The 52,035-nt window shown below is 30.6% G+C and overlaps 6 protein-coding genes across 12 annotated transcripts; 2 read left to right on the top strand and 4 right to left on the bottom strand.

Annotated features, from left to right (window-relative positions):
• The first annotated feature begins 7,766 nt into the window (after nucleotides 1-7,766).
• LOC106780592 (N-carbamoylputrescine amidase) lies at nucleotides 7,767-11,945 on the top strand. Its single transcript, XM_014668889.2, has 9 exons — nucleotides 7,767-8,010; nucleotides 8,872-8,920; nucleotides 9,843-9,934; nucleotides 10,096-10,247; nucleotides 10,323-10,369; nucleotides 10,483-10,516; nucleotides 10,758-10,924; nucleotides 11,223-11,319; nucleotides 11,571-11,945. The coding sequence occupies exons 1-9, from the start codon at nucleotides 7,925-7,927 to the stop codon at nucleotides 11,744-11,746; spliced, it is 900 nt and encodes a 299-aa protein (XP_014524375.1). The 5' UTR covers nucleotides 7,767-7,924; the 3' UTR covers nucleotides 11,747-11,945.
• Nucleotides 11,946-14,049: 2,104 nt separating this feature from the next.
• On the bottom strand, nucleotides 14,050-15,378 carry LOC106780594 (protein FAF-like, chloroplastic). Its single transcript, XM_014668891.2, has one exon. The coding sequence runs from the start codon at nucleotides 14,942-14,944 to the stop codon at nucleotides 14,249-14,251; it is 696 nt and encodes a 231-aa protein (XP_014524377.1). The 5' UTR covers nucleotides 14,945-15,378; the 3' UTR covers nucleotides 14,050-14,248.
• Nucleotides 15,379-17,322: 1,944 nt separating this feature from the next.
• On the bottom strand, nucleotides 17,323-21,069 carry LOC106780593 (rho GTPase-activating protein 5). Its single transcript, XM_014668890.2, has 5 exons — nucleotides 20,620-21,069; nucleotides 20,048-20,168; nucleotides 19,759-19,878; nucleotides 18,314-18,544; nucleotides 17,323-18,031 (listed from the first exon to the last, which is right to left on the bottom strand). The coding sequence occupies exons 1-5, from the start codon at nucleotides 20,973-20,975 to the stop codon at nucleotides 17,591-17,593; spliced, it is 1,269 nt and encodes a 422-aa protein (XP_014524376.1). The 5' UTR covers nucleotides 20,976-21,069; the 3' UTR covers nucleotides 17,323-17,590.
• Nucleotides 21,070-28,661: 7,592 nt separating this feature from the next.
• Nucleotides 28,662-30,762, top strand: LOC106780590 (probable calcium-binding protein CML48). 2 transcript variants are annotated; one of them, XM_014668887.2, is made up of 5 exons: nucleotides 28,669-29,227; nucleotides 29,325-29,371; nucleotides 29,699-29,874; nucleotides 30,214-30,232; nucleotides 30,386-30,762. In XM_014668887.2, exons 1-5 carry the CDS (start codon nucleotides 28,873-28,875, stop codon nucleotides 30,494-30,496), a joined length of 708 nt encoding a protein of 235 aa, XP_014524373.1. In that variant the 5' UTR covers nucleotides 28,669-28,872; the 3' UTR covers nucleotides 30,497-30,762. The 2 variants fall into 2 exon arrangements, with proteins under 2 accessions (XP_014524372.1, XP_014524373.1); XM_014668886.2 differs by having other exon boundaries at nucleotides 28,662-29,227; nucleotides 30,214-30,762.
• A 3,393-nt stretch (nucleotides 30,763-34,155) lies between these two features.
• On the bottom strand, nucleotides 34,156-37,885 carry LOC106780595 (glucan endo-1,3-beta-glucosidase 14). Of its 6 annotated transcripts, XR_002666603.1 has the most exons (5): nucleotides 37,694-37,885; nucleotides 36,321-37,354; nucleotides 36,065-36,185; nucleotides 34,380-34,393; nucleotides 34,156-34,277 (listed from the first exon to the last, which is right to left on the bottom strand). XR_002666603.1 is itself a non-coding variant. In XM_014668892.2 (3 exons), the coding sequence occupies exons 1-3, from the start codon at nucleotides 37,743-37,745 to the stop codon at nucleotides 36,117-36,119; spliced, it is 1,155 nt and encodes a 384-aa protein (XP_014524378.1). In that variant the 5' UTR covers nucleotides 37,746-37,885; the 3' UTR covers nucleotides 35,230-36,116. The 6 variants fall into 6 exon arrangements, 1 of the variants encoding a protein (XP_014524378.1); XR_001377284.2 differs by having other exon boundaries at nucleotides 34,156-34,393; XR_002666602.1 differs by having other exon boundaries at nucleotides 34,156-34,386.
• Nucleotides 37,886-45,019: 7,134 nt separating this feature from the next.
• Nucleotides 45,020-46,398, bottom strand: LOC106780591 (glucan endo-1,3-beta-glucosidase 14-like). Its single transcript, XM_022777042.1, has 3 exons — nucleotides 46,344-46,398; nucleotides 45,201-46,234; nucleotides 45,020-45,088 (listed from the first exon to the last, which is right to left on the bottom strand). The coding sequence occupies exons 1-3, from the start codon at nucleotides 46,396-46,398 to the stop codon at nucleotides 45,020-45,022; spliced, it is 1,158 nt and encodes a 385-aa protein (XP_022632763.1).
• Between the last annotated feature and the right edge of the window lie 5,637 nt (nucleotides 46,399-52,035).

The following is a 52,035-nucleotide window of genomic DNA, read 5'->3' as shown; positions in this document are numbered from 1 at the left end:
CATCTAATCCCCCAACTCCTAGACCTAGACCCATACACACATCACTAACTTTAAAGGGAACCATTCTTTGCTTCACAGTAAAGCATTCGTTGCGCCCAATCCATCGGCTCACCATTTCATACAACAATGGACTGCATAAGTCTATTGCCTTGTCCATATTAACACACCACTTGAATGGCGTTTGTCCAATTCGAATCCGGTCAACTTCTCTGAGTTTTGAATTAATTTCCACAATGACTTTCGTCTCACACCACGATCGGCATCGAGGCTGCATATTATTTGCAACAAATACAAAAATTAACCTTCACTATTGAAAGGAACAACTACANTTTCAAGACAACCACTTTACTTACATTTCTACCATCTTTGACTTTATTGAATTCCATCACTGCAAAAAATTATGCACAAGTAAGAATAGGGTTTTGCTATACACCATCATATCATTGAATCATGTATACTCATATACAAAACCTTTATCAACTTCATAAACTTCTATAGGATTGTATTTAAAAAAAAGTTTTAACTAATTTACAGTGCAAGAAAACAGATTGGATAAAAGAGAATATTGAACATGAAACGTAGAAAGTGGCCTTATTCAGGAGTTCAAGGAGTATTATGACCATCAAGTGAAAATAAAGTTAACTTCTTTTATGTCTTCCTCTGTTTCATAATCTTCTTCTCCCTTTCCCAAACCTTTTTTATACGTAAAAAAATTGGTACTACTAAGTTTAATTTATCACTCCATATTGGCCTACAACACTGCATCTAAAATAAGACAGTTCTTCTGCCAATTAAAGTTAACCACTCATGAACTAATAGATGCAACCGATACTGTGTAGCAATATTTTACTTTAAAGAAATCTTACAAAAGTCTAGCTCTACCCCATATACGTATTTTCATGATTCATTCATAGAAATATAATCAGATTTCAGGATTTTAAATCAGAAAAGAAAATGGATGCACCATAGCGTTAAAATATTTGAAGAAGGAAGGAGCATGGCCNCACGGTTTACACTCCTTTCATGTATAATAAACATAAGCTAGGCCATCAACCAAACATATCTACACAGAAACTCTAAAGACAGATTTCACAAACCACATTTGAAAGGTCATTCATAGAGATTTTAATTCTATTTCAATTTTCAGAAGTGGANGGCTTTCATACTGTACATTGTCACATGCCTAGACCTTTCTTAATTCATCAAGGAATAACGGAATAAAAATTTAGCACTAAGAGGAGAAGAATTTAAGAGGACAGAGTCAAAGATTGGTAATATCTTCTTGGCTAATAACCATCAATTACGCATCAGATTTGAGTAAAATTCAGTGAACAAAACTATCCCATGGTGACAAATTGTTTTCAGCTTATAATATGACCATAACTTTCAAACCAATAATTAAACCAAAAGAGCTTTTGAATGAAAACATAAACACCGATTCAACTTATACAGGAATAAGTGTTCGGTGGCCCATATATATTAGCCAAACTAATGCCGTGAACTGATGGACAAACATGTACAGTTAGAAAGAAGAGAATTAGTACTGTATCAAGACACCTAAAGTTTTATAACTCACGTGCTCTTATTGTAATTTAAAGGAAGTAACTATGTATAGATATAAAAGAATTTAACCACACCATAGCATGGTAGATCAGCTTTAGTACAACATGGACAAAAAAGGAACGTTTACCAGGTAAACAACTAGTCATCCAAGAAACAAAATGAGTGAATGATCCTTCAACAGAATATCACACGACCTTATGGAACACTTGCAAGGAAATTCAGTCTCATACTANCCTACTAAGAGTAAACAGCTCTACCAATAATCATCAAAGAGTTTTGGAGAAAGCGTGTTTGGTCATAGGTATTCATCCCAAGCTCTTCTTTCTTTCTAAACTCAGATTTANANGACATTTAAGAGTTATACAGTTCAGTTATTCATCATCCTACTTCATTCATTTCAAAATCAAGTTTCAACTAACTTTGATTTATTCTCACGCGTTAGTAATTAATCAACACAATATCACATATCAACCGTTCCAAGCACACAAGTATCATCTCANACAAAGCAGCCAACAATAATAGAAGATATCATCTCAGTATTTTTGCAACCAAGGTTCGAAAGTCTCGTAAGGTTCGAAACCTCTCCCACATACAAAAAAAATAAAAAAAAAACGAAAATACACCTACCTCGCGTAGCGTTCGTCGACACTGGAAACGTGATGTGGTGGCGCTGGAAGACACCCCAAGACTGACCGGCGGCGCCGCCTCCGGGTTGACCTCCGGTGGCCGTTCAACGGCGAACGACGGTGGAGTCGTCAAGGGGGTTCGGGTCGTTTGTCGGTGCCGGAGCTTTGATCGGTGGCAGACCTTTGATCGATGGTCCTCCGGCAACGGTTACAGAGCGCCGATGAGACGGTGGGGCAAGGATGAAATGGGGTTGGAAGAAACACTTTCTCTCTCTAGGGTTTCAATTTTGAAATCGTATTTCAAAATCTGAAAAGCAAAAGTGATTTCAAAAATTTTACAATGCCCTCTCTCTCTGTCAGACCAGTTATCCACGTCATTTTAATTTTTTTTTTATTTCATAAAATGCTAACCAATCAGAGCCTGACACGTGCAAGGAGTCAAAAATTTGTCATGGAGGGGTTGTCAAAGTATCATTTTCCTTTATAGATATAAGAAAGAACAAAATAAATTAAAACAGATAAATTGACTGTTTCAACTCATAAAATTTGACCGTTTCAGCACTTAAAGATTTTATTGTTGTTAATTAATAAAATATTAACGTTGCACAATTTTCAATTGCAATAAAATAATGATATTTTACAACAATAACTACCCAGTTCTCTTCGATTTTCTTCGATTTGGTCTATCAGTTATTTACTGACTTAATTCAAGTTTTTAATTAAAAAAATATTTTTTTTAATTCAAATCTAAATAAGTTTTAGTTCAAAATAATATTAAATTCTAAAAATAATTCAAAATAAAAAAATACAATATAATAAAAAAATCATCATAAACTTTCAATATAGTCTAAAAACAAACATAACGATTTACTACAAATTCAATATAAATGAGTCAAGTTTTTAATAAACTAGATTCAAAATTGATCTCTATCCAAATTTTAATTTTTTTTTATCCAATTTAACTATCGAATCCGTGTTGGTCGAATTAACTAACATATTTCACCACATTTTTATAGAAAACCATGTGCAATATGTAACTTGTGAAAATCGTTTAAATTAGAAGGTTGCATATGTTACATCAGAAGCATTGAGATCTCTACAATTTCTCTCGTCTTTTTCCCACTAGCAGATCACGGATATCTTTTCATAAATATAACTAATTTTTCAATTTGGTTTTCATACATAAAAAAGTTATGAATTTGGCATTTATACAGTAAATGTTATCAATTTAATTCTGTCATACATTCTTAATTTCATTTATATACATATGACGAATTGAATCTATAGTGCAAAAATTTGTTGAGAGTATACTATAATATAATTTAAGAAGATTTTCAAGGTTTGTTTTTAAATATAGTATATTATTAAATTAAGACTTTAAGATGGTGTGAAACACACTAATATTATATATTCAATGGAACATGACAATATGGTATATAGAGCAATATCATAATATTGAAAAACAATGAGATTTGTGTGGAATTTATAGTATTGTAAAACAGAATGAAAATATAGCTAAACAATAATCCTTGCTCACGTGAATGCACAGAATCCACCTGAAGCAATATAGAGGAACGGGATTTGTCAGATAGGTACAGGAATAGCATAAAGAAAAGGCACCGTTGGAAAGAAGATTCACGAAGAAGAATCATACCATGTCATGCCTTTTTCCCCTGATGGTAATCCTTTAAAAGTACATTCGGTTTGCGGTGCCTGCCACTTCTTCTCTTTCCTGGATCAGCCTCCACGTGTCCTTTGTCCAAAACTAACTTTTGCTCACCTACTAGCTTTTTATTTGTTACAATACCCTTCCCCTTCAAATCAACCTTACCCTCAAGGTTGAACTGAGGATATTGTTGCTCAAGGAATAACAGGTCTTCCCATGTAGCTTCATTAGGTTCCGCTAAGTCCCATTGGATCAATAATTGTTGTACTTCTACACCATTTCTGACAACGATTCTTGCATCCAGAACTTGTTGAGGTTGAATAAGTGGCCCAAATTTAGTAGTGGTAAGCAATAATGGTAAATATTATTTTTGTTGACTCCCCTGAAACTTCTTGAGCAAAGAAATGTGAAAGACTGGATGAATACGTGTCGTTTCTAGTAATTCCAATTTGTTTGGCACTTGCCCAATACGCTTCACCACCTTAAAAGGTCCAAAAAAACGCATGCTCAGTTTCTGATTCTTTCTAAGGGTAATTTCACCAAAGCCAAATCATCGACATCCAGTTGAACTTCTCTGTTTTCTTATCAGCTTGTGACTTCATATAATTCTGAGCTTTGAGTAAATTAGTCTTGAGCTGCTATAATAACTTGTCTCTATTAATCAACATTTCTGTAAGGATGCAGGATCCTTATAATGCACCTGATATGGATTGACAAAGGGAGCTTCTCGAGCAAATACAACCTTGAAGGAAGTCATTGCTATACTATGATGAAATGAAGAATTGTACCAATATTGTGCCCAAGCTAACATTGGATACCACCATTTATGATTTTCATAAACAAAGCATCTTAAATGCATCTCAAGAGTTTTGTTAAGGATTTCAGTCTGCTCATCACTTTGAGGGTGATAAGAAGAACTCATAGCTAAGGTGGTTCCATGTGCTTTGAACAATTACTGCCAGAAAGAGCTAATAAAAACCTTGTCCCTGTCAGACATAATAGATTTAGGAAATCCATGTATCTTGGCAACATTGTTGATGAATGCCTCTACTACTATTTTACTATTAAACTCAACTTTCAGTGCAATAAAGTGGCCAAATTTTGAAAGTCTATCCACCACGACCATAATTGTAGCATAGCCATGAGAAGAAGGTAAATTAGTAATGAATTCATGGTAATGTCCTTCCAAATCTGTTGAGGAATGGGTAATTGTTGTATTACACCAACAGGAAAAAATCGTTCAATCTTGTTGGCAAGTGCTATAATTTCTGATGTAGGTTTTAATATCCTATTGCATTTTAGGCAAATAAAATTGAGTGCAAATTCTAGCAATAGTTTTGGTGCCTCCAGCATGACCCCTTGTCTTAGTGTCATGAAACCATTGAATTATTTGTTGATGCAAGGGAAAGTATTATGGAATCATAAGCTTTCTCTTCCTAAATACCAAACCATCTTTAATTTCATACTTATGACTAATTTTAGCTCCTTGAGCATGATGATTAAGTAACTCTTTGAATGTGTTATCTTGCTTCGTTTGTTCTGCTACTTTAATCAACCAATTGCTTGTAGGTTCTGACCAAGCCCATAAGCAAGCTCCTAGACAATGCATCAGCAAGAACATTTTCTCTTCTAGGTTTATATTGAATAATGAATTCATAACCCAAAAATTTAGTCAACCATTGTTGTTGTTTAAAGAGTTTGCAAGGTTTGTTCTAATAATTCTTTTAGGCTCTTCTAGTCAATCCTTATAATGAATTTGTGGCCTAATAAATAATGTCGAAATTTAGCCAATGCTTTCGTAATGGCATAGAATTCCCTTACATAAGTAGATTGCTTTTGCATTGTAGGGGATAATTTCTTTGAGAAATAGGCTACAGGATGTTGTGCTTGACTCAAAACTGCCTCAATACCCAAACCTGACACATCTGTCTCGAGAATAAAAGGTTCTTTGAAATTAGGAAGAGCCAAAACTGGTGTAGAAGTCATGGCTTGTCTCAGTTTCAACTTAATCATCATCGAATATCAACATCAACATTTGTCTGTTAGGACACCTATGGTTAAATGTAAACTTATCATCATAGAAATAGCACAACCCTTTTTCACACCTCAATTGCATTTCTCCAGGAGAAATTTTCTTAATAGGTCCCTTTTTGAGAGGAGGAGTATTAGGAGTGGGTAATAGTGGAGGCAAAGAAGACCGATTGTTACATTTAAGAGGAGTAGCTGATACATAAGTCGAATTGGAGTATACTTATGCACGTAATTGTTAGGACAAGAAGAAACTTTTGGTACATATTTCTCTTCATATAACTTTGCCAACGACATTGCTTTAATCAAGGTTGTAGGACTTCGAGCTACAACATCTCTACGAATATCTGGGTTCAATCCACTCACAAAACAATTTAAAACAACTTCATTAGAAAGGCCTTCAGATCTGTTGGCTAGACTCGTAAATGTCAAGTAATAATCTGAAATCGATCCTGTTTGTTAGAGTTTAAACAATTCTCCCATCGGACAATCAAAAGGAGACTGACCAAACTGAGATTCTAAGACATGAGTAAGATCTGACCAGGAGTTTACTGATTCCATGCGCTGAAGCATTTGAAACCAAGGAATAACGTCCTTCACAAAATGAATAGCCGCAATCTCTACTCTATCAACATCAGGTGTATGATGATAGGTGAATAACTTCTCAACCTTAAAAATTCATTCCAACATCGAAGTATGACCATCAAAATGTGGAAATCCCAATGAAATATCTCGAACAGAAGAATTGGTAGACCTTACAGAAGTAACAGAGGATCTCGGAGTTCCCGAAGTTGAGTTCGTACCACCAACGACGTGACTTTGATTTCTAAGAGCTCCATCGTTTTGTGCATTTTCTCAAAACGCTCTAGATTTTCCTTCTAATACTTGTGTTGTTCTTCCATCCAAGTTGTCAGAGTATTAATTTCATTCTTCATAGTTTGCAGTCTCATACGGTCATTGTTGTAAACCATTGATGACAATGAAAGCACCAATAAAACACATTAATATTATATATCCAATGGAACATGACAATATAGTATATAAAGCAATAATAGAGTATTGGAAAACAATGAGATCTGTGTGGAATTTATATACTATATAACAGAATGGAAATATAGCTAAACAATAATCCTTGCCCATGTGAATGCACAGAATTCACCTGAAGTAATACAGAAGAATGAGATTTGTCAGATAAGTACAACAATATCAAAAAGAAAAGGCATCGTTTGGGAAGAAAACTCAGGAAGAAGAATCATGCCATGACATACCTTTTTTCCCTTATGGTAATTCTTTAAAAATACATTCGGTTTGCGGTACCTGCCACTTCTTCTCTCTCTTGATCAGCCTCCAAGTATCCTTTGTCTAAAACTAACTTCTCCTCAATCATTAACTTTTTATTTGATACATGATGTAAATAGCTATATTATGGTATTTAACTGACATTATCAATTTTTTTAAAGAGGTGATAAAGTCTAATGATATTCTTGTACAATGTTCAAGAATATAGAAATTTCAACATATTATTCTTTTAACATGGACTTCACAATGTTCTTGATCTACCTGTTAGAAAATTTTCTCCCATCACATGTTTTCATTTCTTTCTTATTGGAGGTGGTATTCGCATTCATATATATGATAATGGACTAATATAATATGTTTTATTGTGAGTCTAGTTTTGATGATTTTTAAAACTTTTTTACTCTATGAATAGTTTTTTAAATTTCAATTCAACATATTCTTTTTAATTTTGTCTGTTACATTTATAAAAATCAAACTTTTAGTATCAAACTAACAGCAAAATTAAGAATGTGACATATATAGATATTAAACTAAAATTCCTAAATGGTTTAAGATTAAGGTAAAGTAATCCCTAAGTTTGAGAATCGTACATGGGACTTAGAATCTTATTCCCTTTAGAAAAGTTGGCCGAATATAATTTCGCTGTATCTCACTGTATGCAGTGCACTTCCAGAAGAAAGGGAATAAAGGGACAATAATTTTCTGTCTAGAAAATCTGAGTCTAATTACGTTGTTTCTGCAGATGGAGAAGCATAGAACCGTGGTGGTTTCTGCTCTGCAGTTTGCTTGCACCGATGATGTCTCGACAAATGTCGCCACCGCCGAGAGGTGACTATTTTGCCTCCTTTATTTTCCCACATTCAATTTCAATTTATTTCGGATTCTTTATTATTGCAATCTCAATTCCATGCTCTCTGATTCGTGAATCAGTGACGAGGTTTACAACTTTACAAGCTCCCCAGGTTAAAAGATTTAGTTTTTAGCCCATGCTTCCACTGAACGTCGCTCACGTTCAAAAGGAAACATTACAATATTTTCTTTAGGGTGTCACTCAGAGACAACCCTGACCGTGCTTACTTCAATGCTTGCAGCTTGTGAACTTTTTATTTGTGCAAATTACTCTTAATTAATGTTGGTCTTGATCCCTTGTTTTTTTTTCTTTTATATTTAAAATAGTATGGCTTTGTTTGATTTACATTTTAGAAGAGGAGTGCTGGTGACTAAAATTTATTGAAAATCTTAAATTTTTTTGTGGACTGTTTTTAGTTTTCAAAATGCAACTAAACAAGGTTTCTCAGACAGTTAGTGGAGGGTGGTACAAGGTACAGAGCAAAGTGTGGAATTGTGGGAGATGTTATACAAGATGAAAACATGATATACCATTTATCAGCTGTTTTCTATTGTTTCGTGAAAAATTTTCAGAATTTGATAGATTTTGGATGGGAAATTAATTATAAGTAGTTGAAATTGTTTTAGAGAACAAATTTTAAAACCAAAAATTGAGAAGGGAATCAGGCAGGCCGTTGTTCAGTTGTCCTCTGAATTCTGTTACTGTTTCTAACTGAAACTTTTTGAGCTTCAGTTTTTCTTCCCTAACTGTTGTTTAAGTATACAAGAGTTAATTCGTAGATTGGTCAGAAATGGAATTTCTATCCATGTTATGTGATACCTTTGGCTCTTCTGCTGCAGGCTAGTTAGAGCTGCACATAAACAGGGTGCAAACATCATTCTCATTCAGGTGTGCATATTTAAAACCTGTGATGCCCTTCCCTGATAGTGCTTATTTCTTGTGTTACATGTCAATTATAGAATATTTAATTCCATACAATGGTTTTGTTAACTCCTTTAATTCCTTCATAAGGTTAGGGTCAAGTAGGATATGTGCATAAATAAATTCTAAGTGTATTCTTCATTCACTGGGTTTCAAAACCATGTGATTATTTGTTCACGACATCAATTAACGGTATTCTTTGTTTTAAGGAAAATGAGGATTTAAGAGCAGCAAGCACCAACATAACAAGGCATATATTGAGATTGTGGACTAGAAGCATAGATCTGGTTACATTATCAATTTACATGAAAATAAATTCTCTTGATTTATAAATCATTTAGTAGATTGTATCAAACATTTTATAAGATGGCATTTCCTTCATAAAACTATTTTTTACCATGAATAATACAATACTATATTACAAATCTTGACAGGTATTGGTCCAGAACTTATGGGTCGAACTATGGGACACGATAGATGATAAACCTAGTGAGACTATGAGTGAATCTGTTTGACAGTGAGCCGAGTTGTTTTCTGCCATATATGCCTGTATGAAATGGAATTTGGGTTAGATTTGAATAAATTACAGCTCTACTTCTTCACTATCTATTAATTTAATAAGCATTGTTTTGTTACAACAAATGTTGATTTTATGATTCTTGACTGTAATTGCTGATATCGTCAGAATATTTTTGCTTTAAATTTATTTATCTTTGGAACTACTGAATGGCAGACTAATGGATCATTATGAATTTTGATGTTCATACTGACAAAACAAATTCCTTATCTTATCATGGTAGGAAGAGTAATTTTAATGGACTCATTAATCAGATGGAAAACCCTGGTTGGCTGTGTTTGAATCATGTTAATAATGTATGACTAATTTCAGGAACTCTTTGAAGGTTATTACTTCTGTCAGGCGCAAAGAGAGGATTATATTCAAAGAGCTAAGCCACATAAGGATCATCCCACAATCCTCAGGTAAAATAATATAAATTAGCTTCTGTGATCTTTAGTCACTACTTGAATGCCACTGAACATAGTACTTTTGGGGCAGAGGAACAAAAATCGGCATAGTCTTTCATGCTCATCATCCTATAGTCATAGTGAATCCTTATTCTGTTTCAATGTTCATAACGTAGGATGCAGAAACTTGCAAAAGAGTTAGGCGTAGTTATACCGGTTAGCTTCTTTGAGGAGGCAAATAATGCACACTATAATTCAATAGCCATAATTGATGCTGATGGCACTGATCTTGGGATTTATAGAAAGTCTCATATTCCGGATGGACCAGGTATGCAATATTCTGGCCACTTATGTGTCATTTAGAATGTGTACACCCTAACACATCAAACAATCTCTCCTACAGGTTACGAGGAAAAATTCTACTTTAATCCAGGGGATACTGGATTTAAGGTGGGTACTTAAGATAGCCTTAATTGATATGCACTGCTTTAAACGAATTTGGTTTTATGGTTCTTTTTTATGACTATTGAACACCATGCAACATTGAGGCTTTTGTTTAACAGGTTTTCCAGACCAAATTTGCAAAAATTGGAGTTGGTATGAACTTATAATTACTGAAACTGTGCATTCTATTTTCTTTTCCTATACTCAAACATAAGTGTGGTTGTATAAGATTTTGACTGACAGAAAATGCTTAGTCTTTAAAACACATGTTCCCATTGTTGAGTTCATCTTTGCAAAAGCAACCAAACACATTTTGGAATCTGCATTTTTTGTCTTTCTGTGAGACAGACACTGAAGTTAACATTCTTGTTTTCTATTACTATTTTCATGTCAGCTATATGCTGGGATCAATGGTTTCCTGAGGCAGCCCGTGCAATGGTGCTTCAAGGTGCTGAGATTTTATTTTATCCTACTGCTATTGGGACTGAACCACATGATGCAAACATTGATTCACGTGACCACTGGAAACGAGTGATGCAAGGACATGCTGGGGCTAATTTGGTAGGTTTTGTATGCAAGTTAGTGGTTACTCATCCACACAATTTTTCATTTATGATGTGTTTCTGCTAGGTGCATATCTTGGTACCTCTTATATATAATCTGCTTGCAGCTCTTTCTGTTTCCACGTCCTTCAGCATTAGTTGTTGTTGGATAAAAACAGAAGATACAATGCTAAATTATGCAACAGATTATGTTTGATAATCTTTTTTATGAAAAAGGTCAAGGGTTGAACCGTTTGTGCAAACATGAATACTTGAACTTTCAAACATAATTTAGCAAATAATTTTGGAAAATGCAGGTACCACTTGTGGCTTCAAATAGGATTGGAAAGGAGATAATTGAGACTGAGCATGGAAAAAGTGAGATAAAATTTTACGGAAACTCCTTCATAGCAGGTAATTTGACTGACCGGATTTGGCACAGAAATACACTACTCGTTGACCAGTGCAGTCATAAAAAGCTTTTCATTAAAAATATGATATGATATGATATGCTTTTCATTATCTTGCTGTGTACCATTGCCCCTTTCCTCTTTATACTGTAATAATTTTTTTACTTCATTTCTTCATATACTTGGAAAGATTTAGCTGCAGCCATAAGTTCTCTTTTTCTGTCTGTCTTTTGACTCTGTTGTACCATCATACAGGACCTACTGGAGAAATTGTTTCAATTGCTGACGATAAGGAGGAAACAGTTCTTATTGCACAATTTGATTTGGACAAGATCAAATCCACGAGACATAGTTGGGGGGTATTCCGTGACAGGCGTCCTGATCTATATAAGGTGCTTTTAACATTAGATGGCACCAATCCTGTTCGGTGATAGATAAAACATCTTACCTTGTAACTGTTATAGAATGATACCTGGAATGGTTTAAACCTTTACAAACTTCTAGATCATTTATCACTCACCAAGAAGGTAAGAACAAGGAATAACACAACAGTATCATCTGCTAATTCCATGCAATTTAATAAACATGTGGAATTAATCATCATCTGGTAATTTGATGTTTTGTTGTGCATTTTAGTCAGACATTCATCTAAATCATTTGACTATGTATGAAAATGATGTTTCATTTTATAAATAGATTTGTTGTTTGTGTCGGAAGTGTTTTGTTGTGTCTAGATAGAGCATTCATGCATTAATTTGTATAAAGCATATGTATGTAAACTTATGTTTGGTTCTTTAAAATATTATAGATAAATGAAGATCATAATGTATTCTTTGTGGAGAAACGAAAGACATCCTCTTGAAATCATTAAGGAGACATTTTTTCAACAGGAAAACAAGAAACAAAAACAAGTTTTGAGTATTAAGTTGCTAAGATTCCTGTAAAAACAACTGTCAAAATTCATTAACAGGGTATATTATCAGCATTATGGACAAAAATACCTTCTTTGTTTCTTACATAAAAAAAAAAAAGGCTCTTGTACCCTAGTATCTTTTATATAAAATTCTATAGATGGCTGGATCAAAATTTGCACAAAAAGGGAAGAAAAAAGGGGGTCAAAGAGATATGAGGTGGAACTTTGTACATTCCCCCTGAAATTTCATCCAAAAAGAAAAGGCTGATATTATTTTATTCAGCTGTTTTACTATACTTTTTTTCACAGCTTTTTTTTTTTTCTTTAAACATATCTTCATTTTATAACTTTATACTTTTCTTTTGTCAAGAGAGATATTCGTATATAGATTAAGAAAATATCATAAACCAGATTGTAATTTTGCATGGAAAAGGCACACAAAAAAGTATTAGAGGCTTTAATGGCTTGAAAAAGTTTATAAAATTAGATCAGATTAAAAGAATGATTTTGTATTGAAATAATTATTATTTTTTTTTGCTCGATCCATTTTTCATGCGACTTATGAATTTAGAATAGAACAGACCAATAAATGAATGGATTCATCATTTTTAAAATAATAATTATAATTTTAAAAATTAAATAAACATTATTTTACTAAAACAATTAAATATATTATAATTTATATTTTAAATTCCCTCAACAAATTCCACGTATCCATAAACAGAACTCAGGATATTACTTCAAAATCCTAGCAAGAATTCTTTTATCTGAATCGAAGAACCCTTTTCTTTTCGTTTTCCTTGTGTTGTGTCCCTTTCCCAATCTTATCTCAATTATTGTGATTACTGGCTCTGCTTTATTTCTATACCCTTCTTAATTTGTGTGGGAAATATGAATTTCACAGAGAACTACTCGGTTGAAAAAATGGAAACTGAATATTAAATGTTATAGCTCAATTGATCGGAACTGTCTCAACACATGTAAGGCTCAATTCATACAGTTTTGCCACTTCTAACAATAGTTTGTTAAGAACAAGACTTCTTCACCCACTTGTACATTCTCAAATCAAGCTATGCATATATTGTGATATATTTTCAGGGTAAGAATAAATATTAACGAATGATACTATAGATTCAATAAATAACAAATTTTATTATGATAGATTCGGATTTGTTTTTGATACTACTTCAAAAGGTTTCTTATTAATAAAGGTATCTTATGTGTATATAAATTTATATCTATTTCTTTTAAGTTTTGTTCACTTGAGTGGATTTGGAGAGAGTAATTGAAAGAATTTGATGATAATTGTTTTTTTGTTATTTATTTGAATAGATTTGAAAGTAAAAAATAGTGAATTTGGAAGTAATTTTTTTTAATCTGTCATATAAATTAAATCTTATACTATTTTTTACAAATTTTACTTACAAATAACTTACTTCCAAATGTATTCAAATAAACAAAAAGAAAAATTATCTTCAAATTTTTTTAAATCTTTTTAATTACTCTTTCTCAAATTCACTTTACCAAGACCTTATTTTTTTTTATGTGAAACTTTGTTTGTATCCAACGTAATTCTTGTTTACATCATTATTGTTTTAATCCTTTCATTTGATATATTTTTTTTATTAAAAGTACAAACAATTATTCTATGACCTTTTTATCCTGTAAATAATTGTTACCCTATCATTACCCCCACCTTAAAATCTCCGAATTTCCGCTTCCTAGTACTGAAACGCAACATCTGCAAAAGTCCATCAACCTTACAAAAGATTTATTGTGAAATTTATATATTATTTTCTAATAAAAAAAAGAGTCCGAAAATCAAATCCAAACCCAAGTTAGAACTAGTGCGAACAAAAACTTGACCAAATGCGTCAGCTTGTATCAGAAAAAATATCTGGAGTTAGGAGACAAAAACTAACATATGTATTAAAGAAAAGATACAAAATCACAACAGTGCTTCGATTTCTTTTTCTTCTTTTTTTTTCCTTAGCATTCATCAAGTGAGTGACTAGTCACCTTAAGCATGATCAATCTCTTTTTGTTCATGTTCATGATCTATGACAAAATCATCATTTTCTTCACCCATGTTTTCTTCTTCTTCATCTATACTTTCTACATCAACGTCTTCTTCTTCTTCTTCTTCTGAAAGTTCATCATCAGGGTGAACAAAATTCAGCTTCAACCTTCCATCCTCTCTACAAGCATGGAGGAACTCGTGCGTGGGAATCCTTATCTCTTCGAGAACAAACCTCCCTTCACTCCTGTAGGACTTGAAACAAACCCAAGGCTTCCCACTCCTCCCTATGCTTGAAATGGGAGGAGGGTACTCATTCACCCTTGAACTCACATACCTTTTCACACCCTCTTTCTCCTTAAACCTTTCCCAGCTCTCATTCGTTCCATCCTTTAAGTCTTCAACATCATCTGAACTCTCAAAGCCAAGACCCTCAGTGCAAAGGTGCAAACTCTCAGAACTCAAAGATGAGAAGCTATCACTGCTTTTGTGGCTGTTGCTGTTGTTTGTTTTCTCACTTGATGATGAAGTACAAACGTATGGCTGGATGGAGGGTTCTCCAAATATCTCAGTGAAGGAAAGGGTTTGGTCTGCGGGTTTTACGGGCTTTATTTGGTTCCATGAGAGGGATTCAATCAGTGTTGGGTTTTCTGGCAACAGGGTATCCAAGATGTGATGTAGGCTCCCACATGTTGCCATGCCTTTCTTGCTAACCAGTGTTGTATGAGTTGGTGCTTTGTGTAGAACAAAACACTGAAACACTGAAACAAAGAAAGGAAGAAAGAAAGCAAGAAAGAAAAGGGTGTTTCTAAGTGCTAACTTTTGGTAGTTGAGGGATAGGGGAAAAGAGTAAAGAGGCACGTAAATAGCATGAGTTGAAAAAAAATCAAGGGGAAGATGCTATTATATATGCAGTAGAAAGTTCTGATTTCAGTTGCTGTGGCTTATAAATGGCCAACGGGTGATTATGCTTACGTAGCTTAGCTTTGGATTTTCTGGCCATATAAAAGTCCTAGGTAACAAACTATAGGCTGAGATTTATCTTAATTCTTTTGAAAGACAAAACATCATCCTTTGTAACAGATAATTCTCTTCATGTTGGTTGAAACTTCAACAACAATATTATTTTTTAAGTATTTAATCCAAGTGCTCAAACTATGTCTGGTGCTCAAACTCAAATTTACATACAGTACTCGTTGAGAATTCAAGTATAAATCCAATTTTATAATGGAAAGAAATGAAAAATGTGAACAGTATATAAAAGTGAAAACTCATTAATCTATTATCTTAAGATTTTTTATAAAGAGTAGTGTCAATCTCTTATATAGTTGAACCAAGGTGCAGTATTTTTTTGAGATTTTTTGAGATTCCACCCTTGATTAGTATGTCATATATTACTAAATTTTTCTAGGAACTCTCACACCCTTATTGAAAGGGCTTCCAACATGAAAGTAACCTTTATACACGGTCTTGGAAATGACTTGATGACTTGGTATCTTCCAAAACATAAACCAGTCAATACACGGATTGCATCAGGCAACAAATGTTTTAGCCTTGTAGGCTTCTACCTAACTACATAAAAAAATGTGTAGTCATTAATTTGTCTGTGAAGATGAATGCATAAAAGTGGTATAACCAAGAGCTTGCATGTGCAGATGGCACTTCAATTGGACGTTCCCTTTGTGGAAGGAAACAAGGGACAGGACCACAACTTTCTTGGTTTTGTGAGGGGCAAATTTTGAGCAATGATTCGATCCTTCCATGGTGCTGTCCAGAGTACAATGATGTGAACTTGCAAACACACACTTACAGCCACACCCTTCTCTCCTATCTTTAAAATGTAACATTTCATTGTGTGTACACGTTCAATTAACCGCTTTCACTTGTAAGTTGTAACTGTCCAAGTGGCTCTGAAAGGTTTGAACATTGCAAGCAACGTGGCATGATTACATACAAGTGTCTCTTGACCACACCTGGTAGGCTGTCTGGTACCACACTAGCTACTTTGCACTGGTTAAAGTTATGCGATTTTAGGCCAAGACCACCTAAACATAGGTCACATGGTATTATCCTTCTTGCAAATAATACACAATGTGTCCTTAAGATGAATCTATTCTGGTGTTTGTACTGTCGCATAAATTTGTTTTACAGGGAATTGGTAATGGAATATAATTAATTAATGGGTTGTTCATTAAATTTGGAATACTTCCCTATCATTAAACACTATATATACAATCTCATTCAGCTTTCTGCACTAGCTAGGATAAGGCTAGTAGGGTGCAGAACAGAATTGCCACAAACATAGAACTTATGCATGCATGGCTACTAGTTCCACCATTCCCACTTGTGATTATTGTTTATCATTGGTGGAAAGAGGGAGAGGAATATTCGATTCAGTCCTTTAAACTTGATGGCTCCTTTCTAGGAAAATGGTTGGTTCTTAGTTAGCCCTCCCTTTCACAGCCTTGTCCCATTATGGAAATGTGCATACAATCAACCAGTAGACGCGTTTTGGTGGGAAAGTAGCCTGCAGTTTTTTTCTTTAATGTTTGATAGTTTTGTGGTTTTCATTTCTCTTGATATTTCCCACCTCCATAAAACATCTTACCATTGGTTTACCTTTGTGGACCTGATGCCTTCCAACTCAATCATACGATATTTTTTACATAAAAGTTTGTTGTATGGCCTATATTATGGTCCAAGAATAAAAGGTTCCACTTGTACCTAAAGGCATACCATATCATATGAATTTTGTATCCTCTGCTGGATTTTTTGCGTTGTCTGTGTATTATGCTTTAAAAATATACTGATTGACACTTATTTTGATGTTTTAAATTATATTAAAAAGAATTATAACATACCAGCATTAGTGTATTTTTAACTTTCAGCAGAAGACAGACAACACCAAAAAACTAGTAAAGAATCTGGACTCATCTCATGTTGCCCGTCTTAGTTATGTAAGTTTTATGCCAAACTTATTGTACGAGACATAATTTGTTTAGTAAGGATCCAAAAATATCGTTTCAAAAGTGCAACAGAAGGTGTGTTTATGATTAAGGAATAATTATCAATACAAGTAAACACACAGGGAATGAGATTTCATTACAATGTTAGTGTGTTCATGGTACTATTTTTGAAATGAGATAAGTTAAACAAACAAGGGAAAGAAAAAAAAGAAAAGGAACATACTGAAATCACTTCACAAACTTACAATGCCAAGTTGTCAAATAATCAATTTACATTTCAATGCTTCTTCACAGCCAAGCTTTGATATCAGCTCATATATGAACCATTGCTGCATAAACTCCCAACTCTTGTTTTTCTCAACTGGCAGTGTTTGATGGATTATGGGTTGCTGCCTCTAGTCTTTTTAGACTCTTTTTTACCATTTGATTTACTTGATTGGCCACTTTTACCCTTTCCCATGTTTCCTACGGGTGGAAACTCACAATATAATTCCTCATTGCTAACAAGATTCTCAGAAGAGTTTGCCAGAGTGCCAGGTTCTTCTTCAGTTGAGTTGTTTTGGACTGATCCAGGGGAACATTCTAAGCCAGTTTTCTCTAAAACAGTGCTTCCCTGAGCCACTTCATTTTGTGCAGGAGTATCTTGCTGGAAGGACTCCAAAAGTCTTTGGCTTCCATCACCATCAGAAGGCTCTACATAAAATCTAGGATTAGATTCTACCACAGAATCCTTTCTTTCCCGCAGTGTCCTTAATACGAGTGTCTTCAAGAAGTTCATTACTTGAACTGCATACATCAGTGCAGATATAGGGTCGGCCATCTGCAGTTAGAAAGACCAAACAGTTTCATTGCATTAAACTCTCTATTTACTCTAGGAAAAACTCAGAACAGTAACGGTCAAGTATTGTCAGAATGGCCATGATCAATATCAAAAAAATTCAGCAGAAAAGATTTTCACTGATAAGAAAACTTTAATTGGATTTCAGAAGATATAAACATGCAATTTAGTAATGCAGAAAAAAAAAAAAATCATATAACCCTGATGTAGTTCATCTTGTCTTCCCTGCAATCAGTTGAGAATGAAAGAGATATGCAAACACACCTGAGTCATGTTTGGTGCAAAAACCATGGCAATGTTACGTGCATTCATCTTATTAACATGTTCATGTTGAACAACATCAGTCATCAGATTGATGGCCCAGTCCAAGAGTGAAGCTTCAGTATGAGGTAGATGTCTCACTATTTCAGCACACTCCTCCTCTGTCTGGCATTGCATGACCTGCTCCGGTGATAATGAATCCAGAATCCCCGTAGGAAGTTCCCTAAACCAAGCCTTGAAAAATATGAAGAATATCACAATAAATTATCATGTACACATTAAGCATCTCATTTATGCCAAAACAAAAGCACAAAGAATAGATTGTAAGCATCAGCTGCAAAAGAATGTTTTGTGTCATTTACTTTGTATTCCATCATAAACAAAATAGTTCGTTATGTATGAGAGTTTAATTAAATGGAATCATGGGAAGTGTTCTGGTTTTAATTGCTGGGACAACACTACTCCTACAGGTTACATATTCCAAATAAGTAGTGATATAGTTTCATGAACCAGCCATTGAACAAACATGTTGGGAAACTGTTATATTTGTCCAAAAGTTGGAAGGTTAAGACGTAAGTAAGGGTGGACATGGATATAATTCGTCAGCACAAGATAGAAGAAGAACAGATAGCAGATAAAATAAAAATCAAGGTTCTCACTAAGCTTGGCTAGAAGCAATAGAAAAGAAAAGATCAAATTCTTTTAGGAATTATTTAAAAGATTCACATCCATGATGATATTTAGTTTCTTGACTTGACTAACAAATATTACAACAGGGTCACAAGACTTCTTTTTCCACATTCCAACAGGATCTCAAATCTCAAAGTTCACAACACTAATCCTGCAATTAGGAAATATTCTTTTATATTGAACAAAAGGAAAATTTGGTAACTATTAGAGCTGAAAAAACTTAAATATTACCTAAGATACTGAATTTAACTTTTCTCCCTGCACAAATAAGACTGACAATAGACCCTCCCTTCATGCAGGATATTCCCTATTACTAGCTCACCATCTAATCTGTAAACCAAATATTGCATGGGTAGACAATTCTACTATTCATCTGATATGCAATGTGGTACTGTTCAGTCAAATACACTTTGGACTTTGGAAATGATGCTTATTTCTCATTTATTAGACATAGAAAGATATCTGTTCTGAAATGGAGAAGTTCCTTACTCTTAACTTTACATGTTGAATCAATTCTATTTGCACAAATGATGCCATTACATGCTAGATCTATAATAAAAGAAAAGGAATTGTATATTTTGAGTAGCGATGAATATAATCATTATGTATTCTACAAGCAAAAGTAATCATCATATTACAAATAGAAGAGGCTTTTTTTAGTCAATTTGATGATTCAGTTATATTAATCAGACAAGCATCTATAAACATGTACACCAATAGAGGAGCCAGAAGCAAGCAATCATCTTGCAATGCTATACCTTAATTAACCCTGCCAAACAATGTACATCAATGCCTTCTGGAACCACTCCCATATTCAATTGATCTCTCACATGCTCCGCTTGACCATTGTCCGCGTTGATTCTGAAAATCCCCTCTACCTGCATTTGTGAAAGGAACATTAATGCCTTGTAAAATGAACAAAAATGTCTCCATAGAGAACTGCCATTATAAAGCAAATCATCTTTGTTGGTTTCACACAAATTGCATGCTATAACCATCAACACAGCATGTGAATTTTACAAGTTACAACAAATCTAGAAGATCAACCTGCAACCCTCCTTGAGCATACAGATGCCTTTGCATCAATAGCAGAATAGTTGGCACACTGTTCCCTCTAGAGTCATACGACAACTGCATGGATTCTGTTGAAACTCCAAAAACAGATGCACTACAAGTGAAAAATAAAACCAAAGAAATTAAACAAAACAAAACTAGACACAACCTTGAAATTAGAGACTCTAATTTAAATACATCCAAAAGTATAAAAGGTTCCTACAGTCTCATCTAAGCATAAACTGTAATGTTAATGTTTATAACAGTCACCTATTAAACCTCATATTGAACACGATTTCTGATTGGTTGAAGTTATTTTTTCCAATAGAATTACTTTAGAAGTTATCTCTAGTATGATTGAAAATTGTGAAAACTGATTGTGTAAAGAAATAAAACTGATTATCAAACCATAATTAATGTGCATCAAAAAACACATAATATTCCTCTCACATATCAAAACTGATAAAAAACCAACATGCAGTTAGAAGTGTAACTCTGGCTAATTCAACGATGAAGAAAGAAGTGTCTTGATCTCTTCTTATAATGTACATGCACGACACACACACCTAGCACTAGGAGGCCTTCTGGGGACTTCAGGTTCAAACTCAACAGGCAAACCCAAGAAACCGTTGAACCTATCAAAGGTGACATGAGCAACATGGCGTACGTTAGTTGGTGAGCCAATGTCCATGAGGGAGGAGATGGTTTTGCGGGGAAGGAAGGATTTCCTGAGAAGGGTCAAGAGAAGAGCGAGAAGAGAGAGGTGTGGTCGGAGAAAGGCATTGCGAGAGAATGAAAAGGAAGAAGAAGAAGGAGATGAGTTTGTTGTGGTTGAGGTTGTCTTTGTTGTTGTTGTTGTTGGTTGTGGTGATGAAGAAGATGGAAAAAGGGGTGAGCGTGGGGAGAGGAGGACCTCGGTCATGGCTGGCAATGAAAGAGGCCTTTACTTGGAATATAAAAAACGAAAGCACAAAGATTTTGTGATCTGATCCTTCAGAAAATGCCAAGGTTAACAGTTATGAGTTGGAGTTTGATTGAAGAAAAGTGTAAGTAGTCTTTGTAGGATGTGGGACGTGAGAATCATTAACTTGGTTTTTTTATGTTGCGTGTTCTGGAGCGTTCAACATGTACTCACGCTTCTCAATATGTCATGTCTCTCAGTGGAGAGAGAGAAAGACACCAACAATAGGGACACCAAGAGTAGAACTAAAGACAACAACAATAATAATAAATAATGACACACTTTTACCCTCGTTTTGATAAAGAATATAAGAATAAAATCATAAAAAAGATAATAAAAAATAAATAAAAATAATATCAAATGAATGAAAAAATTGAAATGTATAAAAAAATCATTTTTCCATAAAACGGTAGGATAATAAATATTTACATTCTGTAAAATAATCATAAAGAAAAAGTTAATTTTGTATTTTTAAAAAAATAACAAAAAAAATAAAGAAGGATAATTAATATCTAATGTAAAAAAATTGTAATTTGTGTGTGTTGAAAACTTGTAAAAGAATATCATAATAATGAGCTTTTACAGTAATATAACACTATCTTTCATCACATACTAATTTATATATAACAAATAAGTTTTCATTATTCTAAATTTCATACTATTTATAAATGTAGTGACATGTTACCTACCAATATTTAGTTGACATGAAATTAGACTTTAATTTTTTATTAATAAAAAAGTTATTGAAGAAAATAAGATTGTGATGACCTAGTTCTATCCCTCAATTTCTGGAGATTATTTTATCAGTTTTATTTATAGAATGACAGACAGCACATTTTTTTTATGCTAAGAAGTATTTGTCATTATTGTATTAATTTCGTACCCCAGAGTTAATTATGTTTAGTTTCCATTTGAAGAATTTCTTGAAATCCTTCTTTTAGATTATGAATGATGGAAGAGTATTTATTACCTAAAGTCGTAATTAATACGCATGAGATTGTATCCATAAAATAAATAAATAAAGTTTTCAATCCTTTGCTTTTAAATTATTATATTTTTAGCTAATTGTAGTTCATTTAAGACTAAAAAATACTAATAATATTTAATTAAATAAATGAAATATTTATATGCATTTTAGTTAAATAATATATTTATTATTTAGTATGAATGACGTGTATATATATAATTTTCTTTTTCATCAATAACTTTCTTTTAACATTTTATTTTTATTAAAAAAAACGTAATTATTTTAAAGCTTTTAACTTTTTTATATTAGTATGAATATATTATAATATTACATCGCTATAAAATAATTTTTCTTATCCTAATCATCATAAACCTAAATTTTACTTCTAAGAAAAAAAAATAATAAACGATATTTTACATTTTTAAAACTGATAATTATTGTGAGAACTAAAAATTAGAATATTAGAATTGATAAATATTTTAAAATAATGAGATCGAGTATTTTAATTTTAAAATAATTCAATAATATAAATAAATTTTCTTAAACTTGTCTCATTATCTAAAACACTCATCATCTCTTTAAAACTCTCTCTTCGTTCTTTCTATAAATTCTAACTCCTTGATCATTTGTTTGATGATCAGAAAGTTATTAGGAGATCACAACAATGTAATTACCATTATCTACGGATCAGTTTCTAGACTAAAGAAAACAAGTTTCAACTCATTTTTCCTTTCATTCGAGATCATGCTTGGCAATTTCTTCTTGCATGTGTCTTTTGATCCATTTTTCTAGTTTTTTGTTAATTTGAGGTCCTAAGGACTTACTCTGATAACAATTTGGTGATTTGTAAGCATTTATAGAGTTTATTGTGCTTGAAGCAACGATTGTGCGTGTTTAGAGCTTGATAGTTCTTCTTAAAGTAAGGAAAGCTGATATTTTCTATTAATTTGAGCTATGAAGTATGAAATGATAGTTATTAGTATGTAAGTTGAATGTATGTTGAATTATACACTTGAAATGAGTGTGTTAGTAATAAGTGTGTTTGAATAATTGAATTTGGTTGAGTGATTTTGGTTAAATGTAATTATTGACTTGAATGTTGATGTTGTTGTGAAATTTTGGTGATGAATTGGTTAATGTATTGAAAAGAGATTATATGGACTGAGTTATTAATTATTTTGATCAAAAGGGAAAGTTTTGGTAAATGATTTGTAGAAGTAAGGGTCTAAAGGGATAAACAACAATATGAGACATATTGTATGGTCAATCAAACTTGTTGATAGCTTGAGTTGATAAAAATCTGAGATAGAAGTGAGTATGAGTCAAGATGATGGTTTAGGAAGGTTTTTAGGCTTAATTTAGGGGTTTTGGAGAGTGAGATTTTGATTTGGTAGATTTGAGGCAGGTGTTAGTGTTTGGGATCTCTCTTTGAGTCATTTGTGACTTGTTCAGACCCTAAGTCGTTTAGTTATGAGCTAAAACTTGTGAAATTGAATTATGGTCTCTGAAGTAGGGTTTTGGTTAACTTGAGTTGGAATCCTATTGTATGAGTTTAAAACTAATTTAATTTGGTTCATACACTTTTGGTTAGGTACATTGTAGCTTAGAATTCCACCTAGGAGTGGTAGAAGTTGGTAAAAGTGATTAGGATAGGTCATGAGGGGTTGAGGGGTGCAAATTCTGCAGATTTTGGTGCTACATAATTATGCAGAGTGGCTAGGCGAGCAAAAGGGGCTCGTTGGGAGAGTATATTAGGTTTTCTGACAGTTAGTTTCAGAAGCTAAGCGAACAGCTCCTTGGCTTGTGGAGCTTGTTGTTTTGGCTCTCAATGAGCGAGTAGAGACTGCTTGCTAGAAGAGCCTGTGTTCGTTGGGAACTTTGTTTCTGGTGTTGGGTGAGTGGGTCTAGTCATTTGGGTGTTTTAACTTCCTTTCTCTTATATACATAGTTTTAAATGGCATGATTAGACCTGTCAAATAGGCCCTATAAAAAGCCATTTATTAAAAAAGCCCCCAGGGCTAAAAAGCCCCAAAGCCCTGTGGGTCAGGGCTAGCCGATAGACTTTCCTTTTTACCAAAAAAACTAGATATCCAACAATAAATTCCATTTTTACAAAGAAAAGAAACACTTAAATGTTTCTTGTATTTGCATTACTGACTAAATCCTCACATAAACACTTAAATTATTTACAATAAAATTGTAATATATATATATATATATATATATATATATATACACACTTTTATAATTAAATTAAAATATTTATTAATTTTTATTGAAAAATACACATGCACATCTGGTTTTACGATAACCTACTAATAAAAATAACATACAGAAAATTCGATTCGCCGTAATCAAATAAAACTTAATATAATGAAAAAAAAGTTGATTCATTGATATTATAAACATAATTATTGATATTACTTTGTTTTAGTTTTTCTTTATTTTAATTTAAATTTATTTAAAATAATACAATAAATATCTTATTATCGATAGCCTTACTATGTTAGTTTTAATAATTTTTCTTTTGTATTTTTCTCCTTCAACAAAAATTTCCTAACGTCATTCTTTTTACAGGTGGATATTTATTTCATTAACTGCTTAATTTCAATTTTAACTTTTAATTTCTATTTTCTTATTACCCTTCCATATGCTATTATTTCAGAAAAATTTTATGATTAAAATTAGTATCTCCAATTTATTTTATACTAAAGAAAATAACACTAAACGCGATAGATAACATAACCAAATGTATATACAAATATAGGATAAATATTAAATAAACAAAAACATGATATATATATATATATATATATATATATATATATATATATATAAATATAAATGACATAAATATTAAAAATTGTAGTTTTTTTTTTCGTATTTAGTCTCATAATTTTTAGTTAAATTTTTTAAATTTTAAATTTCAAAAAATATAAGTATCAAAATTAAAATTAAAACAACTCCTATTATTATTTTTTATATATTCCATATATTTTGAAAAATATATATCAGTAATGTATCATAATATTATCTATTCATATATAAGATAATTTATACTTTAACAATATCTCCTTTTTTTTATAAAAAGAAATAATATATTAGTAATGTTTTAATACTCTCTTTTTTTATATTAAGTTTAAAAAAAGAAAATAAAAGAAATATGAAAAGTATGAAAAGATAGAAAATGGAAGTGAAGTTTTATTAATGATTAGAAAAGAGGAGATGAAAAGTTGATGCTATAGAAGGCCATAATTTTAGGTAGAGTTGTCAAAACGGGTAACCCGGCTTGACCCGGCCCGGCCCATCACGGGTTGGTCACTTAGTGAGCCAACCCAACCTGGCTCATTTATTAGCGAGTCAGAAAAACTTGAATCCGGCCCGACCCACCACGGATTGGTGGGTAAACGGGTTGACTCACTAGCTCATTTAATTACATTTTTTTAAAATAATAAAAAATACAAACTTTCTGTAATTTAAATTTAAACAATTTTCACTCCCAAAAAAATATGTCAAAGACAATTCAAAATAATAATAAAAAGTACAATATAATCCAAATGTTATTAAAAAACAAACACAAAAATCATACAAATAATTTTCTTATATTCATCATTTTTTGTTCTTGTTGTAACCCTTGACCCTTGTTCTTGTTGTCTCCAAATTCGCTAATAAAGATTTTCTTAATATCAGAACAATTCCGACAATCAATAAAAAAATATTAGTAAAAAAAAAAAGAATCAGTACTCAACAACATCAACAAAAATTTAATAGTTTAATCTGTAACATAATTTCTCAAATTCAAAGATATCAAAAAGAGCTTGTTCAAATAATGTATACTCAAATTATTTAAATAAAATGAACAAAATCTGATACAAGCATGTCAGAACACGAAAAAATCATTCCATATCTTCAAATCCCCCAGAACAAAAAACAAATTCGCAAACCCCTATTTTTGTCATTATAGGGTTTTTGAAAAAAAAGAAGAGAGAAGTGAGAAAACAAAAATGTGGAGAAAAGAGAAGAAAAAAAGGAAGGGTGTTTTACCTGCTCCTTGAAGAATTTTAGTGAAGTGAGAGCACGGTCAAATGAGAGCAAGTACCATAAGAGTGATTTGTGAGAGCAGAGATTACTTTTTTGGTATACACAGCGAGTGAAGAAAGTAATTTATTTTTTTAGGATTTCATAAATAAAATAATAAATTAAAAAAATAAAATTAGGTAGGTGGGTTGGTGGGCCAACCCGGCTCACCACGGGTTCAACCCGCATGAGCCGGGTCTAAATGAGCTGGGTTGAAATCTGACCCGCATATAAGTGGGTTGTATTTTTCAAACCCAACCCGGCCCAAACCCGTGACGGGCCGGGTTGGCTCGCGGGTTGTGACCCATTTTGACGGCTCTAATTTTAGGGGTCATGGGGGCTTAACCCGGCCTTACTGCAGTGCCAACCCATTTAATGGGGCTAGCGGGGCCAGAGGCTTTGAAAATGCCTCCTATAATGTGGGCCGAAAAAATGGAGGCTAGCTCTATGAAAGGCCAGGGCTGGCTTTGGAGCTCTTGGGAAAATTGACAACTCTAAGTATGATGGCTTATTTTATGATTTGTGGCATGGGTTGGAACATATGATTGAATTGGAGGAGGTGTGTAAGAGTTTTAAGGAGAATACATAATGCTTGTATTAAAGTGTTATTGGTATGAATGCAGGAAGTTCAGTCTTGAGGGTTATCCTAATAGTATAATGATCATTTATTCTCAATTAGAGAGGAGTGATATATACATGTGGGGAGAGTAGTGGGAGTTATTAATTTAGGTGCTTCTTGTATGGCCTAAGATGCGATACAAACTAAACCTTGTGAGTGTAATAGGATGAAACTCATTGGCAATGACTCAGCAGAACAGTAGAGGCCATCACAAGTGCATGACTCACAATAGCTTCGCATTCATACTAATTCCGGATAGTCCAACCTAGGCCTTTGGCATGATTAAGATGTTTGTTATATTTTATTATAATTGACATTTTAATATATTTAGTAGGATAGGTTTTGTATCACTAGTTCACCCTGTTTTTGTGTGTGGGAGATGATTATTTAGTAAGTGTGAGCTGAGAAAACAACGTGACCGTGAAACAAGTATTAGATGGAGATAGCCTAAAGACATAATAGTTTTAATATTTATATATTCATTAGTTATGTTTTAGATGTGGTTTTAGATAATCATCCCCAGTGTATAGTTTTGAGTTTAGTATTTTGTATATAAAGTTTGTTTTTATAATTATGTAGGATGACTAAAACTTTATATTCCTTCTTGTTAACAGGTCTACTTTAATGATGTAATTATTCCTTTATAATATTAATACTATTTAAAAATGGAATGTCACAATTATAATATAGCAAAATTGTGCATAACGTAAAAAAGAATAATGATTATTATTTTTTCTAATTCTTACATAATTTTAAATTAATATCAAATAATTAGTTTAAAATTTTAATATGCATTTGGAATGAATTAGGTCAAATACTTTTTTCATCTACAGTAAAAAGGTGAAATTGTTTTAAATAGTTTTATCTTATGAGAATTTAAAAATCAGACAAAACAGGCACTTAGATGAATTATTTGAGAAGACAACGCTGCTTTTTATGATGTCAATCTTTTTTTCTGAACAACATGAAACGAAACCAATGTTGTGCTTTCGGTCTTTGCCATCAGGTTAAGAGAAGGGTGTTTCTTCTGTTTTTCTTCCTGCACCCCAAAAAGTGGTAATCCCACACTCTTTAATTAAAAATATAATAAAAATCCATAAACCTCTTTATTTTTAATATTTTTTTAGTTTGTATGTTCCGAAAGTAAGAAAATTTCAAAATAAGTCTGTCAGAAGATATTTTCTGATTTGGAAATGTCTTCTAAAATACTTTTTTTTTCTCTCTGAAGATTTATTGCAAAACATAAAAAAGAATTCCAAAATAGATGTTCCAAAATTTATTTTTAGGTCTAGAAATAACTTTCGAAACACTATTCCGATTTTTTTTTTTCATATTTTATAATGAATCTGAAATGTATTTTTTATCTAGAAATATTTTCAGGAAATATCATTCTGTGATACAAAAAAATCCCGAAACGGGATGTTTCGGAAATGTCTTAGGAAAAATCATTCTGTAATACAAGAAAAAGAAAAAGGAGAACAATATTTAGGGCTTTTAATATTATTTTGTTAAGAGATAAAATGGATTTTAAAATTTTGCAGATGTGCAGGAAGAAAAAAGTATGGTGCAGAAAGTAGCACCCAGTTATGAAAGATGTCAATCAAACCCATAAATAGTAGACGATAGTATAAATTTTTAATTGATTTTACCAAAAATAGTAGACAATAGACTTGAATATTATTACTTTTTTTGTAAAGCAGAATGTATATTCTATAAAGATTCTAAAAATATTCAAACATTTAAAGGTTTCAACTTTAGATTATTTGTTCAACTTCAGATTACCGTTTAAAGTTTTGCAGTCAGATTAAATACTAATAAACATGCAACTGATTAAAACAACTTTCCTAACATCATCTGAAAAATAGCGTTAAAGAACTTAATTTATTTTTGTATTTTAATAAAAAAAAATCTGTTACCATTAATCAAATTGTTATAAGTATGTTGGTTAAGGATAATTATTGATGACACGAACACGGCATGGACTACCGATATTGACCACGTCTTTTCAAACAACGCTGTCGTGGCGTGTCTGGATTTCTCTCGTTATGTCAAATCCTATAACAACATTAGTTTCAAATAACCATGTGTTCCTCAAGATTCAATTAACTACCGTGATCTGAATCATCTCTCTCTTTCTCTCTCTGTCTGCGTGATTCTGCAACTTGAATCCACACTAAGGTTTATTGTAACTAGCCATGTCTTCTTCCTACGGTGGATACCGACCTCAATCTCAGTATGCTCCATCTGCTCCTCAACAACCTCCATATTCAAGTTACTATCAGACTTCTACTTCCAATGTTCCTCCGCCTTCAAATTCTCCCTCCAATTACAGCTATTCCAACGTTTCTCCATCTGGGTATCCAAGTTTTCCACCAGGGACACCCCAGGATGTGATAACCAGCTTTCAGATGGTGGACAGGGATCGGAGTGGCTTCATCGATGAGCACGAACTGCAACAAGCTCTCTCTTCTGGGTTTCACCGTTTTAATCTCAGGACCATTCGTCTCCTTATCTTCCTCTTCAAGAATCCACAACAACCCCTCGCAGTTGGTACCTAACTTCTCTTCCATTCCTTTTTTATTGCTTTCCTTTCTTGGGGTTTTCACTGTGTTGATATCAATTGGCTATCGCTTGTGCCTTTTCACAGGACCTAAGGAATTTGCAGCACTTTGGAGTTGCCTTGGTCAATGGCGAGTGAGTCTCTTTTTCATTTCTTCTCGTACTCTTTTCTTTCTCAAGATAAGCACGGTTCATTATGCTAGGTTATGAATCGCCTTAAGTTTGAAATTTGTGTTTAAGTCATGAGCTAATTGAGTAGTTTTATCACTAGATAAAACTGTTTTATGCTTTTACCTGATGGGTCGATTTATGCTGAATAGTACTCCATCAAATCATGAGCTTTATACCGAATAGTTTTGATGGTGTCTTAGCTTTTACTACCAAAAAATTTGAACAAATTGTGTTTTATAATTGATCTTCATCCATGTAATTGCCTTTGAATGTGGTACTTCGATTTTGCAGGGCATATTCGAGAGATATGATAAAGACAGGAGTGGGAAAATTGATCCATTAGAACTAAGAGATGCTCTGTATGGTATTGGTTATGCTGTGCCTGGTTCAGTTCTACAACTTCTGCTTTCCAAGTATGGTGATGGAAGTGGAAGAAGGGTTGAGCTTTGTTTTGACAATTTTGTCGAGTAAGTTATTTTTATCTGGGTCATTAAAGACAGTAAATTTTATCGTTTTGGTCACTGAAAGACTTTTGGATCGTTAATTTGGTCCACGAAATGGTATTACATCAATCTTGTCCTCGAATGATGTTTTTCTATTCTTGCACCAAAGTAGACAAGTTTAGAGTTGTAAACTTGTCATGCAATGATAAAACGATGATTTGAGGACAATATTGCTGTCGCTATTGTTTGGATCACCAAATTGATCTCCTGAAATCTTTCAAACGAGGACTAGATTAGCTTTTGTTGTATTTGAAAATGACAATGCCATCATATATCTAATGTTCTGTTTTTTGTTATATGCAGGTGTGGGATGATTATTAAGGTAAAACTCAAGGAGATTTTGACTCTATTGACGTGCCTCTTATTTCTCTATTTCTTCATTTCTGTTTCTGTTTCTGTTTCATCCCTTCCATTGATACAGACCAACTTTCACATTTTCCATTGTTAAAGTGTTCATTACTTGTTTCATTTTCAGGGTCTCACTGATAAATTCAAGGAGAAGGACACACGTTATACTGGTTCTGCTACACTTTCATACGATGACTTCATGACCATGGTTCTTCCTTTCCTTGTATCTTATAATTGATGATTAGTGATGATGCTCATCTCGTAGAGAATTCCACAGTTCTTTGGTGCTACATTCAATTGATTCTTTGGTGCTACATACACTCTTTCGTGAACAGCATTTCATATATATATATACCTCATTCATTTACATATATTGAGAGAAGAATGTATGTATTTAAACTTTTTTTTTTTCTATTGCTTTTGATTGTAAACATTATGTAAGAGTTGTACTTGTACATGACTATGGGATGATATGTGCTATGTACCATACTTTGTTTGAGTATTTATCAATAAGAAGAAAATGAAATGTGGTGATGAAAGAATAGTACTATGACATTTTATGAATTTTGTGTGCAATAAAAAGAAGCAAAAAATCAAAGCCAAAACACTAACTTCTACGTTATTGCCATCCGTGCTGACACATGAGATAATTGAGAAGAATCTTTGCATAACTTGTATATGAGAAAAGAAGACAAGGATAGAAAATACATAATGCTTACATATACATGAATAACATAGTGGGCAACTAGATTTTATAATAGAAAAAAGACAAATAACAAAACCATTATCTCTACTCCTTCACCAAATATCTTCAACATAATATTTTTCCAACTTCCGTGTTGTATTAAGTTAAGAATTTTCATTATTTAAAAAAATGGAAAAGAAAGTCTTTTGTGTGACATTAAATTTTTTATTAAATTGTATGAATCAATGGTGGAATTTGATTATAGAGTATTGTGGTGGATGTAATAATAAATTTCATGGACTGATGATAGAATTTGTTCACTAATATAATTTGATTGTATTATTTTAATTCAATCATTCGCACGTATATAACTAAATAAGCTACCCAACGAATTGGCATTAGATATTGGAATGAGTTTAGTTTCATATTTACAAATTTCAATATTCAGATACAATATTTAAGTAGATTGTACATTTTTTTAGTTAAAGAAATAAGAACAAAGGGAATTAAGTACACAGAAACATTTCATTCATACTTTATATATTTAAATATATATATATATATATATATATATATATATATATATATATATATATAGAGAGAGAGAGAGAGAGAGAGAGAGAGAGAGAGAGATTATAAAAAAAAGTATACAACTATATTAAAAAGGTAATACAAAATATAAGTCTGTCTATATAACATATAGCGGTAAATAATTAGAATATATATTTAAAATTTTCAACATGACAGTGAAAAATAAAAATAAGAAAAAAATGTGATATTTTGGTAAATAGATATAAAGTGATGTTAGAATTTGTAGGTCATTCAAAAAGTTTATAACTTGGTGGGAAAATTTGTGATTCATATGTAGAAGATACTTTATTGACATATGCATGGTTTATATGAGGAAGGGAGAATTAGAGAGCAAAAAAATTATGATAAGAAATTTAAAGAATAATCTAGAAGGGATCGAATGGCAGAAATAAATTAGAACTAAAATTAGAATTGAAAATAAGACATGAACTAGCAAAGAAAAGGAAAAGGTAAAGACTTATGAATACGGAAAAAGATAAGTTCACTTAAGATGGAGATATTTTCATTTTTATCAATTTTTTTTTTCTTCTAAGAGATCTAGATAAGATTCAAAGTAAAAAATAACTTGCATAAATATTTTCATAAATTCAACCTTGTATATAATTCAAAAGTGATTTACCATAAGTGATCATTATAATTTTATCAAGTGAATATAAAATCATAAAATCCAAAATTTAATCACTCATAGTATACTAAAAAACACAAAAATGAATTATTTTATTTATACTGAAGTAAGTTATATAAATATAAAGAGTTTTAGAAAATTAAAGAAGAAAAATACAATTCTACATTGTATGACAACTCCATCAGCTAATGATCCAATCATTGATCATTTAGTAAAGAAATTATCCATCCATCTAAAACCGTCATTAATTGATAATTAATTTGAACAATAATAGTTATTGGAGAGCAGGAATAATAGCCATTGATTGACAATTAATAGGAATAATATCTTGATAATAAAGAGATCAAACTTAATGGTAAACTTAATATGGTATTTATAAATATATGGGGAGGTCAGATAGTAATTAAATCGAATGACTAATTTTTATTATAATATTATTATGCAAAGTAAAGCATCCAATTATTTTTTGAAGGTATCTCCCACTTACTTGTACAAAAGAAAGAGAGAGAAGGTAACTTGAATGATGAAAGACTATAAAAAAAAATCATTGATTCAAGATATCTTAAAATGTTTTAAATAAGAAATCTTAATCCCTTTACCTGAAATAAACTCTATAAAAAATATAGTTTCTATGATAATTAATTAAATAGTTAGTAAATATCTTAAATACAAAAAAGTTTTGTATAGTAAAGACTATTTTTTTCAATTAACAATTGTAGTCAAAATCTGTCTTCCAAATAATGCATTCGTCGGTTGACATTGTTGAGGCCATTATTAGCTTTGTAGTCATTCATCATAATCTGTGCAACACAAGTATAATCAAAGATCTTGCAATTATGTAATCTCTAATATATGAGTTTTAATTTTCATTTTTTAAATATATTATCATATGATAGCTTAAACTTCATATCTACGCCTCCAAAAGCCCACCCACTCAATATATTAGAGCAATCATTCTAGTAAACTTTCATTTTCTCAAGTGGACCTAAAATTTCATATTCATATTTTTATTATTTTTTTTTCTAACGCAAAGCCCAAAACAATCTTAAGAGGGGAGGCCCACCATTCAATTAATGCTTCAAAGGAAAGAATCTCAACAAAAGCAAAGCGTGCAAAACAAATTTAAACTAACTCTTTTAAGCTGTTTATAATAAATCATCTAATGTATTAATAAAGAAGAAGAAAAAATATGACCCTATTTTTATATTTTTATTTTCTGGTAGTATTTTATGGGAAAGACTTAAAAATAATAACAAACAGAATATATGAAATTAAAACTAATAAAGAAATTGTAAAACCTAGAAACAAATTATAAACGATAAAAGATATATATATATATATATATATATAATTTACCAACAATTTTTATGTGTTATTATCACAATTTAAGAATAATAAACATCTTTCCAAATACTAGAATTGAAAATTTTAATTTACAATAATAAAAATATTACCTTTATTTCATTATGTAAAATGTCTTATAAATTTAAAATAAAAATTATTTATTTTATATTTTCAACGAAAATAGAACTTATACTATTTTATATCTTTAATAAATAAATTCAATCTTTTTTAGTAAAGTTGTATTCTTTTTTTTATGTTATTTAAACATATAATATCGTTATATCTTAAATTAAAAAGTATAAAAATTACAGAACTTTTTATAAACAACACTACACTAATTCCATTAATTACACTTCACGTGTAATTCGTGAAATACAAAATATAATTTTTCCTTCGAATCAAAACATATTTTATTTGTTATGTCTGCTGTTAAGAATAAGACAATAAGAAAATAAATAAATAAAACGATTCCGCGTTTTTCTTATCTTTTCTACGGAGGTTCTCTTTCTGGTTTCTTACACGTCTAATTTTCTGTATTTATTCAGCTTTTTTGTTATTAAATAAATTTAAAACTATAAAAGAAAAGTGCAATAAAACAAAAAAAAAAATTATTAAATTTGCCAACTAATAAACAGAAGAAATTCACAACGTGTATCTAAAAGATTACTTTATTCCGTCAAAAAACCAAGATATTTTATTCTGTGTCAACTTTCTGTCAAAAAATCACTGTATTCCATGAATCCAATTCTGGCCTATACCTTTGACTATTGCTTACTGTAAAAGAAAAAAAAAAAATCATATGAATGGACTAGGCTAAAAAAAATAAAAAAATTAGAATTGCTCCCATTGTTCTGCACAAAAAAGTATAGGATTTGCCTTCAATCTGTCTCCTGCAAAAACATGTATAATTATTAATTCAATAATATGAATCAAGAATTCCATAAAACACAGCAGTGTTTTTTAGTTTTTTCATGTTTTTCATATTATATAGCACATGCTGGTGGATATACCTATTAAATGACAAACACATTATCATTACGTTTCTTATTGTCTGAAGTTGTATTAAATTATGTTTTTCATTCCATCAATTTCCTATCTAAATTGGCTCAAACAATGAGCTTTGAAATTCTATCTTGTGAAAGTCATCCCAGTTGAACCATTCTGATGTAAGAAAGAACCCTATTTCAGCACTATTGGGCCATCACCAACAGCCGCCTCCAGACCTATTTTTATGACTTTATTGTTGAATCTTCAACGTAACTTCATTCTAGTCCAACAAAGAGGCACCATTACATTACAATTTGCAAATAACAAAAAGATATTTTTGGCACAAATTCTTTTATAATATTTTAATACGGTACACATCTCATTGGTTCATTATTTATTTATTATTATACTGAAATATTTTATATCTAATATGAAGTGGTAGAAAAGCAAATCTGCAAAAGTTTAACCAAAGTAAATGTTACTAAAAATATCTGTGTTTTGTGTTAATATATTATTGGCTTTGTCTTTGCAAAAAGTGCTCCATGAAACTTTTCTCCATTCAGATTCTCACAACATTCACCTTATAAGGTTCTATAAGTTGGAAATTATACGCAACATACCATGTACTGTAACATAACACCGCATTTGACTTTGGAACAGTCACACAAAGGAATTCTCAGCGAAACAAATTCTATGAGCACAAGCTACATAACTCGGTGATAAAGTTAGAACAAAAGAATCTCTCAAACTGTTCAACAGCAGCCCTTGTTGATAACAGACATTACAATTCCACAACTAAAATTTAATTTATGGACAGTGTTTTTTTACTTTGATAGTAGATAAAAATTAACCTCAATCATTAAAAGAAAGGACGGTACAGAGGGTTTTATGGCAGAATGAGAAGCCACATATGAGATAAGGTTGAGAAACAAGGACAAAATTCACAGGGTTGGGTTATCTGTCAAGAGGGAACCTGAGGGCTTTCTTTCACGTTTGATAAAACAGAAATTGGACTTTTGTATAGCTGAAGACAAGGAGAATTTCATTCACCAGAAGATTCACATGCATGATTGCAAGTGGGAGATAAGGAAGGTGGAGACCCATCATCATTTTTTTAATGGCACGGTGAAGAAAATAAGGTTTTCTGGGGGTGCATGCACTAGCACTAATTGGACAGCATTTGACAGCTTCTGCATAAAAAGATACCATTTAGGCACAAACTTTTACACCCTGTGCTTCTGCTTCGATTACATATTTAGCATAGTATTGTCAAAAAGTCAAAGAATAACTTGATGGAATCAAATACACTTTTGAATTCTTTTTTCCATCTAATTATGCCCCTCATCATTACTAGTTTCCTATCATAATATAAACATTGATCATTACAGGCTCACCAGCTGAATTACTTTTCTTGCAACCGAAGGATAAAAAAGACAACTACCTCCAACTAATTTTAGTTTCATTATTTACGGTAACCAGTTTCCAACAGTTACAGAAATTGTAATGTAAAGAGAAAATAGATATCAACACTTGTGAATAAAAAATTATATGGACAGTACTAAAATTTTCCTCACCTCTAACAAAAGAATGAATTCTACAAAGTTATTTGTTTTGTTATATTCCTTATCAGTGTCTTGAAAGCTCCCAAGTGAACAACAAAAATGCAAATATGCAGACAAAATTGATGGACAGCACCTGCATAACAATAGCAACGAAAGCATTAGATACATAAATAGACACAGACATCCCCTTTAGAAAGTTTCAAAATCAAAAAGTGAAGAAACTTTTAACAGTTAAAGTGACTGAATTTCTCGTGTGTATACTACTTACGTTAGATTTGGAGTCAAACTCCCCAGTCATTTCTGGGAGATAACCTTCTAATCCAATGTTATAAACTGGGTTTCCATCAGGGTAATAGAGACCAAAGTTTCTCTCAGATAAAGGACCAGGCTTCAAATTCTCATTGAAAAGTGCAAAAACAAAGACATCAACAGGGACAGAAGGCCTTGCAGGAGTGCCCTGTTGCTGCTCTATCTTCTTCAACAGATTACTATTATATATTTCTGCATTCTGTGGTGTGGCTCCAATTTCATCAGGGCCACCTTTAGAAGGCCAACCAGTCTCTGAAATCTTTACTTCAATATCAGTATGACCCAGTCTCTTAATGGCAGCGTAGACAGCATCAATTTGAGCAAACAACATGTTATCATAATGCAAATTGGTAACTGGATCAATAGATCCTGAATTAGGCTGAAACAACACATAGTTCAAGGAAATCTGATTTGGGTTTCCCTTGTATGCAAAAAAGGGATAAGCATTAATAAGGAAGGGTGATTTGATCTGAGCATGAAAGTTAAGAATGGGTTGAATATACTGTATGAGATCTTGCTTGAACGCCCCAGATGAAGGAGGGAATGAAGAGGCTATAACATTATAAGAATGGGCAGAAGTAACAGTAACCTTCTGTGCAAGTCCAAGACTAACCAGAGCATTATGCATACTTTGCATTGCGGGAAGAAGACTTGTTGTGAGCTGAGGGTTATTGTAGTCGAACACCTCGTTTCCAACAGCTATGCAAGTGATTTTAGTTTGTGAAATATAAGGTTGAACATTCTGCTGAATCCACCTCTGAGCATTAGAAGGATCTCTCAAACTAGGCAGATCCTCGTTCTTCGTTCCTACGATGAATTCCACACCTGAATTGGCGAATGCAGATAGAATATCTGGATTAGAATCATAGAGCTTGATTTTAGAAACTTTCAAAGATTTTATCAGAACGGCCACATCAGAGGGAGATGGAAGATTGTCCCCGACTTGTCCGTAGTTGATTCCAAAATTAAAGCCCCCGATTTGCAGAAACAAATCTGAAGAACATAATCATAAAAATCATCAGAATATACAAAAAAAGAGATAACAATAGAAGATAAAAAGAAACCTTTAACAAAGTCAAACTGTAAAGAAAATTGAGAAATACTGGCGAAACAATAATTCAGATTACCAAAAAAGCTTATAATATATAGAGGTAGGAGAATATATACTCAAACCCAATTGACAAAATACCAAAGCTAAATTAAGGTATAATATTCTGATCACAGTTCAAAATGGTCCATTGTCAAGAAAACCAGATATTAGATCACTCCAAAGCCACAACAATTCATGTGATTGTACAATCTGTTCACTCTCTATTCTCTATGACAACAAACCTGAAAAAGTGAGAGACAACAGTAGCAGAGCAAAGAAGGAAGAAGTTGTCATTGTTTATCGGATACTGCGTATAACCGCTAATCAAGACCACTAAGCTTCCAGGTTGAAGATTCAAGCTTTGCAAATTGCATCTTAGGAGAGTTACCCCATATTTATACACATCAAACCTGTTCTGTTTTTATGTGGAAACTAGGAAATGCAATTTGCTTTTCTCTCTCAAATATATTTTTTTTTTTATGACAATATTTTATGTTTTCTTTAATCCCATAAACTCTTGCATCGGTAGCAACAATCTTAGCAACTCTGCCGACGTAACGAGATTTTATTCAATATCTATATTTATCAAGTTGACTTTTTTACCACTGTCTCATTCTTTCAGTTTTTGTTTTGTTTTTCCAGGGAACTTACGGTAAAAAAGTTCTTTTTTTCTTCTTATAAAAGCCTTGATATTGAAGACATATATATTTCTCTTATTTGGTATATCTCTTAACAAATAATATTTACAAACAATCAGATTTTCTAATCATCATTTTCAGCTTAGTTTCTCCAAATAGTATTTTGAGGAGATGTGATTATGTTTTTTTAAATAAAAATACTACTTTGACGACAAACTAAAAAACTTAGCATAAGTTTTTCATGCATTAATTTCTAAAATTTTTCTGTAATATTGTTTTACCAATTACACCTTTTTTTTTTATATATAAATGATAAATTTCAGAATAAATCAGGATTGTTTTGTCTGGGTCTAATTATTTAAGTTCTCTTTTAGTCCTTTTTTTCTTAAAAAAAGAAAATAGTGTGTGAACATTGAATTCAGATTCTCTTCTATTTTTTTTTTCTTTATACTTTTTAAAATATATTCATTTTGTTATATTTAGAAAAAATCAATATATTTTAAACCATCAATGTTAATATAAATAATTGTACTTAAATATACAAACCAAAAGAATCAACATAAAATCTGAATTTCGTGATATTTTGTATTATATCCTGGTGTCAGATCTCATTAATGATTAAATAATATAACTAAATTGTGTATATGATAGCAACTGTTTTCATCAACTGACTTTTATGTAAGGACTTTATATAACATGATGTGATTATCTAACATAATAATCTTAAATCAAGAAAATCATGTTAATTATTTAAGCTATATAAAGCTCACTAAATTAAATCTAATTTGTATTATATGTGAATTTAATTAGTATTATATTTCACCTCCTATTTCATGGTGATATGATTATTAATAATAAAATGACATTTTCTATTTTTAAATTAAATAACAGCGCAATTTTATCTTTTGTGCAAGAAAGATCAATATATTTCTTGCTTCTTTTTTTATGAGAACATATATTTTTTATTTTTAAATTAAATAATAATATAATCATAATTTTCTCATATAAAAAATATGTAAAATTGAAAGCAGGGAAATATTAACTTTCTTTTTGAAAAATATAAGAGTGCATTATCATTTAATTTTAAAATAGATTTTTAATATTTAAATATGTAGAGATAGATATACATGTAAAGAAGGAAAGGTGTTGGTTTTTCAGAAAAAAATATAAGATTGTGTTGTTTTTTATTTTAAAATAGAAATTTTATTGCTTAATTTTGAAATATAAATATCTTTTTACTGCTAATACATAGATCAAACCATGTCAACCATTTTGACATAATTATTATTTTTCATTTATTATATTTATATTTTATTTGATGTGATCTGCCTTACTTATTTAAGCATTTAGCACGATTTTCTTAATTTAGAATTTATGATAGATAATATATATATATATATATATATATATATATATATATATATATATATATAATTTTTTCAGATGGTGACTTTGCAAGCTTTTTTCTCCATTATAACTTGTAAAATGTAAGGTTTTTTTCAATAATAACTTGTAAAATGCAAGCCTTTTTCTTGATGATGTATAATGTAAGTTTTTTTTCACATGATTTTTCTCAATAATAATTGTAAAATGTAAGTTTTTTTTTCTAATGATGGCTTATAAAATACAAGTAGTATTATTAAATAATTTGTAAAACGCAAGTCTTACAAATTTTTGTTTCAGTATTTTTTTTTCTTCTTAAGTTTTCATTAAAGCATGTTTAAAATTCAAACTCGAAAGCACGAATTAAACTGAGACAACTTTATTTTAGTTGATCCATATTATTGTAAATAAGTTTAATATATTAATGTGAAAAATGAAAATAGCTATTTTCATGTTGGTATGTAAATAATTTAAATGATGTACAAACGCGTAAAAGGTAAAGCTTGGTTTTAGAATGAAAATAAGAGTAGTATAGAAAGAGGTGATTACAGGTTTTAATTTATGATTAATTTTACTTTTAAATGATGTGACAGTAACTGATTTTCCTGACATCTAAGAAGGTGTGACTAACTAATTGATTATTAATTAATAATTGTTCGATAATTAATTGATATTGAGATTGTTGAAAAATAAAATGGCCCATGTGTTAAGCAACGAAAGCAAGTTGACACGTCAGCATCAGAGTCAGACGCCGCATGTGTTTCCGCGTTAATATGGTTTGGGTTTTGGGCACTCCGCTTTCCGCGTTTCAGAGAGCTGGTTTCACCTTTCTCTGATATTTCCACTTTTCAGCCATCAATGCAAAACAATTCATTCTTCTCTAACTTTTGCTTCCATTTCAATCGGGAATAGTATATTTAAATCTTTTTATTTAATTTTCTAATAATTTTGTAAAATTATTAAATGAAACTAAACATATTTCATATATTCTTGAAAATTTTAGTAACTTTTTTTATTAGAAGGTAACATTTATTATTGAAAAAATTTATAGAACGGAACCTTAAATAAATTGTTAGTGTGGAGAAGAGAAATTGAATTTCCGAGTTATATTTTCTAAATAAAATATATATTTCAGCATTGCAAGAGACAATATGATTGACTTGAATATGAATTTCCCATAAATTAATCATGAAAATGGATTAGAAGTTCAATAGTAAAAACACTAGAAACTCAGCCTATTTTATGAGTGCTCATTCCTTAGCAGTCCTCGGAAATCTCCCAACATATGGCAGATTCTTTCCAAAAAGTCCTTTTTTTTTTTATTGCAAGAACTTAATAATCCTCATAATTATTAAGCTAATATGATGTTATTGTTAAGTAAGTAAAATCAACCATGTGTCAGATAATATTGGTTCCAGTGTACAAATCTTGATTATAAAAGATAATGTCATACAATAAATAAGTAATTTAATGAATGAAATAAATAAGTCCAAAATATAACTGAAATAATTATTAAAAGATGAATATCAGTTTATAATGGAAACAGTAACTAAATAAATTTTTAGTACAATTAATTAAGGATTAAAGTAGTAATCTTGTAAAATTTTCATTCCTCAATTTGTAGTTATATAAGTTATGTAATTAATGTTTAGGATTTGCTCTAGATGATACCCCCAGTATTTTAGAATTTTTTACAATACACTCTCTAACATCACATTAATATAGTACTCTTTTTTTGAAGTCACTATATTAAACACATTTAAACTATAATTCACATTACAATTATCTTGTAATATTAAATCATCACATCATATCATACATACACTTCAATTCAAACTAATTTCATAACATCAATCACTATTAATTTCAATTTAAATGTTAATAATTCATAATCTATTTGTTTTTACTTTAGCATAATATTCAGATACAATATTTCCAATTTAGAACCAATTATCAAAATTTTAGTATGATCAACTATTAACAAAGCGGAAATCGGGATTTTATCAAGACAACTTAATGATAAATCATGTTAGTGTCCAATACTAAAAACTTCCACCCAACACTAGAATCTTTGGAACTCATTGACTTGTGATGCGCAACAGTCCTAAAGGGGTGTCTGATACCCTGGACCCCACTGAAACCACTAACTTTTGAGCGCCTAACAATTTCGTGGTATCACTTGACGCTATAACAGATAAAGAGTTTTAGTGTGTTTTAAACTAGTTCATTGAGATATCGAAGTTATTTCAAGACTTTCTTATAACATATAAGCTTATATCTTTTTAAAAAAAGTCTTAATATATCAATGCACCAATTTCAATCATGTTTCTTTATACATTAAAAATACTCCAATCAACACAAGAAAGAAAAATAGTTCAAGAGAGCAACCCAACAACTATGCTATCAAAGTTCAATTTAATGAAAAACCAACCTAGACAATTCAAGTGACAATTAATATTTATACATTATAAATCAATTTACTTGGATTATTATGCTATTGGAACAATAAAAATCAAACAAAGTACATCACTTCACTAAACTAAATTCATCATTTCACCAATTTCACCCTCTCTTCACCATCACCCACAATATATGCATCAATATAGATTCAAATAAAGGGATCAAAATAATCCTAGCACAAGGTTCAATATCACAACATTATTATTACCAAAATTTAATAAGTAATATTTATTAATTTTTACTAACTTCTCTTACTTTAGATTGTCTCTTTTTCAAAATTAAGCTTTTACAATTTAAAAACTATGTTTCTCAACTAGATAAAATTATCCAAATAAAGCAAAAATTCAATGGTAGAATAGATTGAGAGGATCACTCCTCTCAACTATCACTATTAAAATTGATAACCAAAACATCACAAAATTAAGAAATAAAGAATTTTATAAAGTATGTGAAAACTTACACTCTTTTAAAATCCAATCAGTTCAAAATGTTCATTAGCTTCCCAATTGCAAAGTGACGTGATTGATTTCTAAAACGAATGAGAAATGAGTGTTGTGAATTTTAGTGAAAAAGAAATAAGAAATAGGATTGTATGAAGGCACCAAAAACAGAAAAAGAAATGAAAATGAAGGATAAATTCTTATATATCTCAGTCTATCCTTTTTCATTTATTACATATTATTATTTATTATTTTACAGTATGTAAATGAATGTAAAGTTGTAGTTAGGAATGTGAATCTTAAGTCTATTTATATTTTATAACAAGTATTAAATGGGAATGTTAAATTGAAAAAAAAAATACATTTTATAGTTCTCCACAAAATTTATTTTATAAAATTGAAAATTTATTTTATAAAATTCTCCACAAAATTTTGGAAGATAAATTTTAAATATATTTCTTGTCACTTATTTTTGGAAAGCTACTCTTTCATCGTCAATTTCTTCTTTGGAAAACTTCTTCAAATCAAATTCGCAACTAATCTCTACATTCAGATAAAATATATCTTGTCGTTTTATTGTTTTTTTTTTTCCATAAAACACTTCATAGGAGCTAACATCTTGATCTAACCTTGTTCATTTTATCTTCTTATATACCTTTTCAAAATGTGGTGTAGTATCAAAAGAATATGCAATTCTCTTTATGATGCAAATGTCAACATCTTGGGCAACTTTAAGAGAATATTTGACTTTGTTCATTGTATCTTCTCACGAATTTATATCAAAGTCAACTTGCAAACTATCAAGGAGTCTTTAACTCTTTAATGTAGGTGACGAGATTTTTTTTTTCTTTTGAGACACTATCAACATTTTTTAGTTTAATTTTTTTTAAACTTTTACTTTTTTTTTTGTTTAATTTTTTATTTTTATTTTTTTAATTTTATTGTAATATCACATTAATTTACTGAGTGCAATATAAAATGAGTATTATAATTCTCTTAAATAAGATTATAGTTGATAAAATAATAATTAATATATAGTCTTAAATTTTACTTTACAAACACAAGTAAATGAAAAACAGAAACTGACAATATAGGACATATTATTTTCTGTAGCAGGTCATGTTAAGAAGGGTTAAATATGTTTTTAGTCTCTATATTTTGAGGCAATTTTGGTTTTAGTCCCTTTTTCAAACTAAGGTACAATTTAGTCCTTTACTTTAGAAAACTTTGGTTTTAGTCATTTTTACCAAATTTTTTTAACTTTATCTGCTGTTTCAAACGCGTTTCTCAGTTAACATTGAAGCAAAAATGTGTCAATGTAAATAATCCAAATACTATGATAAAACGTGCTTGAAAGAACAAATAAAGTTTAAAAAATTTGGTAAAAAAGACTAAAACCAGAATTTTCTAAAGTTGAAGGACTAAATTGTACCTTAGTTTGGAAGATGGACTAAAACCAACATCGTTCCAAAATATAAGAACTAAAAACATATTTAACTCTTTTAAGAATCACTACTAAATAACTAACAATATCCCATTCTTCTACTTTTTTTTATGCTTACCGAACAGTACATCTATTTTATTTATTAGGGTTAAGTATATTTTTATGTTTTTATATTTTTTCTTACCTTGTCAATGATATTTTTAAATTAATAAATTCAATCCTTAAACTTTTAAAAATAATTTTATCTCGGTAAAAAGCTGTAAATCCTTCTAGCAATTTTGTGATTATATAATATCACTAAATATTAAATTTCAGTACAAAAAAAATCAAATTACATATTTTCAAAAATTGGATAATTGAATTTATCAATTTGAAAGTGTAAGAAATAAAGACAACTTTACGAAAAAAAGGACATATTTAACTATTGTATATAATATTTTACACTTGTTCAATATCATATATATATATATATATATATATATATATATATATATATATATATATTTAATACTTTAACACTTTCTTTGTAAAGTAGTGGAAAGATTTGCAAGAGAATTTGAAAGAGAATCTAACATTACTCTATTTGGAAGGCATCGATTAAAGAGTTAAGAATAATTCTTAATTGAAAAAGCATTACTAAAGAATTCTTCTACTAAAGAACCTTTCAAATAATATAGTTAAAATCAACACTCACCAAGAAAATTCAAGTTAAGTATGGCAAAATTTTGCATTTGACAAATTAAAAATAGCAAAATCTTCTTTTTGGTGCTTGCCAATCATAAGATTCCCAATCCAAAAGTTACTTTTAAATTCTAAAACAGAGAAACACTGTATTATTTCTAATATAAGTAATGATATAAGTTGGTGAATTATTCAATCATTATCCCATCAGTGCTTCTAGAAAGTGTTTTTAACATATATTCTTTGCATATATATATATAGTAATAGCTAAAGAAAGGAATATGATAATGTACTATATGATTCGATTCTATATAGTGTTTCATGAATATTCAATTATAAACAAAATATTCATTCAAACCACCCTTCTGCATAAATCAACCCTCCACTTTTCACATAACTAAGTGGATTCATTCTCCTTAGAATTTGATGATGAATTTGAATTATCCTATATCTTCCAATTAGACAGATTATGATAACAAAAGAATGAATTCTATAAAGTTATTTGTTTTGTTATATTCCTTATCAGTGTCTTGAAAGCTCCCAAGTGAACCACAAAAATGCAAATATGCAGACAAAATTGATGGACAGCACCTGCATGACAATAGAAACGAGAACATTAGATACATTAATGGACAGATATTCACTATTTTCAAAATCAGAAAATGAAGAAACTTTTAACAGTTAAAGTGACTGAATTTCTTACCTTAGATTTAGAGTAGGACTCCCCAGTCGTTTCTGGAACATAACCTTCTAATCCAATATTATAAACTGGGTTTCCATCAGGATAATAGAGACCAAAATTTCTCTCAGATAAAGGACCAGGCTTCAAATTCTCATTGAAAAGTGCAAAAACAAAAACATCAACCGGGACAGAAGGCCTTGCAGGAGTACCCTGTTTCTGCTCTATCTTCTTCAACAGATTACTATTATATATTTCTGCATTCTGTGGTGTGGCTCCAATTTCATCAGGGCCACCTTTAGAAGGCCAACCAGTCTCTGAAATCTTTACTTCAATATCAGTATGACCCAGTCTCTTAATGGCAGCGTAGACAGCATCAATTTGAGCAAACAACATGTTATCATAATGCAAATTGGTAACTGGATCAATAGACCCTGAATTAGGCTGAAACAGCACATAATTCAAGGAAATCTTATTTGGGTTTCCCTTATATGCGAAAAAGGGATAAGCATTAATGAGAAAAGGTGATTTGATCTGAGCATGAAAACTAAGAATGGGTTGAATATACTGTATGAGATCTTGCTTGAACGCCCCAGATGAAGGAGGGAATGAAGAGGCTATAACATTATAAGAATGGGCAGAAGTAACAGTAACCTTCTGTGCAAGTCCAAGACTAACCAGAGCATTATACATACTTTGCATTGCGGGAAGAAGACTTGTTGTGAGCTGAGGGTTATTGTAGTCGAACACCTCGTTTCCGACAGCTATGCAAGTGATTTTAGTTTGTGAAATATAAGGTTGAACATTCTGCTGAATCCACCTCCGAGCATTAGAAGGATCTCTCAAACTAGGCAGATCCTCGTTCTTCGTTCCTACGATGAATTCCACACCTGAATTGGCGAATGCAGATAGAATATCTGGATTAGAATCATAGAGCTTGATTTTAGAAACTTTTAAAGATTTTATCAGAACAGCCACATCAGAAGGAGATGGAAGGTTGTCGCCTAATTGCCCGTAGTTGATCCCAAAATTAAAACCTTGGATTTGCACAAACAAATCTGAAAAACACAGTCATAAAAAATCATCAGAATATACAGAAAAGAGATGACTCCACAGCAACAACAATTCATGAAAAAAAAGTTGACTAGTTTGTGAATGATAGCAAACCTGAAAAAGTAAGAGAGATCAATAAGATAGGGAAGAAGAAGGAAGTTGTTGTCATTGTTAACCAAGAATATTAGTTAACCAAGACCACTATACTTCCAGGCTGATGATTCAAGCTTTGCAAATTGTAATTTAGCATATATATTGCATGTTTATATCCAGCAAAGCTGTTCTGTGTTTACGTGGAAACTAGGAAATGCAACCTTCCTTTCTTACTCAAACTTTACAAATTTTAATAGCAATTTCATACATTACATTGATGTCTAAAATCTTTTCTGTAATATTGTTTTACAAATTACACATATTTTAATCATTCTTAATATAAATGATAAATTTCAGAATAAATCACAATTATTTTCTCTTGCTCCTAATTATTTAGTCCCTTTGTTGTTTCCTTTTTTGTGGAACATTTATTTTATTTACCTGGTGGTCTGAAGAGGAAGACATAGTGAATAAAAAAGAATATTAGTGTGTAAATCATTGAATTCAGATTCTCTTCACACAAAAAAATATTTATATTTTCAAAATATATTTATTTTGTCATACTTTAAAAAATTTAATATGTTTTAAACCATCAAAATCAATATAAATCATTATATTTAAATATACAAGCAAATCAATATAAAATCTAAATCGGTCATATTGGTGTCCTTTTCCATTAATGATTAAACAATATAAGGAAATTCTATATACGAGAGTCACTGCCTTCATCAACTGACTTTTTTGTATGCACCTTATGTAAACACTACTAAAACTAGCATGTGTTCATGATCATAATAAAATTATTATTATTATTATAAAAATAATATAAATAAATTATTTTATAGTTTTATTACAATTGGTTTTTATTTTGTTTCTAAAATAATTTATTAAAAAGTTATTCTAGTTTATAAAAATAAATATATATTTTTTTTAAAATAGTCAAATCAAAAAAGAAAAACAGTTAACTTTTTAAATAAGTTTCACTTCAAACGTAAAATGGTAAACTAATTAATTAAATTAAAAAGTATTAATAAAATAAGAAATAATTGTAGATAAAAACAGAAGAATTTTTTTATATATAATGATATAAATTATATGATTAATTTAATCATCTAACATAATAATCTTAAATCAAGAAAATCATGTTAATTATTTAAGTAATATAAAGCACACTAGATCACATCTAAGAAGTTTATAGGAAAATAATTATGTAAATCTAATTCCGATTCTATTTTACCTCCTATTTCATGGTGATATGATTATTAATAAAATGAAATTTCTATTTTTAAATTAAATAACAGGACACTTTTATATTTTTTGTAAAAAAAAGTAATATTGTGTCAAATAAAATAAAACTTAATATTAGAGTCGTCAAAATGGATCATAACCCGCGAGTCAATCCGGCCCGTCACGGGTTTGGGCCGGGTTGAGTTTGAAAATTACAACTCACTTATATGTGAGTCAGATTTCAACACGGTTCATTTAGACTCAGCTCATGCGGGTTGAACCCGTGGTGAGCCGGGTTAGCCCACCAACCCACCTACCTAATTTTATTTTTTTAATTTATTATTTTATTTATGAAACCCTAAAAAATAAAATACTTTCTTCACTCACTGTGTATACAAAAAAAGTAACCTCTGCTTTCACAAATCACTCTCATGGTACTTGCTCTCATTTGAGAGTGCTCTCACCCACACTTCATTGCTCTCATTTGACAGTGTTCTCACCCACACTTCACTGAAATTCTTCAAGGAGCAGGTAAAACACCCTTCCTTTTTTCTTCTCTTTTCTCCAAATTTTTGTTTTCTCACTTTTCTTTCTTTTTTTTTTTCAAAAACCCTATAATGACAAAAATAGGGGTTTGCGAATTTGTTTTTTGTTATGGGAGATTTGAAGAGATGGAATGATTTTTTCATGTTCTCACATGCTAGTATCAGATTTTGTTCATTTTATTTAAACAATTTGAGTATACATTATTTGAACAAACTCTTTTTGATATCTTTAAATTTGGAAAATTATGTTACAGATTAAACTATTAATTTTTTTGTTGATGTTGTTGAGTTCTGATTCTCTTTTTTTTTACTAATATTTTTTTTTTGATTGTCGGAATTATTCTGATATTAGGAAAATCTTTATTAGTGAATTTGGAGACAACAAGAACAAGGGTCAAGGGTTACAACAAGAACAAAAAATGATGAATATAAGAAACTTATTTATATGTTTTTTGTGTTTGTTTTTGAATGACATTTGGATTATATTGTATTTTTTATTATTATTTTGAATTGTCTTTAACATAATTTTTTGGGAGTGAAAATTGTTTAAATTTAAATTATAGAAAGTTTGTATTTTTTTTTATTTTAAAAAAATATAATTAAATGGGCTAGTGAGCCAACCCGTGGTGAGTCGGGTCGAGTTCAAGTTTTTCTGGCTCACTAATAAATGAACCGGGTTGGATTAGCTCACTAAGTGACCAACCTGTGATGTGCTGGGCCGGGTCGAGCTGGGTTACCCGTTTTGATAGCTCTACTTAATATATTTCTTGCTTCTTGTTGCGTGATTTTATATATATATATATATAATATAATATAATATAATATAATTATACTACTTTTTTTTTCATTTATTGACAATGATAGCAATGGTATCTATGGGAGTGATGTTTTTCTGCATCTTACTTGTTTCATCCTGTATCTATTAATTGACAGTTATGTCTTTCATCTAATAAAATATGGAAAAGTGTAAAGACGATTTGTTAGTATAGAGATTGTTGTTATATAGTTGGTATTTTGGTATTATTCAACTTATACTATCAATATATAAGATACATATTGTTTAAATTGATTGATGAAATATGGTCTCAAAATTAATATGTTTAAGAGATGCATCATTACTTGAGTGATATCCAAGTGATGTTACATGCATCACTCATTATTGATGAAGCATTATCAAGGACTCTTAAGTGATAATATTTATAGGCTTTTATTAATGATCTAATATTGTTGTATATTTTTAGATTTCTGTGTAAATATTATTAATGAAAAATCTATGTGTTATTGTTTTGAATATGTGAATAAGAAGTTTATGAAGACTAGATGAAGAAATATTTGACTAATTATAAGGAAATTCTGATATTGTTTATTGAGACATATATTTTTTTTTTTGAAATTTACTCTATGAATTTTTAATTTATTTCTTATTAAACAAATTATATATATATATATATATATATATAATATAATTATAAAAATAATACAATCTTTAAATTTCTCAAATAAAAAAAATGTAAAATTGAAAGCAGAGAAATATTAACTTTCTTTTAAACAAGTAAAAGACTATATTGGTGTTGATTTTTAAAAAAAATATAAGATTGCGTTGTTTTAAATTTTAAAAATTATCGCTTAATTATTTGTATATTTTTAGTGCTAGTAAATAGATCAAAGCATGTCAATCAGACTAACATAACTATTATTTTTTTCATTTATTGACAATTATAGCATAAGTATCTATGGAAGTGATGTATTTCTGCACCTTACTTGTTTCATCAGTATCTATTAATTCACAGTTATGTCTTTCATCTAATAAAATATGGAAAAGTGTAAAGATGATTTAATTAAAAACCACAAAAAAGACAATAAATTAAATTTAAATTAATAAAGAAATCAAAAATTAAAATAAAATATAAGAAATAATTAAATAATAATTCATACTGAAAAGTAAAATATTAGTAAATAATTATAGATTCAAAAAATTAACAAAGAAATTTAAATTTGGAAATTAAAAAAAATAATTACATTCAAAATAATATTTAAATAAATATCAAATTTGTTTAGAGTTACTTTTTATAATCATTTGTTTTTAAAATGAGCCATCATTCTAACCTTTGAATCATGCCACTATAAATAACTCCACACCATTCTCATCTTCACTTCACCACACACCTTCTCCCTGCAAAAGTTGCAGTCCTTCCTTCATTCTCTTCAATGGCTTCAAAGTTGATTTTGACCACTTTCGTTTTACTTACGCTTCTGGGCTTGATTCTTGCGAGGGATCCTTCTGGTTTGTCAATGTTCTTTTTTCTTGTTATACTCGTTTTAGTGGTGAGGGAGAAAAGAAATGCATTGAGTAATGACTCTTTTATTCGTGTTTGTTGGTATTGCAGGTTGTGGTTCTGAATATGAATGCTTTGGTGTTAATGCAGCTGGTCTCGGGGACATTCCAAACAGGAAGTTGAGGACGACTCCTTCAGGTCCAGACAAGCTGCATAATCATCATGGCCCCAATAAACCATCTGCACCTACTATGCCCTAGTTTTTGTTATCAGTTTCAACATTTATGGCACAAATAACAGTACACTTTTATATTTTTTGTAAAATAAAGGTAATAATATTGTGTCAAACAAAACTTGCTTCTTGTTTCGTTATTATATATATATATATATATATATATATATATATATATATATATATATATATATATATATATATATATATATATATATATAATTGCCAGCAGAGAAATATTAACTTTCTTTTAAACAAGTATAAGACTGTATTATCATTTAATTTTAAGGAAACATGTTGGAACTCAATATGGTGCAACCAAAACATGCTGGAACTGAATCCTTCGTCACAAGAATTGAATACCAAGTCCAGTTCTATATATGTCTTCATTATACTGGAACCGATTCCAAGACCACCAGAACTGAATACACCTTCTTCTATGGATGGAACCTTTGTTGGAACCGAATCTACACAGCTTCTTCCTCTCTTCTTCATCTTCTTCACGCCGAAATCGTCTTCTCCTTCGTTTACTATATCTTTAACGTCTCTCACACTAGTACAAAAACAGCCTATTACATCGTTTATTTTTGGCCTTTAACGACGCATTTGCTAGCGATGTTATAGTGGGTGAAGTAAATTTATGTCGAATAGTAACTTAATATATTTCTTGCTTCTTAATATATTTCTAAATTTAATATTTTTTTATAATATAATTTATTACCAAGTATTTGATAATTTTTAATATTATATAATTGTAAAAATTATTATAAGAAAAAAAATAAAAATTAATTTTTAAGATGAAAATAAATTGTATTATAATAATAATAATAATAATAATAATAATAATAATAATAATAATATTATGTTTATTACTCTCAAATAAATGTTTACTGTCGCTGCCTTTCAACACATGTTGTAACATCATCAACCCCGATGGAACAATCGTTCGAGGTGGAAACCCAACATTGAGGCTGTAAACACACACCACTCTCCCTTAATTTATTTGTCAACACCATTAATAATTAAACCTAACCACAGGAAAACCTAATTCAATTATGAAGCATGCAGTCCTTCAGTTTCACGAAGGAACATGTCTGGCGACACCATCATAGGATGGGGATCTGCCAAGGATTGAAGAAAAGGTCTGGATTCGTGGTTCGACTTCATCCGCTCGTCTACGGCCGGATCTCTTCCCTCCTAGGATCTTGAACTCGCAAGATGTTAAATAGAAGCCATTGAATTCGAAATTGGTAGTTTTTATTTGAATTCATATTTCAAATAATTGTATATAAATACATATTTATAAATTTATATTTCAAATATTTGTATAAATTTCTACTCAAATATAAACAAATTGTTGTATTAATATATATATATATATATATATATATATATATATATATATATATATATATATATATATATATATATAA

The sequence above is a fragment of the Vigna radiata genome, unplaced genomic scaffold (assembly GCF_000741045.1).
Source record: "Vigna radiata var. radiata cultivar VC1973A unplaced genomic scaffold, Vradiata_ver6 scaffold_499, whole genome shotgun sequence".
Lineage (NCBI taxonomy): Eukaryota > Viridiplantae > Streptophyta > Magnoliopsida > Fabales > Fabaceae > Vigna > Vigna radiata.
This window is presented reverse-complemented; position numbering and strand designations above follow the sequence as displayed.

What these genes read in the sequence shown, in the direction of transcription:
- LOC106780590 (XM_014668886.2), top strand. Translation starts at nt 28,873, where the DNA reads ATGTCTTCTTCCTACGGTGGATACCGACCTCAATCTCAGTATGCTCCA. An exon ending in ACAACAACCCCTCGCAGTTG is followed by an intron (nt 29,228 to 29,324) that starts GTACCTAACTTC and finishes GCCTTTTCACAG; the next exon opens with GACCTAAGGAATTTGCAGCA. An exon ending in TGTTTTGACAATTTTGTCGA is followed by an intron (nt 29,875 to 30,213) that starts GTAAGTTATTTT and finishes TGTTATATGCAG; the next exon opens with GTGTGGGATGATTATTAAGG.
- LOC106780592 (XM_014668889.2), top strand. Translation starts at nt 7,925, where the DNA reads ATGGAGAAGCATAGAACCGTGGTGGTTTCTGCTCTGCAGTTTGCTTGC. An exon ending in AATGTCGCCACCGCCGAGAG is followed by an intron (nt 8,011 to 8,871) that starts GTGACTATTTTG and finishes CTTCTGCTGCAG; the next exon opens with GCTAGTTAGAGCTGCACATA. An exon ending in ATTTGCAAAAATTGGAGTTG is followed by an intron (nt 10,517 to 10,757) that starts GTATGAACTTAT and finishes TTTTCATGTCAG; the next exon opens with CTATATGCTGGGATCAATGG.
- LOC106780591 (XM_022777042.1), bottom strand. Translation starts at nt 46,398, where the DNA reads ATGACAACAACTTCCTTCTTCTTCCCTATCTTATTGATCTCTCTTACT. An exon ending in GATCTCTCTTACTTTTTCAG is followed by an intron (nt 46,235 to 46,343) that starts GTTTGCTATCAT and finishes TGTGTTTTTCAG; the next exon opens with ATTTGTTTGTGCAAATCCAA. An exon ending in AGTCCTACTCTAAATCTAAG is followed by an intron (nt 45,089 to 45,200) that starts GTAAGAAATTCA and finishes ATTGTCATGCAG; the next exon opens with GTGCTGTCCATCAATTTTGT.
- LOC106780593 (XM_014668890.2), bottom strand. Translation starts at nt 20,975, where the DNA reads ATGACCGAGGTCCTCCTCTCCCCACGCTCACCCCTTTTTCCATCTTCT. An exon ending in AGAAGGCCTCCTAGTGCTAG is followed by an intron (nt 20,169 to 20,619) that starts GTGTGTGTGTCG and finishes TTTCACTTGTAG; the next exon opens with TGCATCTGTTTTTGGAGTTT. An exon ending in GTTTGGCAGGGTTAATTAAG is followed by an intron (nt 18,545 to 19,758) that starts GTATAGCATTGC and finishes ATATTTTTCAAG; the next exon opens with GCTTGGTTTAGGGAACTTCC.
- LOC106780594 (XM_014668891.2), bottom strand. Translation starts at nt 14,944, where the DNA reads ATGGCAACATGTGGGAGCCTACATCACATCTTGGATACCCTGTTGCCA.
- LOC106780595 (XM_014668892.2), bottom strand. Translation starts at nt 37,745, where the DNA reads ATGACAACTTCTTCCTTCTTTGCTCTGCTACTGTTGTCTCTCACTTTT. An exon ending in GTTGTCTCTCACTTTTTCAG is followed by an intron (nt 37,355 to 37,693) that starts GTTTGTTGTCAT and finishes TATGTTCTTCAG; the next exon opens with ATTTGTTTCTGCAAATCGGG. An exon ending in AGTTTGACTCCAAATCTAAC is followed by an intron (nt 36,186 to 36,320) that starts GTAAGTAGTATA and finishes ATTGTTATGCAG; the next exon opens with GTGCTGTCCATCAATTTTGT.